The sequence below is a fragment of the Arachis stenosperma genome, chromosome 8 (assembly GCF_014773155.1).
Source record: "Arachis stenosperma cultivar V10309 chromosome 8, arast.V10309.gnm1.PFL2, whole genome shotgun sequence".
Classification (NCBI taxonomy): domain Eukaryota; kingdom Viridiplantae; phylum Streptophyta; class Magnoliopsida; order Fabales; family Fabaceae; genus Arachis; species Arachis stenosperma.
In genome coordinates, this window is record NC_080384.1 from 38,721,165 (window position 1) to 38,793,253 (window position 72,089).

Sequence of the window (72,089 nt, forward strand, 5' to 3'; positions counted from 1 at the left end):
ATTTATTTTTTATTATAAATTAGAACAAAATCGATTTATTATATCAATAATAATAAATTCAATTGTCTGCATTATAATTATTAGACACAATTTAATCCGATCGAATTATATCATCTAAATCAAATATCTTTAAATTTTTTGATAAAAAGATAATTATATTCCAAACTTTTTGTTTTTCGGACATTTAAATTCCTAAAAATTTAAAAATACAATTAAATTCTTAAAAAAATTAAATTTATTGTTATTGTTATAAAAAAATCGGTTTTATTCTAATTTATTAAGAAATTCAAAAATAATCGATTTATTAATACATCTAATAATAATACGACACATAAATATCTTTACAAAAAAATGTTTTACGCATCTTTACGGAAACATCCTCCAAAACATAAATGTACCTGAATTTTCAAAATTTGTATAATGCATAAATCTGACTTATATCTCACTCAAATCAAATTCTCAAATTTTATTTTTTTTTCTCTTTAATAAATTTGACCATTCAATTCGTTCAATAACAATTATAAAAAATTAACTCCATATTAAAAAAATATCAATGTTTTCAATAACAAATTTATTAAAATATGACCACACACTTTATATATATATATATATATATATATATATATATATATATATATATATAATTTTAGAACGCACTTCGATCCCAGAAAAAAAAAAGTAAGAGCAAACCACAGACAAAAAGAAAAAATAAAGTTTAAACTAAATAAAACAAGAACAAAACATATAACAACATAAGACATAAGTAAAGGACCTAGACAACTAGACTACTGTACGAATGCCAAAAATATTGAAGGCACTAATTTAGGAAGTTATGGTTAGGATTTGGTTTAAGAAAAAGAGGAGTAAGGATATCGCAGGAATTTTATAAAATTAGACAATAAAATAGTAACTAGAATCAAATCTATAAAATAAAACTATTTTAAAAATATTATTTATTTATCAACTTACTAATTAGTTTTAAATAAGTATTCTAATTTTAAATTAGAGATGATTTAATTGATTTTTTTAGTTTATAAAATTAACTAAGAATTTTATTTATTCAAATTAAATTTACAAATCCTCATTATTTTTTAATTAGTGAAAATATAATTCTAAACACGCAAAAAATGTCTAATCCTTATTAAATTTATGTAAGAGTTCTATAATTAATTAATCCAAACTCTAATTATGAAAATTTGATTTAATTAATTTTAATAAAATAATTTTTTGAAAATAAAATCTTAGATAAATAAATAAATCTCAATTAACTTATTATTTAATTTTAAAAAACTTGAGGTCTTACAATTAACATTAAGATAGCTCGTCAAGCAACACTAACAAAGAATATTGTTGGCACCTTAATTCAATGATAAATTATGTTAATTCAATTCTTTCTCTTTCTGTTTGCTTGAGTCATTATCATTTTTTTCACTTTCTTTTTAATAAGTACAATTACATAATCACTTAGTACTTATATTTAACAAAAGTGGAGAGTAAAAAAAGAGAAAGAAGTACGAAATTATGTAAGAGGAAATAAAAAAAATGTGTAGAATGAATATTAATTTATATAGTAAATATAAAAAAGAGTAAATATAAAAGATGAGAATAAATTAAAATTTAACTCAATTTATATCTATTAAAAAGAACTAATATTAATATTAAAAATATAGAGTAATAAATCTTCTTATTACATAATAAATATAAGAATAGTAATAGATTTTTTTATTTTTTAAAAGAATCAAAAAGTATTTTAAATAGAGGAGGATTAAAAGATAATTTAATTAAAAAATATGTATTATTAATTAGCCACTTAAACAGACGTGGTATGATAGTAAAAAGTTAGAAGGCTAACAATATATATTTATATATCTAAAGACTTTCTTAAACTATGCTTTAATATATTACTATAGATATAACAACAAACTTGATATTTAAAAAAATACATAATTTTTTTGTATGATTTATGTAAGATTTAATAGTTAGAATTAAAGAAAAAAGTCACATGAATTTAATTAATAATGATGTACGAAAAAAATTTCATGCCCTAAATTGTTCAATCTGTGATGTTAATGGTTTGACGAACCATAAGGGATTAAGAGAGGGAAAAAAATAAGTTATTTACATTGTTAAAGAGAATGAAAAATCCCTTCTTTTTTTTTTAATATTTGTTGAGTTATTACACCTTATATACTATGTATTCTCTATGTACTCTCACTAAAAAATAATTACAATGGTAAGTCTATTATTGATAAAGAAATAATCTAGGTAACACCATTTCGCAAGCTAGAATTACGTAAATCTAACAATCCTAGCTTGGAAACATTAGCAAGAAAAGGACCCAGTGGTAAAGTTTTAGTAAGAAAATCAGCAAGTTGATCTTTGGAACGAGACAAATACTTTTCACGAACAATGTGGTAGTCCACTCCAATGTGTTTGATTTTTTCATGAAAGATGCGATTATTGGCAATGTGAATGGCTGACTTGTTGTCACAAAATAGAGTGATAGACTTTTAAAGCGGCAAACCAATGAAATCCATTAAGAAAAATAACAAACTAGCTTCACAAGTGGCAACAGCAAGAGACCTATATTCAGCTTCTGCAGAGGACTTGGTAACTGTGTTTGCTTCTTACTCTTCCAGCTAATGAGAGAGTTCCCAATCATAAAGCAATAACCGGGAACAGAGCGATGAGTATCGGCACAGGTAGCCCAATCAGCATCGGCAAATTCAGTGAGATGCAGATTAGAAGTAAAGGAGAAGAAGAGACTAGTTGCAGGTCAGCCTTTTAAATATCGGAGTACGCAAAAAACAGCCTGTAGGTGAGAAGTGGTTGCACAGTCCAAAAATTGGCTCAAATGTCCCAAATCATAAGAGATATCGGGTCTAGTGTTTGTGAGGTAAAAGAGACGGCCGATGAGCTGTATGTAAATAGTGTTGTCTGTTAAAATAGTAACTGATATCAAATGGTAGAGAGACTTGCAATCTAGATAACCAAAATCTTTGAGAAGGTTCATGGTGTACTTCTACTAATAAATGTGAATTCCAGAGTTAGAGCATGCTACTTCTATTCCCAAGAAATATTTGAGATCACCAAGATCCTTTATAATTTTTCATCCAAATTTTGCTTGATGGAATTGATTTCGCCAATGTTATTCTCGGTTAAAGCCAAGTCATTAACATATACTAGAATGGCAGTGAGATTGTTTCTTGATAAAGAGTGAATGATCATAAAAAAACTGCTTATAACCAGCATCCACAAGAGTCTGAGTGAGTTTAATATTCCATTGCCTGCTTGCTTGCTTAAGCCTATATAGAGACTTTTGCAACTTACAAACCAAACCTGGTTGTGACACAGCCAAATCGGGAGGTATCTTCATATAAACTTCCTTGTCCAAATCTCCATGAAGGAAGGCAGTGTTGACGTCCAACTGTTTCAAATGCCATTTCTTTGCCGCTGCTAATGCTAACATTACTCGTAGGGTAGTCATTTTGACAACTAGACTAAAAGTATAACCATAATCTATTCCTTGCACTTGAGTGAATCCTTTTACAACTAGCCTCGTTTTGTGCCTCTCTATGGTGCCATCAGGATTGAATTTTATCCAAAAAATCTATTTGCAACCCATATCCTTCTTGTCTTTTGGGAGTTCAGTGAGACACCAAGTTCTATTCTAATCTAAAGTTGTCAATTCATCTTGTATTGTCTTTCTCCAACATTCATGTGCAGCCTCTTCCTCATAAGTGCTAGGTTCTTGATTTGAGGTGATGGCTAGAGAAAGTAACTTATATTTTAGAGTTAGTTTATCACATGACAAGTGTTGTGAGATAGGGTATAAAGAGCTAGAGTTGGCAAAGTTGCTAGAGTGAGCTGTCTGGGTTGTCATACAATGATAGTTCTTCAAATAAGCAAGCGATTTCTTGACTCTTTTAGATTTTCTAGTAATGCAGTCATGTGTGATGTCAGAGTGTTGTGATGCAAGTGCATTGTTATTGTGTGGTGTGGTAATGGGTGCAATCAAGGTTCTGAAAACCGAACCGATCATCGAACCGCTCTAGCTACTGGTTCATTGGTTTATAGGTTCAACCGATTCAACCGTGGTTGAACCGAAAAAACTGTTTTATAATAAAATAATAAATAAAATATAAATAAACACACTAAAATATAATGATAGTCTAATATAAACTTTAAAATATCCAAATTAAAAGTACTATATAAACCCGAATGTTATAATCTCATTTAAATACTTTCATATTGTACCTTTTGCTTTCTTTTTTGTCTTTCCGTCCTAACAAATTAAATACAATATATGATAAGCCTAGTATTACATTTAACTACACAAAATCTAATTGTTATTGAGTGTTGGACCTAGGAACTATCTCAAAGCTCTGTTGTTGATACTTAACAATAGCTCAAGCTATTAGAGGCCATCAAACAATTTAAGTCTACTTCTTCAATGTCACAAAAGAGTAATTTAACTATGCAGATTAATATACTCCCGAAACAAAAACAAAAATGCAGATTAATATGATAGTAGTGAAAAATTAGTGAAAAAGTAATTATTTATTCGAAAAAGAAAAAAGGACAAATAAAGGGAATGTTCACCTCTTTGGAGCAGTATTAAGAAGTTGTTTGCATGGGGATCAATTCTAGAAAGTGTCAAGTTTTGAAGCACCAGAGAATAGAAAGTATAAATTAAAATGAGCATAGAAGCTAACTAAATGGAGGTGCATATTGGAGTGGATAAAAAATGTTGTTACATACTTTATCTGTATCCAACAATCGAAAGGTACCATTCAAAAACTCTATAGCTTCACTTGTTAGCTCCAAACTCTATCTCTATGTATAAGAGTCTGATCTGAATAATAACAGCAGCAAATTTCAACTAAAACAGAGTCAAAATTTAACCAATAACAACAGCAAAATTCAACAATTATTCAACTAATAACAGCAGCAAAACTCACAGAATAATTAACAATTATTAACCCATAACAAGTTTATAGATTGTTCAATAATTATTGTTTAAAAAAACCTAGAAGCTAGAAGCATAAAAGTATAAAATAGAGGAGAAATCGGTGAACAAAACTGACCAGTGCAACCGAGCTGACGCCGGTGACGGTGGAAGAGAGGTGTACGATGGAGGCAGGAGGCGAGTCCGGCGACGGTCCTTCCAGAGCTGAAACTGTGGCGATGGTGGAGAGCTGCACGATCGCGACTATAATCTTTGAGGCTCCAACTTGCGACGGCGGTGGGAGCAGTCCAGTAGCCGGACAGAAGTGACGGAGATAACTCGCCGGTAGTGAGAGGAAGCACGAGCTCGAGGGTGAAGGTGAAGGTGAGGGTGAGGGAGGGAGAGGGAGAGCTGCGCCGTTTGTCTTGTGTGGAGTAAGGGTTAGTGGAGTGGGTTACTGAATTAGGGATTTAGGGTTGCTGGGTTAAAAGGGAAGGACCAAACGGCTGTGTTTTGGTCAAATTTAAAAAACTGGCTGGTTCACGGTTTGGTTCGACCGACCGGTTTCTGGCCAGTTTTGCAGTTCGACATCGATTTTCTGATTCTGCGGTTTTGCCATTAGTCCGAACCGGAAATTCCATCGGTTCACGGTTCAACCGGTTCGACCATCCGATTCGAACCATTTTTCAGAACATTGGGTGCAATAGTGTGAGAGGAAATTGGTGAGTGCATTGAGCTTGAGAAATGTTCATTTGAATCTGTGAGTGTGGTATGTGTGGGTGATTGTAAATGATGTGTGAATGGTGTATTATATTGAAAAAAATCAATGCATTGTGGAGTACGAGTGGGTACCACAGAAATGTCAGTGCTAGTGGAATGTAAAAATGGAAAATGAGTTTCATAAAAATTTACATTCCTGGATATGAAAATTTCCTTTGATTTTAAATCAATAAGTCGAAAACCCTTTGTTCCTAATTTTAAACCGAGAAAAGTTGCTTTTCTAGCTCTTGTGTCTAATTTTGTTCTTGAATTTGTTAATGTGGAGGTATATGCAAGAGAACCAAATACTCTTAAATATGAAAGGTCAGGTAAGTTACCATACAAAAGCTTGTAAGGACTAACATTATCCAGGTTAGGGCTGGACAGCCTATTAATTAAGTGAATGGCATGAGTAACTGCGTATTGCCAAAAATAATGTGGAATTCTTGATTGAAATAGCAGTACTCTAGCAACACCTAAAATATGCTGGTATTTTTTCTCTACAATCCTGTTTTACTCTGATGTTTCTACACAAGAAGTTTGGTGTAAAATTCCAGTTGATGCAAAAAAGGATTTTAGAGTGAATTCTGACCCATTGTCAGTCCTTATACACTTGACTTATTTTTCAAATTCTACCTGACAAAATTCACAAAATTAATAACTAATTGTGATGCTTCAGATTTGGTTTTCATAAAAAAAATCCAAGTGAATCTGCTCTTGCCATCCACCACAGTCAAAAAATATCTATATCCTTCATTGGAAGGGACAGAAATAGGACCCCAGATATCCATATGAGCTAAGTCAAAATAATCTTTTATTTCAGTCGTACTAAGATTAAAAGATAATTTCTTTTGTTTTGAAAAAGACATGAATCACAAGGAAGTTTTGAAGCAATACAATCTATAAAAGAATAATACTTCTTCAGAAAAACCAATTTATGCATGGGTATGTGTCCTAATCTAAGATGCCAAATGTTGTTGTGCTCACTGTGTGAAGGTGTGGTGGGATGAGTAGTAGTCGTAGTTACCGCCAATGAAGCTTGCTTTGTTGGAAGAGAGGAGAAAGTGAGAGAATTCTGGTTCTCTATTCATTGTATATAACCCTTCTATACACTCAGCAATGTCAATCATCTTTGATGTGGATCGATCTTGTATCTCACAACACTATCATTGATTAACAGTTGACAATGTAAGTTTGAGGTTAACTTTGACATAGAGATCAGTTTAAAATCAAAAGAAGGAATGTATGAAACATTTTTGAGAAAATTTTTTTTAGAGAATGTCATTGTGCCAATGATGGTGCTAACAGTTTTTGTCCCATTTAGCAATATCACATTGATCGGAGCAATATTTTAAAAATTTCAAAATCTTTTAAGTCAAAAGTCACATGATTTGTTGCACCGGAATCAATGACCTATAGTGCAGATTTTGGAGTGATAATACTCATAATTCTCGCATTAAAATGTAATGCAATGGTTTTACCTGGAGTGAAAGTATGAAGCGAATTAGTCAAAATTTGAGTTGCATTATGAGGTTGTTGTTACACACTTTTGTCTTTGATCAACTCTAACAAGGCAAATATCTGTTCTGGAGTGAACCCAGATCTTGATATTCCGTTGTTCTCTTGGAGACAATTAAGCTGGAATTGTTTGTCACTGAGTATATCATCATGCCCCTCAGTGATCACGTGATTGATAGTGGTGTTATGTTGTTGCCGTTGATATAAATGGGAGGAGTACCCATGCTTCTTATAGCATACATCTTGTGTGTGGCCTTACTTGTTAGAGCAAGCCAATGTAGCTCCATGACCTCTACAATGGGAGGATCTGTTTACCATGTTCGCCATTTTGAGAAATCAATGAATCATAGAGTTGGATTCAGATCTTCTTCCTTCCAACTCGTTGATTGGAATAGAGAATCTTGCGAAATAACCTCTCATCAAACTCTATTGGATGAGTTTGAAGGAAGAGGTAAGAATGGGGAAAGAAAATATCGAAAGAAAAATTAGGGATGGTAAGAAAATGGCGAAATTGGATTGAATTTCAATTCACAACTTTTTTTTAATTTGATTCACAATTTGGTTGCTCTATACACTCACCGCACCATGAAGAAAATCTCATGTCCTAAACCGTTCAAGCTGTAATGTTGATGGTTTGATGAACCAGAAGGGATGAAGAGAATGAAAAATTCCTTTTTTTTTTTAAATATTTGTTAAGTTATTATACCTTATATACTATGCACTCTTTATGTGCTCTCACTAAAAAATAATTATAATGATAAGTTTATTATTAATAAAAGATAATTTAGGTAATAATATACACTAATAATAACTTGTTAATTTTGATTATATATCTATGTAAAGTCAAATTTATTTACTTTTGATCTATAATTAGAATCAACTTATAAAATTTGATTGAAATTAAGCTCACTACCTAATAATTAATAAAAGGTGGATTCTATGGTGTAGAAAGGAAATTATTTCTACATGTGTAGAAGGATAGGTGTCAATGTATTAGTAGTTTATGTTGATGGCTCTTGGATGGAGAAGAATTAATTAGAGTACACAATTGTTGATTCATTGGACCCACAAAAAAAAAGAGTGTGTGACATTATATATGTGTTATAGAGACAACTTATTAGGTTTTTTTATTTTAATAAATTAAATAAATATTTTATTTATTAAAATAAATAATTTAAAAAATTATTACCATGTAGACGAGATATATGTATTTATAAATATAAAAATATATTTTATAAAAATAATAAAAATATTAATAATTTAAATTAGACCAAACTCTTAAAAATAGAACATTTCAATTAATATGGAAGGTGGACGATCTTAACCGTACTACTTCCATCCACCGGCGTTTTTTATTAGAATTTACACTAAATCAATTCAAATAATAACAAGGCGGAATTCGAATCTCCAACACTTGCTTAAGCAAACTAGTGAGCTAACTACTAGACCAAGTTCATTAATTAGTTAGTTAAAACTGCCTATTTCTTCTATTATTTTGAAACTGCTTATCTTTCTTATTATTTGAAATTGCTTATCTTTCTTATTATTTGAAATATTCTATTTTTAAGAGTTTGATTTAATTTAAATTATTAATATTTTTTATTATTTTCAAAAATTATATTTTTATATTTACAAATACACATATCTCGTTTACAGTAAGGAGATATATGAAAATTAAAAAAATACACATATCTCGATATGGATAAAATTATCTCGTTTACAGTATAAATAAGATAAGAGATGCTGATATATTTTTCTAATAATTTTTAAAATTATTTATTTCAGAAAATAAAACATTTATTTAATTTATTAAAATAAAAATTTTCCACATATTATTTGATTTATTGTTAATAAATATGTGTATCACTAATCAAATTAGAATTAAGTCCATTAGATGAAAAAAAATTTGAAAAAAAAATATTTTTGAATATTAACCAAAATATTTTTCATGGAATTTAAAAAAGAAAAAGATCTGGAGACTACTTACTTTCACTCTTAAAATTATTACTATTAAAAACGAAAGAATGTATAATTTAAGTAATAGGTAATTACTATTCATTTACCGTGGTTAACAAATTTAATTTGTTTTTATAATTATATGTCTTAAATATATTACTGATTATTTTTATATTTTTAATATTTTACATGTTTTAATTTATAAATTGAATTGATAATTTACTATAATTAAAGGTATCCCATTTTTTTAGAAGAAAATATTTAACTTTGAACAAAAGGCTAAATTAAAAAGATATAAAATGTTTTAGACAAAAATAAAATATTTTTTCAATTGTAATTGAATGAATCGAAAACATTAAGGACATTAAGGACATTAATGGAAGTAGTACGGTTAAGATTGTCCACCTTCCATATTAATTGAAATGTTCTATTTTTAAGAGTTTGGTCTAATTTAAATTATTAATATTTTTATTATTTTTATAAAATATATTTTTATATTTATAAATACATATATCTCGTCTATATGATAATAATTTTTTAAATTATTTATTTTAATAAATAAAATATTTATTTAATTTATTAAAATAAAAAAACCTAATAAGTTGTCTCTATGACACAGATATAATGTCACACACACTCTTTTTTTTTGTGGGTCCAATGAATCAACAATTGTATACTCTAATTAATTCTTTCCTATCCAAAAACCATCAACATAAACTATTAATACATTGACACCTATTATTCTACACATGTAAAAACAATTTCCTTTCTACACCATAGAATCTACCTTAATAAAATTGTTAGTTTAAAATGATTTAATATGGCTTTTAAATTTATAACCATTAAAATTAAAACAATCTAATAATACACAGTAGTGGTATATATATGGGAAACGTATCCGGATACTTATTTCTATTTTCATGAGCACATGCATGACTATTCTTTCTCCAGTTTTGGTTGAGGTCAACTGTGACCCATAATTTTCTTGTTGCCCAATGACTAAATTACTAACCTAGTGGAAAATAATCAAATATATAACATCGGTCAAATTTAATCGAAAATAAAATAATAAATTAATATCAATCAACATTTCCCTGGTTGACCGGAACTCTCAAGTTTTTCTTCCTTGTCCGTAGTACATAGCCTTTCTATACAATAATTTAGTGAGAAACATGTTTTCACATGGAATGGAATAATATCGGAAGAATTCTAACTGGCCAATATTTTTTTAGTTTTGTCTTATATTTAAATTAATATTAATTTTTTTGGATTTTTTTTATAATATTTTTTAAATTGATAGATCAATGATTAAATTATTACAAAATTTTATTTAAGAATTAGTTACTGACTATTAGATTATTACAATATTACATATACAAAGTAAAATTTAAATCTCAACTCTTAATATGAATCATCTAACATTTTTCTTTCAATAAATATTTTTTTTCCTATTTTAATGAAAAATCTTCCTAAAGTTTACTTGGTTGAAACTTAAAGTTAATCGTTTATGTCTCGGTGAAAACAAAAAAAAAGATTATTAAGAGATAATAGAATATTTTTAATAGAGTATTTTTAGAGTATTATTTTTTATGTTTTTAAAAAATGAATTAATGAAATGAAATCAATACTTTAAAAATATCAGATATGATATCACTTTAACGAAAAACTAATAAAATTTTACTGTTTATATAATTATATTGATAAAATAATTAAAAATAATATAAAATTTTAACTAAACTAAGACTTTAATATTGAAAGGATAAATTTTATTTTTAATTTTAAATTATTATTTATGACATATAATTTTACAAATATTTATACCAACTCGTAAGACTTAAAATAAAACTGAAATTAGATGTAGCATTAGAGATGCTCTAATAAATAATAATATAGAATATATAGGGCAATTTACGTTTTTAAATTGTTTGAACCCCAAATTTACGCAAATGCATTGTTTTAAAAATGGTTACGCAATTACGTTGTTTCACTATATTATATAAACTGCTACTGGCAGTAGCGGTTTATAATTGCACAGAAATCGCTAGAGTCAGCAGCGGATTCTGTTGATTTATGGTTCTTCATAAACCGCTGCTGCCAGCAGCGGTTTATGTTTGTTGAAATGCGTGCGTAAACCGCTGGTGGCCATAGCGGTTTACGTGTATTCTGCGTCATTGGGTTCCCTATATAAACCATAGAGGGGCCAAATGTGGATAGATAGAGTGTTATTCACAAATGGATGGGGAGGATAGTTTTGTGGCTCTGGTCCATTGCTCTGGAAAAATTCAAAAGAGCAAACGCCACGGTGTGAAATTCACAGATAGAGAACCGGTTAGTATTTTTATTCGATCTTCAAGCACATTGGCAGAGATTAAGCTCAGCATACTACAGAAGCTCGGTACCTGTGGTACGAAGCAGGTTAAAAAGTTGTTTTACAAGATTCCCATTACCGTTGTGTCAACCGTTGTGTGGTTTGAGACCCTTGTGATAGGGTCGGATGAAGACCTGCAGGTCTTGTTTCACTGCAGGCGTAGTTTTCCAGAGGTGAGGATACCTGAGATGTTTGCGAAGTTGGAAGATCGTGTGGATAGCTCTGGGGCATCAGCACTGGGTCCTCAGTCGACCACACGGGGCGGTGCATCGACATCACTGCCTGTGGTAGCAGCGGTAGTTCTACCTCCCGAGCCAGAACGTGCTGAGGTTGAGTTTGAGGTTGGACCGGATCAAGTTGAGAATGCGCTTTGTGATGATGATTCCGATGAGGAGCCGCTCGATATTGGTGGGGACAGTGAAGATGATATACCAATAGGTGCAGCCCATGGAGGCCATCGGTCAACACCAGAATGTTGAGGCAACATTCGATGGACAGGGTATGCATGATGGGACAGGTTTGACTGAATTTCAGATTGGCCAATCGTTCCAGAGTAAGGAGGAAGCTGTGCTGAGCGTGAAAGATTACAGTATTCGGCGTGGAGTTGAGTACAGGGTTATGGAGTCAGACAGTCTAAAATACCAAGGGAGATGCAAGGAGTTCGGTAACGGATGCACGTGGTTGATCCGGATAGTCATGCGAAAAAGGAAGAACACATGGGAAGTTAGGAGGTACAACGAACAACACACGTGTATGGCCACATCGATTTCGAGCGACCACAGGCAGCTTGATTATCATGTGATTTGTGCAAGAATCTTTCCATTGGTTAGAGCTGATGCGTCGGTATCGATTAAGGTGTTGCAAGAGGCAACAGAGGCAACATATGGTTTCAAGCCAAGTTATCGGAAGGTGTAGTTGGCAAAGCAGAAGGCAGTAGCACAGATCTACGGCGATTGGGAGGAGTCATATGCGGATCTGCCCCGATGGATCCTTGGGGTCACGTTCACCATGGACGGTTCCATTGCTCTGCCGAAGACTTCCCCGGTTAGAGTGGGTGACCAGGTTGATGAAGAAAGAGTCTACTTTCATCGCATGTTTTGGACATTCCCTCCATGTGTTGAGGCATTCCGCCACTGTAAGCCACTCGTCAGTATCGATGGGACACACTTGTATGGTAAGTATGGAGGGACATTGTTGTTGGCGATTGCTCAGGATGGGAATTCGAATATTTTGCCTGTTGCATTTGCACTAGTGGAGGGGAAAAATGCTGAGTCTTGGTCATATTTTCTGTCCAACTCTGTAGCAACTGGAGGGGACCCGCAAGGTTAGTCACATTTCTGTTTGCTACCCGACACATACATCGGTACAACCAAGCCAACGCAGCCGAACCCCAGCTATATCGCCCCATCTCATCAAGGTTCGCCACAAATGGCAACCACCATATATGTACCCGGTTCGCACTCTTGTCCCCAAATAACTGAGTAGATAAAAGCATCATGATGTAGGCACGTGCGTAGATGCGAACTGTCTCCTCGTTCGCATCTGGTGGTAGCACACTAAACCTCTCGTGGAACCATATAAAGTGGACCGTCATCTGCTTGACCTTATTCGGTGGTGGCAGCTCACCGAATAGGTCCTGAAACCACTCCCAGGCTGGTCGACCACCCTCAATGTATGTTTCAAACTCACCTAGGCAACCACTCACAGCCTCCCCATCGACAGGCAACCCAAGCTGAAAAGCCACGTCCTGCAATGTCACTGTGCACTCTCCAAAAGGCATGTGGAACGTGTGCGTCTCAGGACGCCACCTCTCAACGAACGCACTAACCAATGGCTCATCCAACCAGAACCAATGGCTGTTTAGCCTGGCCAAATGGTACAATCCAGCCCTCTCTAAATACGGGATGATCCTATCATGCATGGGCATATTCTGTTGCCGTCTCACACTGTATATACACCTATTGGGCTGCAAAAAATAGCACAATAAATGCAGGATACAATTAAATTCTCCAATCCATAACGAAATTCCCTATCTAATAATAACACATATCTTAAAAATGTCAACAAATTTTTGACCGGTAAACAAATTAATCCCTAAAACCTATAAATTAGTAGTCAATAAACTAGCGAAATTAATTTGTAAAATACTTACTACAATAGCACAAATGACAACAAACTTAACTTATTAGATAACACCCACAGTTATAAAAGTATTACAAATCTTAAACAATAAAATTCCAAAAAAAAAAATTCTTTATATTCTAACCTTCATACTATTTTTAAAACTAAAAGGGACTAATCTATAAAATCCGTATATGCTTGCATTCATATCATTTTTCTAGCTAAAAAATTGCTAAGCCTAAAAAAAATACCAAAATAATTAACTAACCTCGTCACCAATGGAACCGGCAACATGCGCAACACCGTTTAGTCGGTACATGCTCCTTCTGTCTTCTGCCATGATATCCCGCCGGAAGTCGCAGCTCAAATACCTCGGACCCCCTCTCAACTTGCTCTGACCTCTCTCTAGAATTTCCTCTCCCAACCTCCAATTGCATAATCCGCGGCTGGCTCAGCGGTTTATATAGTCATGCATACTTAACGTAAACCGCTATAGCCTCTAGCGGTTTACGCACACATCCCCACGCACATAAACCGCTGCTGTCAGCAGCGGTTTATGACCAACTTCTCTCACATATAAACCCCGATGGGCTGCCGCGGTTTTTATGCTGCACTTTTTGAACAAAATCCGCTGCTGGCTCTAGTGGTTTCTGTGCAATTATAAACCGCTACTGCCAGTAGCGGTTTATATAATATAGTGAAATAACGTAATTGCGTAACCATTTTTAAAACAATGCATTTGCGTAAATTTGAGGTTGAAACAATTTAAAAACGTAAATTGCCCGAATATATACAAGATCTCAGTTTCGGAGTTGAGAGTAATACATGATACACTAACTTGATAAGAGAACTTCTTAAGATTTAAATATCCAATCTTGTGGATAAAGTTCGCTGATGACGTAGTAAATTCTTGCAAGACTAACTTTAAGTAAAATAAAAGTTACGCAAAAAAGGTCAAGCTCAAATACCTTAAATTGAAAATAGTACCAACATTTCAACGCATACGTGGTTGATATAATTAAATTTCATGAGTATCCGACTATATTTTTCTATAAGTTACTTGTACATAAATAGTTAGGTCTAAAAATTACAAAATGGGAGCGGTAAATAAGCATACCCATGGATATTTATTATTTTTATGTATGAACTTGGAAGTATAAACATAATTTCGTTAGAAAGTTTTACACTATCAACACATCAAGAAGCTTCCATTCTCTACTTTCCATGTCCAAAGAAGATTGTGTAAGTTGTTCTCTCTAGAAGGAATTCATGTCTGAAAGCTAACTCACATAAATGTCAATCTTTTACAAGGTATGGCCGTGATATCTTATTATAGTATACAGTCACTTAACTCTTTTTCTGCTTTTTCATAGATATTATTGACACTGTCAAGAAGAATATAAACAATTGATGGAAGCCTTTAGCCTTCTCCTGTTATGCTTCTCTCTGCTGAATTTAATAGCATTTTGTGCTCCAAGAGACACAATTAACACACTGCAATCTATCGGTGATGGTGAGACATTAGTTTCAGCAGATGAAACCTTTGCATTGGGATTCTTCAGCCCTGGAACTTCCAAGAACCGTTATGTTGGAATTTGGTATAACAAAGATCCAACAAAGGCAATAGTATGGGTTGCAAACCGAGAAAAACCCCTCACTGACTCCTCAGGGGTTTTGAAGGTCAATACCACCGGAATTCTAGTCCTTCTTGATAGTAATAATAGTCTTATCTGGTCATCCAACACGACAGGATCGGCACGAAATCCGGTTGCAAAGCTTTTGAATTCTGGAAATTTTGTTGTGCAGGATGACAGCAATAGCGACACGGAAGATTTTGTGTGGCAAAGTTTTGACTATCCAGGCGACATAATCTTGCCTGGACAGAAGTTGGGAAGAAACTTTGCTACAGGACTAAATCGGAGGACAACATCATGGAAAAGCTCTGATGATCCTTCTCCAGGTAGCTTTAGCTATCAAGTCGAGATTGATGGATATCCGCAATTAGTATTAAGGGAAGGCACAACAAAAAGATTTCGTTTTGGATCATGGAATGGTATTCAGTTTAGTGGGGGACCACAGTTGAAAAATGACTCTGTATTTAGATTTAGCATAATTTCTGATGAGGAAGAAGTATACAGTGTATTTTGGCTTGTTGATAGTTCAGTGCATCAAAGGGTTCAGATAACATCCAACGGATTCTCCCAGCGGGCGAGTTGGAGTGGTGGAAATACAGGTTGGACCAAAATTTCGCACTTACCGGTGGATTACTGTGATTACTATGGAAACTGTGGAGCATATGCTAGTTGTGATACAAACAAGTTTCCCATGTGTAATTGCTTGGATGGATTTGTGCAGAATACAACTGATTCATCAAGTGGTTGTGTTAGGAGAACTTCATTGAGTTGCAATCATTCGGATGGGTTTGTGAAGTTTTCGGGGCTAAAGTTACCAGACACTGAAGGGACACGGTTTAATAGAAGCATGAGACTTGAGGATTGTAGGATCTTGTGCTGGAACGATTGCTCTTGTATGGCTTATGCAGCTTTGGATGTCAGCAAAGGGCCAAATGGTTGTTTACTTTGGTTTGGTAATCTGATAGATATGAAAGTGACGAGTGCATCTGATGAAGATATTTATATAAAGATGGCAGGGAAAGAAGTAGGTACTATACTTTGGAATTTTTCTTCCCTTTTACATTTTTTCCCCTTAACTATTTGCTTCATACTTTTTTATTTCTCACTATTTCCTCTGTTTTTTAAATTTTCTATTATTATTTTTTTTAAATGAACATTTTGCAGAAGCAATTGAACAAAATAGATCAACTAAGTCCAAGAAACGGAAGCAAAAGATTATCATTGCCGTAAGCTGTGTGTTATCTTTTGGAATTTTGATCCTATGCTTGGCCTTCATCATCTATGGATGGAAGAAGCATCACAAAGGTAATTAAGCAATCTTAATTATGTCATTCTTGGATTCTTATATATATTATCCAAACTGTTAGTTACAGATTAGGATAAGTTTAACCTATGATCAAGACCTATGTTCTTTGTCCAAGAAGCTTAACTTTGGTTTGTCACATGACAAAATTATCTTGTCCCCATGGTTTCGTTATATCTCTCATTTGAAATGTGGTTAATCTGTAATAACTAATAAGCATCATCCACCCTATATAAAAATCTCAACAGAGAACTAACTAACTAGTAATGTTAATCACTAATGGTAGTCTTGCACTTGTTGACAATGGTAGAAAAGTAATGTTGGTAGTTCTATTTACATCTATCATATATTTTTTTTTAAATTATTGGGAAAGAGCAGAAGTTATCATAGCATGGAACAATGAGCTTATTAGACATTTTTGTTTCTTTTTCTTTAATTCATTACATGCTACTTTGTAGGAAAGATAAAAGAAGAAACAGAATCAGGTGCAATAAATAGTCACCATGATGAGGATGATCTGGAACTGCCCTTATTTGATATGTGCACAATTACTTCTGCAACAAGTAATTTTTCAAGTGACAATATACTAGGGACAGGTGGTTTTGGATCAGTTTATAAGGTAATCAAATGGAAAAAAAAAAGTATGATCCCTTAGTCTAGAATGCATAATATTCTTGATCAAGTTTGTTCTTGTCAATACGTAGCAGATCTCACCTTTGTATAGTAAGACAAAAGAAAAAAAAATCTTACAACTAGATTATTCAATACTTCAATAACTCTGCCGAAATGATAAAATTGAAGCAAATATATGTCAAGTTAAATATGTATATTTTGTAGCTTACAATGGTTGCAATTTCTAGGGTATCTTGGAAAATGGACGAGAAATAGCTGTCAAGAGACTTTCACAAAATTCAAGCCAAGGACTCCAAGAGTTCAAAAATGAAGTTATGCATATTGCCAAACTTCAGCACAGAAATTTAGTGAAGCTATTAGGGTATTGCATTCAAGCTGGGGAGAGAATATTGATTTATGAATTTATGCGCAACAAAAGCTTGGACTTCTTTATATTTGGTTTGATTCCCTTGGACCATGCTCTTCCTTTTATTAACAAAGATTACATATGGTTCAGAATCTCATCAGAAAATTAGTCCAACTCATTTTCTTTTAAACAGATTGTGAGAAGGGAAAGCTTCTAGACTGGCCAAAGCGTTTTCTTATTATTAATGGAATTGTTAGGGGTCTTCTCTATCTTCATCAAGATTCAAGACATAGAATAGTTCATAGAGATCTTAAGGCTGGAAATATTTTGTTAGATGACGAATTGAATCCTAGAATTTCAGACTTTGGACTAGCAAGAAGCTTTGTAGGAAATGAAAACCAAGCAAATACAAGGCACATTGTTGGAACTTAGTAAGTGGCTAATTACATGACATGTAGAGAGGAATATAAAATGAAAGTAATAGCTTTTTCTTGATTCAAATTTGTTTGTTAATCTTTTGCACAGCGGCTATCTGTCACCGGAGTACATAGTTGATGGGATATACTCAACAAAATCTGATGTCTACAGCTTCGGAGTACTGGTGTTAGAGATAGTTAGCGGGAAGAGAAATAGAGGATTCATCCATATTGATCACAATTTTAATCTGCTTGGGCATGTAAGCATAAGTGTTTTGTTTGTCCTCCATATTCATTTATAGTTTCCAACCAAATAGCATCATCCTAATTTATGTACTTATTGAAATATATACAAATGCAGGCATGGACACTTTTCTCGGAAGGCAAGTGCTTACAAATAGTTGATTCATCTATCAAAGACTCAATTGATTTGCCAGAAGTCCTAAGATCAATCCATGTTGGTCTGCTATGCGTGCAACGAAATTCAGAAGATCGGCCAAGCATGTCGTGTGTGCTTACGATGCTGAGTAGTGAATGGGCATTGCCTCATCCAAAGAAGCCAGGGTTCTTTGTTGAGAGAGATGTGGTTGGTAACCGTTCTTCATCAAGCAACAATAAAATACTATCTGTTAATAATCTGACAGTTACTCAGGTCTGTCCCCGATAGATTTTGATTCAAAATTAATAAGTTCATAGATTATCACAATGATAAGCCAATTCAATATAATAGTAAATAAATATACAGAAGTGTTTAGTCCTTTTATATGATGCATTGATTTCGTTATAATCTATTTATTTTTCATTATCTAGGCGTTATATATTTAGTTATTTACATAGTTTTATCGTACTAAAAATATTATAAAATCTAAGTAAACTCATATATCTTGATTTTTAGTTTTTTCTTGCCGCTGATTTAAATTTAGTTAAAATTGAAAAGAAATATACTTTATTTCATAATAAATTGACATCTACAATAAAATGTTAATATCACAAAATTATAAGCAATCTTCATTACCAATATATAAAATGACTTTGGTATCAATTTTTATATGATATAAATATATGCTTTAAAAAAGTTTACATTAAATGTCAATAATAAAATTTTTACAGAATTTATAAATGTGAAGTAATTCTTTTTTTTAAAATTAGTTTGTAAGGTAAATTAGACCCACTCAATTCTAATATGATATTAGAGTTTAACTTATCTAATGTAATTGGGACACCTACTTATTAATAGACAAGTGCTGAAGTGGACTAGAAGAGATTATATGTAGATTGTTTTATTTCTCTTTATAATAATTGAAAACAGATTTAGAAGAATTGCATTCATGAAGACTATATATATTTCAACACAAGTCTCTTGATCATCTTATTTTCGGAACCCACATTTGCTTTGAGCACGTGAGAGCTGGTTGGCCGTTTGTTGCAGTAACTGTTTGAAAGAAGCAATATTCATAGTAGTATACTAAGTTAACTTGTGCAGTAGTAAGTTTATACAAATAACAATATATATAATTTATACAAATAACAATATATATAATTAATAACTACATAAAAAATTTTAAAATATAATTAAATGGATGTCAAAATTATCCTAACTTTATAATTAATTATAACATTGGTTATCAAATTTGAATAATTTTACCTATCTAACCTCCAATATGCTGTCTGTGACATCATTGATTGAGCATGTTCTGTTATTACTTGGAGAAGAATTTTCATCAATCATTTCTCTTTCTGTGAAGAACCCAGGCATTTTAGGTGGAGGTAGTGTGGATTCACTACTCAACATTTGAACAACAGATGACATAATGGACTTTTTTGCACACAAAGCAGTCCCACATGAATTGATCTTAGCATCGAAGATAAATTTGATGTATCTTTTATTCGAGCATAAATTATTTCGTACAATCGTACCCTTTGTCTTCCATAAATAGTTTCCATGCCTGCATATATATATTTTGCAAAGCTTGTGGTTAAGATTAGAAGCATATATAACAGAAGTGATTACTAGAATTCAGTTACACACTTACATGTCCTAGAAGATTAAAGTTATGATCTTGATGAGTGAATCCTCTATTTCTATTCCCACTCACTATTTCTAACACCAATACACCAAAACTGAATACATCGGATTTAGTTGAGTAAACTCCATCAATTATATACTCGGGTGATAAATATCCGCTGCGCATGCCCAACCAAAGGAAAAAGAAAAAGAAAGAAAAAGGGTTAAAAAACAAAAAACCTATAGTCAAGTCATCATACATACCCATATTATTAATAAAGTGGAAACTCACGTGCAGTCGATTTCATGTGAAGTTGATACTTGAGAGTCGTTAGATGATTTGACTGATTTGACTAAATTTTTATCTAACGGCTCTCAGATATCAACTTCATGTGAAGTTGACTTCACTTGAGTTTTCACCTATTAATAATCAGCAAAAAAGCATAAGAAACTTACTAAGTTCCAACAACATGCCGAGTGTTTGCTTTAGTTTCGTTCCCTCCGAAACTTCTAGCTAGTCCAAAGTCTGAAATCTTTGGATTCATTTCACCGTCTAACAAAACATTGGCAGCTTTGAGATCTCTATGAACTATTCTATGTCTTGAATCTTGATGAAGATAAAGAAGACCTCGAGCAATCCCATTGATAATGTCAAAGCGCATTGTCCAATCTAGTAACATGCTCTTCTTTTCATCTGTTCAAAAGGTAGCCAATGATATATCTTTCTTGTGGTAAGACTGTAAACTTAAGTTGAGAAGCAATTCTTTAGTGTATGGATTAACACATCATCTCAAATTTAATAAGAAATCACTAGTTGAAAATCTGTTTGCATATAATTTCTGTAGATAAAAGATATTAATAACTAACAAGTGTTGAAAAGAAAATTAATATATTGTGGTCTATTCATTTTTGTATATTTTCAAACAAAAAAAAAAATTACATTCACCAAGTTAGAGTACAGTTGCAACTGAATTGAAAGATCATAAAGGTTTTCTGAAATCAAACCAAATATGAAGTAATCCAAGCTTTTGTTAAGCATAAATTCATAGACTAGCAATCTTTCTTCTGCATAAACGCAACATCCTAGGAGTTTCACTAAATTTCTGTGCTGAAGTTTGGCAATATGCATAACTTCATTTTTGAACTCTTGGATTCCTTGGCTTGAATTCTGTAAGAGTCTCTTAACTGCTATTTCTTTTCCATCCTTTAATACACCCTGAAAGTTGTAACAACACAGACCATGTAACGTTTTCATATGTAATCATTTATATTTTAATTTCCTTTTTTGGGCATAATTTTCCAGTCCCAAAAATACCCCTAATATAACCCCATAGGCAAAAGATTATGATTCTCTATAGCTTTGTAAAACAAAGGTAAAATGGTTCCATTACCTTATATACCGAACCAAAGCCACCTTTTCCCAAAATATTATCAGTTGAAAAATTATTTGTTGCCGAAGAAATTGTGGACATATCAAACAAAGACAATTGTAGATCTTCCTCATAGTCATTCATTACACCTGCATAAGTTGTATCATATGTGATATGTAAATGCAATACATGCTCTGTTTCTCCACATTACTTAAATAATATAGGAGTTACTTAACTACCTTTTCTTCGTATCTTCCATCTAAAGACGATAAAGGCCAAGCATATAATTAAAACACTACAAGATAACGCACAACATTGAGACAACCTTATCCGAAAGTATAGCCACATCATGACACCATAAGTTTAATAACTTGCACAAATAGATAGCAAGAACAAAGCTAAAAATCAAGCTATCTGAGCAAAGTTGCAGGAAAGAACTTAAGCACTTTAACTATACAATATCACATCCAGATACAAATTGAACCCAATGCATAAAGAAAAACATTTTGCAGATATTATGCAACGATCAAATGTTGTATATTTTTTTTTAATATTCACATATACAATGTAGCAAAAGGAATCGATATGAAGCACCATCAATCACAAAGAACAGATTGCATAATTAGATTGATATGAAATTTTTCAAAAGCACACTACAAACTCTAATTGGAGTCCAAATAACATAGCCAAAAGTGTAAAACATATAGAGTAACACAAATTCTAACAATACACCCAAAACATAAAACAATAATTAAAAAGCAGTCATATGAGATTCTAAGAGTTCGAGTACAGTTATGTGGTGGATAAGGATGAGAAAGGAGAGAGGCAAGGTGAAGAATTAAGCAGAATATACATGGCCATATTCCAAACTTATAGACAAACATAACCAACACATCAAACCAAGCATGCAAGATATAGCCAGCAAAACATTTTCAAATCATATTATGCATATTAACCTTAAATGTCAGGTGATAAGAGATAGGAAGGTTAAACAGAAGGAAGGAATTTAATCGATCTACAAGGTTCTTTAAGGGCATTGTGAAAACAGCATATTAGTATGAATAGTTCTGCTTACTCAAACATAGCATTGATAAACAAACAAAATGCCATTAGTTGGGAAACAATGCCACCAATCTAGCAAAGTTTCGAATTTCATTACACAACCACCATTACAATGCAGCGCACTCAGGGAGTAATAGAACCACAGATTTAGTGAAACTCAAGAATATCGACAGGTGACAACATATTCCAATTAGTTGCAATCCTGAGCAACTTGAAACCAGCAAAGTGATGTCTCAAAAAGGTCATACAACATAGGATCAGTTAAGCAGCAGACTAGTGAATCAATGTGACTGCCTCAGAAATTCGATCATGTTAAGAACTTTGCAAAGCCTATATATCTTTGGAAGAAAAATGGTTGATACAATTTAAAATAAATTGTACTTAGATCATGATGTGCAAATTTAAAGAATAATAGTACAACTGATATCAAACCCTTAACGTATGAAGAAATATCAACCTAAGATGTGGGCTATGAACCAAGGCAAAGTACTAGTAGTAAAACAGTCGATTTTCAGAATTTCTAACAGACAATATTCAAAATACACTGTGATTGTTACCAAGGGAAAATTTGGTCAAAAAGGAACAACTTAACACAAAACCCTTAATGCAGAGACTCTTTAATCAATTAAAATCCTTATTGGACAAACAAAGTAGAATCTGCGACATAGTTAGATAATCAACAAAACTAATGGGATAATAAAAATTTGATTCTGCAAATGAAACAAAAACAGAAAAAGAAAAACCTCCTTTTTTTTGAAACCATCAGTAGGAAGGAGTAACTTAATACAGAGCCAGCTACTAAATATCACTAGAATTCAAAACTACATAACAAAAACAACAATCCTATCAGCCAAGATGATCCAGCCAAAAGTACAAAACTAATTTATCTCACTGCCTTTCATTATTAAAACAAATGAATCAAAGCTCAACAGGCTGTAAAAGGACAAGCTGGTAAATTTATTACACTAGAGCACATAGTTTGCAATCACACAATCACCAGAAGCATATAAAGCATCTGCATCCATTAACCGATCATTTGAGAAAATTATATAGTAACAAAAATAGTTTATTGACAAAAACATTTATGATGCTTGGCATTACTTAAAATCCAAAGAAATCGTCGGTGTGTCACTACAAAGTAACACAACACAGCTTTCAAAATACGTACAAAAACATAATTGTAACTTTGTAAGGGCAAAGGCCATAGAGGTAAATAAAAAGATGTACTACCACAATTAAAACTACAGGCTAGGAACATTTTAAAGGGAAAAAAATGAAGAAACAAGCCAAATCCACAAACAATTTGGGCAGAGCAAAATAAAAATTCATGAGTATGAATAATAGACATAAAAAGTTTTGCATGTACAACAACAATTTAAACTAGAGAAAAGGAAAGAAAAAAAAACATAATTAGACACGGCATGTGAACAGATAAGCTAAACCCACAAATAAAGCAAAGCAAAATGAACATTCATCAGAAAATTATCAAAAATGTGCCACCCTAAAAATAGAAACACGATAATCCTATATATAAAAGAAACAGTCACGTAACACAAATTATATGATAAGCACAATACTTGATAGTTTTGCCATGTTAAAAACTAATTAGGTTTAAAAAAAACAATGTAAAAAAAAGAAAAATAAACAAGGCAAGGTCATTAAACATTTTTTTTTACTGAGAATGTGAATGCAATACTAAACTTTTTTTACATAAATCTTATAGTGCTGACTAGAGTAACTAACTTTTACGTTAAGCATCATATAATGGACCACCAATGAGATAATATTGAGTAAAAGTTAGAATAACATGCTGAAAGAGTTGGAACAACTTTTCTAGTCAATAAAATAATTAATTTTGAAGGGAAAAAATTCAGATGCTCAAGTGTGTCGCAAAAGTATTATACAGATCACAAGTTTATCATGACAAACTTCAATTCGAAATTATCAAGCCCTCATCGTATCAAAGAAATCAAAACATTTATTAATCCGCCATATATAACTACAAATCAGGCATATAATCTCCAACAACAACACAAGCAATTAAGAGTGTTTATTACCGCCTTTCAATAGAAATTTTTACAAGATAACAACCAAGATTCACCTAGTTACAATCACATCAGTCACCAATTCAGCAACAAATAATAAGATTAACTCCTATACAGCAGCAACAACCAATAACCTTATGGATCTCTCAAAAATAATTAACCAAAATCATTTACTTGTTAATTACTATAATAATCACTAATCAAATGACATGAATCAGCAAACAAGTATGTAATCAATGGCTAACACTCATAGGCAAGCTACAATTTATCACATTTAAAATAATCATCAAATGCTTCATAATCACCATGATCAGTCCACAAGCTTAGCAAACAAGTCTATAAAATTAGAAATCACATATAATCTAAGAGACGTATTCACTTAATAACATATAAACAAGAAGATTCTACCTGAGTGAAGCTCAAATGTGTTTTTTATACAACACTTATACTAAGTATAGAACTTTAGCACTCAATCTGGTTAACATCCAAATGTTAATATCAACTATGGAAATTTCAATGATCTTGGACAAAGACAACTTTCTCAAAGAAACTCATACTATGGATTTAGTTTCTTTAAAATCAATTATATATCTATCATCCGTATTATAGTTAGCAAACTTATTTAACATTTGTTTAACTAGAAACTAAATAAACACACATTTCAAACGGATCATAACAATTAAAGATCGAACAAAATCTATAACAATATAATGATTTAATGTCTTAAAGTTGATAAAATTGGGGCTAAATATCAATTCATATTATGTACCATTACTCAAAACATTCTATTTTCATGAAAAAATTTCACAAACTTTAAATCTATTAGAGAATAAGCCGAGATTGGGTACAAAGGGAAGGAAAAGAATCGCAAGAAGCGGCAGGAAAGGAAAAGAGTAGCAAGAAGCAGCAGAGGTCATATGATAACAACCAGATGACAACAACGACATAAAGGACAAGAATGATAATCCTATAGGCCTCTGATAGTGCCACAATTCGTACAAATAGGCGCGCTTCTATTTATACAATTGTGATCCTACCATAGGACACTTGCTCCATATTACACAGATTAAACCTAAGCTCTGATACCACTCTGTCATGACCCAAAATGAGTCATGACCGGCGCTCAGGAAAATAATCCTATAGCAAGCCTAACATAGTCAAATATAAGTTCAATAAGCAAATACAAATATTTTACAAGTTCTAAAATAAATAGTTATATATTTTTAACAAAAAAAATTAAAATAACTAAGAATGGTTGGTCCTGCCTGTGACATATGGAGCATATACTTCTAGGAATTCGACAAAGAATAGGTACTCATTGCAGACCGTTACTCTTGAATAGAAAATCTCACATAGTCAAATATTTGTTCCTGAAAAATATTTTTAGAAAAACGGGGTGAGTTTTGCAACTCAATGACCAGACAATACATCTATAATCAACATGAGACTATACAAACATTATCATCAAAGTAATTTTAATTAGAAAATAATAGTTGATAATAATAAGTGAATCAATAAGGGAGTTCTCATACAGAAATCAAATCAAAAGTCAACACCTGGGCGGCTCCACCTCTATGGGTAGCCCTTTCCTCTTGTGTGTCCTAACAGAATAACAGATCTAACGTGTGGCCTACACGTTAGGCTAGCAACACCCCTGCTAGCTGGAGTCTGAGTTAGATGCATCTAAGTTAACGTTATAACCGCCGTTAACTACGGTTTTCTAATGCGAGCCTCCTAAACTAATTCAAAACATATAATTTTGAATATAATCAATTCTTCAGTCTTTCAAACATACGAGATATCAAATCAAATTAAATCAAATAATACTTTCTCATCTAATCCTTTCCAATCATATTTTCTCAATTCTAAAGCATTTCAAATATATTTCACAATTCCAAAATAAGTGAGTACCAACAAAATTCCAATGCTTCAAAAATACATACTCGAGTAAAATTAAATGCTTTAAAATAATGTAGAACTTCTTTAAACATACATATAGTTTCACAAAAATATATAGTCTCATATAGTTTCACAAAAATATATAGTCTCATGTGCATATTAAAATGAGTTTAATAAGGATAAATATTTAGTTCTAACAAATCAATTAGTAAAACCAATTTAAAGTCTCTTGATAATAATCTTTGAAGTATAACTAAGTTCAAAACACTGTATATCAAAATAATTATAGACATAAAACCAAACAATTATAAATGTAAAGCCTACTCACGACGTAGTCCCAAGGGACCGAAGATACCAAACCCAGAGTGCCAAATTCAAGGTAAGGAGGATTGAAGTGGAATGGAACGAATGAGCGTAGAATTTGGACCGGAGTAGTGACAAGATGGAGCTGGCGATCGTTGAAACTATAATCCAAACGTGTCGACCTCTCAACCCGAAATTGCGGCAGCCGCAACCTCAGCTCCAAACCACTTTCTCAACAACCACAACGACTTGAACTTAAGGGAAACAAGTAGCGGCAGCACCGGTGGTGGTTTCGGCAACAACAGTGCCATACCCATTGACCAGAAACCCTGGCAGCGGCGACGGCAGAGGAACGGCGACCCCAGTGTGACTTCCCGGCGGCCAGAGGTGCGGTGGCGCTTGCAGCAGCGGCTAGCCACTCCAGCAACCCCTTGTACAAGCTCTCTTCCTCCGGCAGCGACCCAGACGGTGACGACTCTCCACGGATGGCGACGGGCCTTCGGCGGCGGTGAGCTTGTCGCAGCAGCTCCCCTGACGGCCAGCCCTCCAGCACGATGACAACAACATAAAGGCTTCCCTCTCTACTCGCGATCACCTCTTTCTCTTTCCTCCATCGCTGTTGATGACGGCGGCAACTGGCGGCAAGGTGTGGCGGGTTCGACGGCTCGGTGGGGAGGACAGCGGCAGGACAAGCAGCGGCGGTCCTCTCTTCTCCCTCGCAGCGCAGCTCTCCTCCATTCTTCTCTTCTTTGTTCATGCGATTTGTGTGTGTGTGTTGTGAGTTAGGAAAGGGGGTTTGGGGGGGTGACGGCTAGTGAGGGACTGAGGGTTGAGAGAGAGTGTTTTTGTGCGAATAGGGTTAGGGAAAAAGAAAAGGAAGAATGGCCCACAATTTTGTTTTATTATATATTTTTTTTTGAGTTATTACACTATTTGAATTTGATTTTATATAATGGATTATGTTTCGTTCACTCAGTACTATACAATTGTATTGTGTTCGGTTCACCATGAGTACTGTGTTTGGTTCATTCTGCACTATTCAAAACTCTTCTTCCTCACCTTCTACTGCTTCTTCACCAGAGAGAGAAGGAGGAAAAGACAAAAAAATATAGCAACAACAACAACAAAAGAATGATGATAGGGTTTCAGGGTTTAGGGTTTTTGGGTTCAGGGTTCAGTGTACAGGAGTTCAGTGTGTTTCAAACTTTTGGTTTGCCCCGTGTATTAATTTTGGCTCACCGTGTTCATGGTTGAGGGTTTAGGGTTTAAAGGTCTAGGATTTAGGGTTCAGGGTTTTAGGGGTTTAGGGTTTACGGTAGGGTTCAGGGTTCAGGGTTTAGGGTTTAAGGTTTAGGGTCTAACATTCAGGGTTCAGAGTTTAGTGTTCAGGGTTCGGGGTTCGGGTTCAGGGTTTAGGGCTTAGGGTTTAGTGTTCAGGTTCATTCTGCAGAAAGCTGTTTGAATTTAATTTTATATAATGGATTATGTTTCGTTCACTCAGTGCTATACAATTGTATTTTGTTCGGTTCACCATGAGTACTATGTTCGGTTTACCATGAGTACTGTGTTCGGTTCACTATGAGTACTGTGTTCGGTTCATTCTGCACTATTCAAAACTCTTCTTCCTTACCTTCTACTGCTTCTTCACCAGAGAGAGAATGAGGAAAAGACAAAAAAATACAGCAGCAACAACAACAAAAGAATGACGATAAGGAGAAAACTCGTGAAGAATAAGGAAAGTGAAAACGGAAGAGAAGGAGGAGAAGGAGGAACATGAAGAAGGAGAAGAAGAAGAAGAAGACGCTCCGTGCGTAAACGAGCGTGAAAAGAAGAAGAAGAAGAAGAAGTGTGGGGGGAAGAAGCGTTGGGCAAGAGCGATTTCGTGTGTGTTGGGCGCGTGTATTTCACGTTTCATTTAATGGTATTGGGTTTTTTTTGTATTGGGCCAACTTGGTTACATGGTTACATGGATGTGTAGCATCCCCCATAACAAAAATGTTAGAATTAACGGAATATTCTGTTAAACTATACAGAATATTCAGCCAAGTGTTAGACATATTTGTTTTGTTTAACAGAATATTCTGTTAATTCCAACATTTTTGTCGTGAGACTTAATTACAAAATCTAATATGGTATAGATACTCAATCGAAAAGAAAAAAATATAAGGATCTAATTGAAAATTTAATAAAACTATAGAAACTAATAGAATAATCACTCTCCTCTGAATGATTTGATTTGACCGAAGGAGAGAGGAGAGAGAAGAGAGAAACTTTTGGTGGAAGCTTTCAATGTAAATTAAACTCAATTGAATTTGGAGTTACAGTTACCAAGGAGTGTAGTAACGTGTGAAGCTTTCAATTTTATTAAATCAAATTGAATTTTAACTTCCAGTTACCAAGACATGGAGTAACTGATAAACCACTATTTTACGGTTTATCTTGTGTTCAATTGAGTGGATTTTATTAATCTTTCATACACTTATTCATATGATTTGCATGAGTTTACATTTTCCTTCCTGATTTTGTGCTATAATTGAAAACATGCTTCTTTGACCTTATATTTGCTAATCTTAATCCGCTCTTATTACCATTCGATGCCTGGATATGTGTGTTAAGTATTTTCAGAGATTAGTAACCGAAGCATGTTTTGAAATTTTTGGACCATTTCCTCCTTTTCTTTTGCTTTGTCAAGATTAGTTCATGGGCTTGTGATTTGGGTTTGTCTCAATCTTAAGGTTCAGCCACTTGTTTGATTTAGCTTTGCCAAAACTAAATTAATTTATTAATCAAATTAGACTTGTTTAGCTTTGGCCCAATATTAAAAATGATTTTTCTACGCACTAAACCAAATTTATCAAACAAACAATTGGATATAATTAAATAAACACTTAATAATTTTTTTAATAATATTTGTTTATCTTATTAATTTTAACATAAATTTTTCAAACTCAACATATATTTATGGGAGATGTTTGTTTGACAAAAAAATTATTATATATAAGGCCAAAAATAAATTAAATAAAATAATAACAATAAATAAATAATATATAATATTATCTCAATTAACTTTTAAAAAAATTACTAAATACTAATAATATTATTTATATTTAAAAATTTAAGTTTGATTTTGTATAATTAACTAATTGAAAACAAATTTAATAGTTACGTATAATTCGGTTTATATATATAATGTTTCTCTATTTTTTTATTAAATAATTATTTAAAATTTTTTTAATTTAATTGTAAAGTTAAAATTTTATTTTATTTATGGTAGATGTTTGTTTGACAAAAAAATTATTATATATAAAATCAAAATAAATTAACTTAAATAATAAAAATAAATAAATAATATATAATATTATCTCAATTGACTTTTAAAAAAAAACTACTAAATACTAATAATATTATTTATATTGAAAAATTTAAGTTTGGTTTATAAAACTAATTGAATTATTATTATTTATTTTTTAATTTAAGTAAATTTATTTTTCTAGTTTTAATAGATTAAATTTATATATAGTTTTTTTCATTATATTGATATTTAAGAACATAAATTTTTATCATACATAAATAAAAAATTTAAGCATGCGACAAATACAATGATATAATGGGCATTATATACTTCTATGTATATTTCTTATTATTTTTTCTATAATTCAATAGTTGCCCCAACAACTTTGTATGTGTCCCTAGTCAAACTCTCCTAGTTGTTTACTTATAAGTTATAAGAATAAATTATCATTTGTACCCATAAAAGATATAAATATTGATAAATATATCTTATAAGAATAAAACAACAATTATAACTACGGAAGATGGTTTTCGTGTGCCAAGAGTACCTGGACGTTGGTTACACAATTGGTCCGTTAGGGTATTCTTGACATACGAAAGCTATCTTCTGTAGGTATAATTGTCGTTTTATTCTTATATGGATATATTTGTCAGCATTTGTATATTTCATTGATACAAATGGTAATTTATTCTAAGTTATAAACATGTTTTAATGTTTAAAAAATGGAAAAATATAGGTAGATAATGAGAATACTAAACAATGTGAATAATAGATATGTCGGATGTTCAATTTAATAAGTATGCAGATGATTATGTTCATTATTTTAAACTAGAGTGAGATCCGCGCAATGCGCGGACGGTAAATTAATGATAGTATATAATAAATATTAAAAATGATTATGTTTTGTAGAATTAAATTAAATATTTGTAAACTAAAGTTAAATTTGAAAGGTGTTTTGTTTAAAATAATTTATAGTATAAAAGATTTAGATGTTAGAGTTGTACAAAGTGACATTTTTATTTGGTAGTTTGATTTTTGCATTTGTTTTAGTTGATAGATTTAGTCTTCTTATGTGGCGCTGGTCCTCTTTTTTCTTTATTAGTTATTGTTAGAATTGTTGCTTTCTTCTTTCTGTCGAGGTTCTTGTGAAGGCATGTTTTTTATGAATTGTTGAGTTGTATGCACTTTCTATTATGTTGTTTGTTCCATCTTTTCATGTATATTTTTCTTCTGAAGATATGTCTTAAATTTGTATGGTTTTCTTTCTTCTTAATCTTTTAATATAGTTTTCCAATGACATCTACAATAAAAAGAACAAAAATGTGTAGATTTTTTTTTGAATAAATTATTTTTAATAAGAATAATTGAAATAGTATAAAATAAAATTAGCTGTTAGTATTTTTTTTTACCCACTCTGTCAGACAATATTTCAAATGATGGAAATTCAAAATAGTCTTGAAAAATGTTTAAAATTGGATCTTTAATTTCTTTCACAACAATTGTGAGTAAAAAGTTTGCTTTCATTATATCTTTAATTGGCTTATACAAATTATTTGTACCTTTTATTTTTAAATTTTTTATAGTATAGATTTTTCCTTCCATGTGTTAGTAAATCATAGTTCATAATTAGTTAAAAAAAATAATGAATAGCATATTGAAAGAAGTATAATTTTAACGATATTAAAATATAATTATATATAAAGTATTATAAAATAATATAAAAAGTATAAAAAGTAAAAATAATTAAAGTATTTTTTTCGTAAATTCAATTTAAAAATATAACAAATATGTTTGTTTTGTACATTTTCATCTAATATAATCATTTCTAAGTAAAGAGACTCTTCTTCATTTGTGGGTGTTAATGTTTCCCATAAATGAACCACGTGAACTTTGATAAACTAATTGTTTTTTTGTTTGGTGATATTGTCGAAAGAATAATGCTGCATTGAGTAAGTTTGAGATGTTGTGTAGTTCGAAAATAATTTTTTTGTGCTAAATTTGATGTCATTTGAATGAATAGTGATAAGAAACTTATATAAGTAGTTCAAATAGTATGAAATTTGAATATTTGTAACGTAAAATTTATTATGATTAACAATATTATTATTACATTTGTAATATGAATGTTTATTATATTTAATGAGTTGTTTATAGAAATTAATAAATTAATTATTAGAGTTATAAATTTATTGTATTGTTTATAACGGTGAGATATAATAAATATATGGATATGAATTCAATGTCTTTGTGATTACAAATTTTTATATATATATTTTTTTTGCTGATTTAGAAATAATAGTTGATTTGACAAAAATTGAGTGATTAATTATAATATTTTGCCAAGTAAGCGATGTTGTTAACATGGTATTAGTAGAAAGAAAAAGATATTTTTAAAGTAATTTGGATAAACTTATGTTTCTACTTTTATATATTAAGAATAGATAGATAGATTGGATACTCATGCACAGTTAATAATGGGTGGATATTCAATTCATTAGATATGTGGATAGTTATCCTAATGTTAAGGTCTAAGGAATAATTTAAAAGTGGAGTGTTTTTTATTTTATTGGACAAATTCTAGAATCTATTATTCACAAAAGTCATTGTCTATCTAACAAAACTCTGTTACTAAGGAAAGGAAAATAGGTCCCGACTCCTGATTATCTTTTCTTATGGATTTGAATCCTCTAAAATTTATATTTCACTTTAGAGAGTATATTTATTTTTGATCTCACCTATGAAATCAACAGTGAAAAATCACATTTTATTCGCTAAAGTGAAATTCAAACTTTAGAGGATTCAAATTCTTTTCTTGTATTAGTGTAGTAGAAACAAGTTGTGCCTCAACGAAATAATGCAAAAGCAGAGAGTGCTATGGTTTTGGTCCCTTCTATTCTCATTTATATTAAGAAACTCCACTTCACTAGATAATATAACTCCTGTTCAGTCCATCATCGATGGAGAGACATTAATTTCGCTTGGAGGAACCTTTGAACTTGGCTTCTACAGCCCCGGAAATTCAAAGGGCCGATACTTAGGCATATGGTACCATAACATATTCCCTAAGGTAGTGGTGTGGGTGGCAAACAGAGAAAAACCCCTCAACAACACCTCCGGAGTTCTAAAACTCACCGGCAAAGGACTACTTGTCCTTGTTAATGGCAGCAGCAACAGCAGCATTGTGTGGTCCACCAACATGTCAAGCAAAGTGGAAGATAAATGGAATCCAGTTGCACAGCTCTTGGAGTCAGGAAACCTTGTTGTCAAAGATGGCCATAATGGAGACCACTTTCTATGGCAGAGCTTTGATTATCCTTGTGATACATCGTTGCCAGGAATGAAGCTGGGATGGGACCTTGGAACAGGTCTAGAGAGGACTTTATCATCTTCAAAAAGTATTGATGATCCCGGCCGCGGACACTACACACTTAGAATAGAACTTAGAGGTGATCCACAAATTGTTCTAATGAACGGAAATGCCACAACAATTAGAGTAGGGCCATTAAATGGGCTAATGTTTTCAGGAGCTACAACTTATTTGCGCTATAGCCAATTTTCATCTCAATTTGTTTTCAATGAACAAGAAGTGTTTGTTAGGTTCAGACCAAATACATCCAAATATATTAGAGGTGTAGTGTACCCTTGGGGAGGTGTTCAGGTTTTGCATTGGTCAATACAAACCAGAGGCTGGGAGACCCTTATTTCTATACCGGAGGCCGAATGTGACAAGTATGCTATTTGTGGTGCAAATTCTATTTGCAGTACTACTCCTACTCCTGTCTGTTCATGCCTTGAAGGATTTGCACCAAAATATCCTGCAAAATGGATGGAATCTGATTGTTCTGATGGCTGTGTTAGGATCACTCTTTTAAGTTGCAGCAGAGATGGATTCAGGAAGGTCACCGGCATAGTGTTGCCGGTCACGTCTGCTTCTTGGTATAACAGGACCATGAACCTGTTGGAATGCAAGGAATTCTGTCTGAAAAATTGTTCTTGTACGGCATATTCCAATTTGGATATCCGTGATGGAGGAAGCGGTTGCTTGATCTGGTTTCATGATCTTATTGACATTAGACAAGGGACACAAGACTTCTATATTCGAATAGGTATACTTATCTTCGTTGCATATTATTGTTTTTTATTACCTGCATTATAATTTCAAAATAGATAATGTAACGAATTAAGGAACAATGCTTTATGCTCTTAAATTTTGATATCTCAGATGATAAGAAGAAAAATTATTCCAGCAAGAGGAAGCTAGAAGGCATCATTGTTGGCTCTATATTGTTCATCACGATCATAATACTTGGACTGAAATTATTTCTATGGAGAAAAAAACTTGAGGATCCAGGTGAATACGTAATATTCTACATGTGGATTCTACTACTACACCAATATTTGGAAGAAATATAACTGCAATATTGAAAGGCTGGTGGTTCTTTACATCAACCTTGTTAAACTCCAGAACTTTAAATTAATTTCTCTCTCGTATCACTCTTCATTTTGCTAGATATATTTTGGTTGAAACAACATTTTTGCAAAATGGAAAAGGAAGACGTGGACCTTCCAACATTTGATTTATCAACTATAATTTATGCTACTGATCAATTTTCTAGCAGTAATGAAATGGGAAGAGGAGGATATGGACCAGTTTATAAGGTACTAAAATAACTTGACATGCTCACTCTGGTATTTTGTGCTAACAATTGTCATCATCAGGGTGTACTTGCAAACGGGACAGAGATTGCAGTCAAGAGACTTTGCAAGAACTCCGACCAAGGACTGCAAGAGTTCAAAACGGAAGTTCAGCTAATTGCAAAACTTCAGCATCGCAACCTCGTAAAGCTTCTTGGTTGTTGCATTCAGCAAGAAGAGAAACTTTTGATTTATGAGCTCATGCCCAACAGGAGTTTGGACTACTTTATTTTTGGTTCATTTCTTAACTATCTTGAATTTATGCTTCTTTCTCTGAGGTACTAACTAGTAGATAATCATTTTAACATTTTACTTTCTCAACATGATAGATGATGCTAGAAGAAAATTATTGGATTGGACTAAGCGCTTTCACATTATTAGTGGCACAGCTCGAGGCCTAGTCTATCTGCATCAGGACTCTAGGCTAAGAGTCATTCATAGAGATCTAAAAACTAGTAATATTCTTCTTGACGAAGACATGAATGCGAAAATATCAGACTTCGGTCTTGCTAGGACATTTGCAAGTGATCAGACTGAAGACAAGACTGGAAGAGTGGTGGGAACTCAGTAAGTAGGCTAGAGTATTGCTCATACTTAGAACTGTAACATTTTTTCTGCCATGTATCATGATTCTTATGTGAGATACACGCAACAATGCAGTGGTTATATTTCGCCCGAGTATGCAGTGCGTGGATCTTTCTCAATGAAATCTGATGTGTTAGCCTTTGGTGTAATCGTGCTTGAGGTAGTCGGTGGGAGGAAGACAAGAGAGTTCTGTGTCCCAGACCAAAGTCTTAACCTTCTGGGATTTGTTAGTGTTGTTGTGTAAGTAGGAACTATTATTGTAGCTCACATAGGTCCAAAATCAGAAAATAATAATTCTGACATCTTTTCAGGCATGGGAGCTATGGAATGAGGAGAGGACTTTGGAACTGGTAGATGAATCACTGCGTGATTCGGTGAATGAAGATGAAGCATTGAGATGTATTCAGATAGGGCTGTTATGTGTGCAAGAGAGACCAGAACATAGGCCTAACATGTCATCTGTAGTTCGTATGTTGGATGATGATAAACCATTGCCTCGGCCAAGGTTGCCGGCATTTTATTCACACCAACAACATTCTACACTAATTTATGGTGAAGATGGTGAAGAAGTTCATTCAGCAAATGAGGTTACCATATCATTGTTAGGGGCAAGGTAGTAAGTAGAGTTTACATTCAATGATGCTATGTGATTATTCATATGGTGTATATCTCTTCTTTAAGATGAGGCAGAAATGGAGATCACAGTACTCAGGTCAGCAAGGCACTCAGTTGGAAGGCCAAGGAAGGAATTCAAGAGGAAATCATCAATTGGATCAACTGTTGCCACACCAATCAGCCAATCTCTTCTCTCTTCCACTCATCATGTCACCTTTTGATTCTTCAGATGTCAACAGTCTTCACCATTAGTGGTGGAGCCTTGTAGATACTCCCAGCAGAAAACAACTTGGCCTTGAATTCAAGATCAATTTGGCTCAGTTAATAAATATTGTATCACAAGAATTTAAGTTCAATTCCCACCATTGATGTAAGAATCACTTTGCCATATATATATATATATATATATATATAATCTAAGTTCAAAGATTGTAATCTCCAAAATATTTTATGGGTTACCTTGCCAGATTCTTGGTTAATGGTTCCTTGGAATGCTCCTGGAACTCTATGAATCCTCAAACAATGGTGGCAACAGCAACCCCAGAAACTTGGTTGTAGAACTAGTAAGTGATGGAACATACTAATACTAAGAGCCCGTTTGGGAAGTAGCAGAAGCTACTTTTGATTATGAAAAGTCACAATCTGCATGTTTGACACAATTTTAAAAAAAAAACTTTTAACTTCTCGAAAAGTTAATTTATAGCTTTTTGAAGAAGTAGAAATATATGACTTCTCTACTTCTCGATAAGTCATTCTACCACTTTTTAAAAAAAATTTAATTTCAAAACAAAAAAATCTACTTTCCTTCTTGACTCTGTGAAAAATACTGACCCTTCACCACCATTTTCACTCAAGGTCTGTTAGAAGCACTGACCTTCTACCATCATTCTACCATCATTTTCCCGCAATGTTCCAAACCTCACTATTTTCACGTAATGATTTATCTGATGGAAGTATTGATCCTCTACCACCATTTTTATTTTCAGACAATATTACATCTGACTGCATACATATATTCCTTCTAAGTATTTTTTTATCATTTTATTACTCTATTTTTTATTATTAAATTTGTATTTAATTGTGGTATGAAATTTCAGTTTTAATTTTATTTTTTTCATATGTGATTTTATAGCATGCTATTATTTTTATAGTTAATTATAGCAAGTTCTTGACCTCAATAAAGGAGAAGATAGTTCTAATAGGAGTAAAAAAAACAAAAAAAGCAACAAAATATACATTGACACACATTTTATATTTATTTTTTATTTTCACCTATCATATCATACACAATATTAGTGATTAGGTTATGTAAAATCAACATTTAATATTAAAAAATATTTGTTATCATCGTTATTTTAATATTCATTCTCTTCTGTAAAAAAAATTATTTTTTGAATTATTTATCCAAACACTACAACTTTAAAACAAGTACTTTTATAACTAAAAATTCAAATACAAAATAACTTATTTATAAGCTGCTATTAATAAAAGTCCTTATCTTTTAAGCTCTTTTTAAAAAAAAAAAACTTATTTAAGTTATTTATCCAAACTGGGCCTAAGACACCTACTCATATATGAAGATGTTAAAAAACATCTTATGAGCCTTGTGTAAAAAATATGCTTAAAACATCTTATGAGCCTTATGTAAAAAGTATGCTTTATTTGTTTGACCATATTTAAAAAAAATAATATTTTAATAACATATCAAATCAAACCCTACAATTCATCATAAAAAAATATATTCATGAATCATGATAGTATTTACTAGGGGTGTTTGCGGTGCGATTTAGTTTGATTTAAAGGAAAAAAGTTATCCGATCCAAACGCTTAATTTATGTGCGATGCGGTTTGGATTGGACGATTTTTTTTGGAAATCCGATCCAATTACAAGCGGTTTGGATCGGTTTGGATTTACAATTTTTTAAATAAAAAAAATTAAATACATGTAACAAGTTTTAACATCAAATTTTAAATAATCAACAATGACATAACAAGTCTTAACAATATCTTAAAAAGTCAACAATAACATAACAATAGAAATAAAATTAAATTTAGTTAAAATAAATAAATAAATAACATTTTGAATATAAAATATTTATTAAATAATAATAATACATAAATAATAGAAAAATATATAACAAATTGAACATGTTATAAGTATAATTGTAAATATAATAATAAAATAATAATATTATAGCACATTATGCAGTTTGAATTGAATTGAATCGGTTATAAAAAGTAAAGTATATCGAAATTCGATCCAATTCAGCGGTTTACAAAAACTAGAATCCAATCAAATCCGAATTAGTGCAATTTTAATCGATTTTCAGTTTTGAGAGTTTAATTATCAGTTTGAATTTAATTCACCATAGTGTGTTTCAAAAATCAACTGAAACAAAAGAATATAGAACTCGATTAGTTTTACTACTAAACCATTTTTTGTTGAACCATTAAAAAGAAAAACCATAAAAGTATTTCCCCGCTGTTAATTCATTGGGAAGCACCCTCGGAGAACTAGATTTGTGGCTCTTGACCATAAATGCCACTCATTGGCTCATGAACCAGAGGCGTAAATATTTAAACAGGGTTTGGTGGGTGCGCCAGGCCCTTGCAGTAGTGTAAGACCATCTCCAGTAAGGAACTCATTCCAGTTCCTGTTTATGGCCCACCTGTCATAAAAAGGAACTCCACATCAGTTTTTGCGTCATAAATAGTAAATAGGAACTCAAAACATCTTTCTCTTCTCCATTAGAAGGAACTAACTTTAGTCCCTGTTGTGGTTCCACTTAATTAATTAATTAAAATACTTAAAATTAATATAATTAATTTTTTTAATAATATAATTTAATAGAATTATAATTAATTATTATAATTATTAATAAATTAAATATAATTTAATTATTTAATATAATTTTTTAAATAACTAAATTAAATACTTACATCATATTTAATTTATAATAATTATAATATTTAATTATATACCTAAAGTTAAATAAATTGATATATAATAAGAGGAAGAACAACCCTTCATTGATAATATATTATGCAACGTTATTAGTTATTATATTAATATCATATTATTTTATTTTTTTTTTAATTTAAGTGCCAATGAAACAAAGTAAGTCCCTCTGAACAGGGCCTTCCTTACTTTAAAATATGTGCGAGGACTCATGTATGTATTGTTCCAATGGTTGGGTTTTAACTTTTGTCAGAACAGGGCCTTCATTTTTTTGCCGTTGGAGATGCTAGGCATGGCAGTAGTGTAAGGCATGGACGACACTTGAGAGGCCTAGTAGCAAGCTACTATGGTTGTCACTCCCCCTCAAAATATAAATTTAATATCGTGTGAGCCAATGGCCCACATATCAGATATTAAACTGATAAGAACAGATACTACACTTGATCTTAGCCAAAAGGCCAAGAAAGGTACGAGTTTATGAGTTTAGCGATGCTTCTTTTATATCAAAGCCTGTGGTTCTTGTTCGTTACTCCTCCTCGATGTGGGGCTACCTCACTAGTTAGGCAAATACACGCATCACATAATAGAGGCTATCTTCACTAGTGTGTTGTGTGCCTCTCCGTTTCATTGTTACTTTCATGCTTAAATTACAAATCCCCTTGGAAAAATTCCTCCTATTAATCACCCAAATATCCGAGGTCGAACAATTGAGTATGAAGATTGAAGAAGAAAAAGTTAGAAATGCCCATAGGAAAAGTGGTAGTGATTTATATATAGTTGTAATTAGATTTTTTTGGTAAAATTGATCATAAATTCACATGTATATATAAAATAAGTGTTATATGCTTAAAGAAGTCCCATGAGTATAGGGGTTAATTAATTTTAGACATTATTTGTAACGAAAAAACTTCAGCTAATTGTAGAAAATTTATTTTTTGCACTTTTGCAGTATCCACCCCGCAAATTAAATGGGTTACGTACGCACTAGTTACATATAATATGAATACAACAAAGTTAGCTACCAATCCATTACCTATCACTTTGTTGATGATAATATCCATAAACTATTTTTTGGTGCCTAAGGTGATAAATTAAAAACTAATTCTTGTAGATTGGAATTCTGTTAAGAGTTTGCTATTAGTTAACAAGTTATTGCATGTACATTTAAATTTGGACAATTTACCTATTTAAAATAAATGAAAAAAAAAGTTTATTCAATTACAACAATTGAAAATTAGTTACTTGCATGTCCTAATTTTTTTTTATATAATCCGTGGTATCTTTTCACGTTTTACAACTAACACATAAACCGTGGTAAGTTCCAACGACTTATGAAAGAAGCATCATAAACATAAATAGTAGTAACCTTTCATGGATGATAAAGTGAATATTGGGAGGCGTAAGCCTCTTAGTCGATACATATATATATATATATATATATATATATATATATATATATATATATATATATAGGTGTTTAAAAACCATAGAAGGTTACCACGATTTATGCTCAAATTGATCTCTTCATAAATCGTGGGAGGTTACCATGGTCTACGGCTCTTAATGTTCACTTCATAATTCGTGGCACAATTTATATTTATGATACTTCTTTCATAAACCATTGAAACTTACAATAATTTATGTGTTAGTTGCAAAACGTGGAAGGTTACCACGAATTATATAAAAATGAACATGCAAGTAATTAATTTTCAATTGTTATAATTGAATATTTTTTTTTCATTTATTTTAAATACCCTTTAAACTTTGACATTTATTTAATAGAACAAGTGATCCATAAAGTAATTATAAATATAAATGCTATGTTTGTTTGAGTGAAAAATGGAAGGAAAGAAAAGAGAGGAAATAAAATGGGAAGGAAAATGATTATTTTTCATTGTTTGGTTGAAGAAAAAAATTGAAGGGAAAGAAAATGGATGGAAAAAAAAGTGGTGGGGTCCACCAATTTTTTTTCTCTCCAACATTGGAAAGAAAATGGAGAGAAAACTAATATTTCTCTCTCTACTTCCAATACTACTGATGAGCGGATAATTTGTACGCTTTTTGGCATTGTTTTTAGTATGTTTTTAGTATGATCTAGTTAGTTTTTAGTATATTTTTATTAGTTTTTAATTAAAATTCACTTTTCTGGACTTTACTATGAGTTTGTGTGTTTTTCTGTGATTTCAGGTATTTTCTGGCTGAAATTGAGGGATCTGAGCAAAAATCTGATTCAGAGACTGAAAAGGACTGCAGATGCTGTTGGATTCTGACCTCCCTGCACTCGAAGTGGATTTTCTGGAGCTACAGAAACCCAATTGGCGCGCTCTCAACGGCGTTGGAAAGTAGACATCCTGGGCTTTCCAGCAATATATGATAGTCCATACTTTGCCCAAGATTTGATGGCCCAAACCGGTGTTCAAAGTCACCTCAAGAAATTCCAGCGTTAAACGCCGGAACTGGCACCTAAATGGGAGTTAAACGCCCAAACTGGCACCAAAGCTGGCGTTTAACTCCAAGAAGAGTCTCTACACGAAAAATGCTTCATTGCTCAGCCCAAACACACACCAAGTGGGCCCGGAAGTGGATTTTTATGTCATTTACTCATCTTTGTAAACCTTAGGCTACTAGTTTTCTATAAGTAGGACCTTTTACTATTGTATTTTCATCTTTTGATCATGTTTTTATGATTGAACCCTCTTTGGGAGGCTGGCCTCACGGCCATGCCTAGACCTTGTTCTTATGTATTTTCAACGGTGGAGTTTCTACACACCATAGATTAAGGTGTGGAGCTCTGCTGTACCTCGAGTATTAATGCAATTACTATTGTTCTTCTATTCAATTCCGCTTGTTCTTTGTCCAAGATATCACTTGTTCTTCAACTTGATGAAGGTGATGATCCGTGACACTCATCATCATTCTCACTCATGAACAAGGTGACTGACAACCACTCTTGTTCTACAAGCATCCGAGGCTTAGTGAATATCTCTTGGATTCCTGATACACGATGCATGGTTGATCGCCTGACAACCGAGTGCTCGCCTGACAAACGAGCCAGCCATTCCGTGAGATCAGAGTCTTCGTGGTATAGGCAAGAACTGATGGCGGCATTCAAGAGAATCCGGAAGGTCTAACCTTGTCTGTGGTATTCTGAGTAGGATTCAATGATTGAATGACTGTGACGTGCTTCAAACTCCTAGCAGGCGGGGCATTAGTGACAGACGCAAAAGGATCGATGGATTTTATTCCGGCCTGACCGAGAACCGACAGCTGATTAGCCATATGCTGTGACAGAGCATGGGAACATTTTCACTGAGAGGATGGGAGGTAGCCACTGACAACGGTGAAACCCTACATGAGCTTGCCATGGAAAGGAGTAAGAAGGATTGGATGAAGACTGTAGGAAAGCAGAGAGGCGGAAGGGAAGGCATCTTCATACGCTTATCTGAAGCTCTCACCAATGATATACATAAGTATCTCTATCTTTATCTTTATGCTTTATTCACCATCTATACCCATTTGAGTCTGCCTGACTGAGATTTACAAGGTGACCATAGCTTGCTTCATAGCAACAATCTCCGTGGGATCGACCCTTACTCACGTAAGGTATTACTTGGACGACCCAATGCACTTTCTGGTTAGTTGTGCGAAGTTGTGTTTATGCCATGGTATTGAGCACCAAGTCTTTGGAGCCATTACCGGGGATTATTTTGAGTTGTAGTGATCACAATTTCGTGCACCAACTACCCCTTTACTTTTTTCAATATATATTATAATATAGGAGTAAAATTGTCTTTTTATAACATTTCTTTCCTTTTTATTTTCCTTCCAACCAAACACATCTAAAGAAAATAAAAATTCACTCAATTTCTTTCTTTTCCTTTCTTTCCTTTCTATTTCTTTCCTTTCAACCAAACAGAATGAAGCTAGCTACTTGATATCTCGAGAATGTTCACTTTCTGTTTGATAAATTGATTTAGAGAGCTTCCATTTCCAAACTATGTTAGAATTCAGATTCTCAGAAGAAAAATGACATTTTCTTAATGACATTTTAATTAAATTTTTGTCTTGACACGGTCTGCATGAATATTTTGTTGACATTTTGATTGGCATCCACATGTTAGCAATATAATATTTTCGCAGCCATCGTTCTATATTTTAATGATAATTATTAATTAATATTGGAACTTCATATCTTAAGCAACGGTAGGTGTTGTGTTACGTTTATCGTATGAAATGTTAAAATTTAAATTGCAGATCAAGATCATCGACGGTGACAACTGGCCCGGTAAGGTTGAGTTTGATAAAAAATTAAAAAGCATGCATCTTAGCTTCATTATATTAAGGTTTCTACTAAGAATGTTACTAAATATATGTACAAATGCTCTTAAAGGAATATAAGTGAAGTCACCAAAAAAAAAAGAATATAAGTGTGAGAAGAGAGAGCAAAGAGAAGAGAGGAAAATGAAAACTGAAATGAGTGTATTGAATGATTATTTGAAAATGAGTATTGTTATTTTTTTATACTCAGATTGCGTGGGACAGTAAATTAATGATAAATTTATAATTTGTTATGTTTTGTAGAATTAAATTGTCATGACCTAAAATGAGTCATGATCGGCGTTCAGGAAAATAATCCTATAACAAGTCTAATATATTCAAATATAAGTTGAATAAACAAGTAAGTTACAAATATTTTACAAATTTTAAAATAAATAGTTATATATTTTTAACAAAAAAATTAAAATAACTAAGACTGGTTGGATCCTGCGTGTGACATATAGAGCATATACTTCTAGGAATTCGACAAAGAATAGGTACTCATTGCAGACCGTTACTCTTGAATAGAAAGTCTCACATAGTCAAATATTTGTTCCTAAAAATATTTTTAGAAAACGGGGTGAGTTTTGTAACTCAGTGACTAGACAATACATCTATAATCGATATGAGACTATATAAACATTATCATCAAAGTAATATTAATTAGAAAGTAATAGTTGATAATAATAGGTGAATCAATAAGGGAGTTCTCATACAGAAATCAAATCAAAAGTCCACACATGAGTGGCTCTACCTCTATGGGTAGCCCTTTCCTCTTGTGTGTCCTAACAGAATAACATATCTAACGTGTGGCCTACACGTTAGGCTAGCAACACCCCTGCTAGCTGGAGTCTGAGTCAGATGCATCTAAGTTAACGTCATAACCACCGTTAACTATGGTTTTCTAATACGAACCACCCAAACCAATTCAAAACATATAGTTTCAAATACAATAAATCTTTAATCTTTAACAAAAAAAATTAAAATAACTAAGAAAGATTAGATCCTACCTGTAACATATGGAGCATATACTTCTAGGAATTCGACAAAGAATAGGTACTCATTGCAGACCGTTACTCTTGAATAGAAAGTCTTACATAGTCAAATATTTGTTCCTGAAAAATATTTTTAGAAAACGGGGTGAGTTTTGCAACTCAGTGACTAGACAATGGGAAAGTATGAGGAGCCAATGAAATATTTATACAATGTGTACAATGGAGGTTTATAGAGTATTAGAGATATAATCATTAGTGTTACATTTTCCCATCAGCTGAAGCTTTTGGGATGAGTGGTATCATGACATGGTATTAAAGCGCTAGATCCGAAAGGTTAAGAGTTCGATCCTTAGTGAACTCAAAAATTAAACTAATTTTTCGAGAAGATGTTTATTATCCCTTGTACTCGGATGGTTATTCTAAATAGTATAGGGGATGTTCATTTCATAACTCAATCGCCATTGTACACATTGTACAAATAGTCCATTGTCTCCCTAGCAGGATCCCTAGACAATACATCTATAATTGACATGAGACTATATAAACATTATTATCAAAGTAATATTAATTAGAAAGTAATAGTTGATAATAATAGGTGAATCAATAAGGGAGTTCTCATACAGAAATCAAATCAAAAGTCCACACATGGGCGGCTCCACCTCTATGGGTAGCCCTTTCCTCTTGTGTGTCCTAACAGAATAACAGATCTAACGTGTGGCCTACACGTTAGGCTAGCAACAACCCTGCTAGCTGGAGTCTGAGCCAGATGCATCTAAGTTAACGTCATAACCGCCGTTAACTACGATTTTCTAATACGAGCCTCCCAAACCAATTCAAAACATATAGTTTCAAATACAATAAATCTTTAATCTCTCAAATATAGGTATCGAATCAAATCAATCAGATAATACTTTCTTACCAGAAATCTTTTCAAATAATATTTTCTCAATCATAAAACATATTTCATAATTTAAACGTGAGTGCCAACAAATACTTTAATATTTCAAAAGTATATATTCGAATAAAATCAATATTCTAAATTAATATAAAACTTTATCAAATTTAAATATAGTCTCATGTAAAATTTTTAAAGTATAAATTTCATAAAAATAATTATTCAGCTATAATAAATCAATTATTCTAATCAAATCAAAATTCTTTAATAATAGTTTTATAAATATAATTAAAAACTCATAATAGCTTAAACCAAAAGCTTATCGATTATAAATGTAAAGCCTACTCACAACATGGTCCTAACAGACCGAAGAGACCAAACCTGGAGTGTCGAATTAAAGGGTACGAAATTGCGCAGAATTTGGACTCGGATAGTAGCAATAACTTTAATTCTCACTGCAGTAACATCAACAACAGCCCTAGTAGCAAGGGGCAACGGCGAATCCAACAGCCTACGGTGGTTTAAAATTGAGCAAAGGCAGACAAGGACATCAAGCAGGATAGGACAAAGTGAATAATAGAGCTTTACGGTAAGACATGGCAGAACAAGAGTAGTCTTACCAAAAGAAACAAGAGGATGGAGCATCAGTAGTTCTGGTGATTCTCACCGGCAGAAATAAAGTGGAGCTAGGGAAAACATGTAGAGTTTCCGACTGTGGCTTCCGGTAATGTCAGCTCGGTTCCCGACGACCAGAGGCGTGGTGGCGCAGCCTGCAGCAATAGCGGAGGCATACCAGCTCCCTTCAGCTCAAGCATCTCCTCTCTCCCGCGATGGCAAGATGACCCGACGGCGACAAGGACCAGCGCAACGAGGCTGGCGGCGCTCCTCACTCGTGCGAGCTCCCCCTTCTCCGCGATAGTCTCTCCTCAGTCCTCCATCATCAGCGACGACGATGGCGCGGCGAGCGGCAGCGACTCCTGTCGGCGCGTTCTCCCCCTTCTCCTATCTTCTCTGGTTTGCACCCTCTCCTCTCTTTTCTTTCTCGATCCTCACTCTCTTTGCTTCTCTTCTCTGATTTGGGGGGGGGGGGGGTGTGTGTCGGTAATTTAGGAAGTTAGGATTAAAGTTTAGTTTGGGAAAAAGATGAGTAAGGGTATTATAGAGATTTTACATTAAATATATGTAGATTAAAGTTAAATTTAAAAGGTTTTTTATTTAAAATAATTTGTAGTACAAAAGATTTGGATGTTGGAGTGGTATAAAGTGACATTTTTATTTGGTGGTTTGATTTTTGTATTTGTTTTAGTTGATGGACTTAGTCTTCTTATGTGACGTTAGTCCTCCTTTTTCTTTATTAGTTATTGTTAGAGTTGTTTCTTTCTTCTTTCTGTTGTAGGTTCTTGTAAAGACATGTTCTTTATAAATTGTTGAGTTGTATACATTTTCTATTCTGTTGTTTGTTCTATCTTTACATGTATGTTCTTCTTTCGAAAATGTGTCTTGAATTTGTATGGTTTTTTTTCTCCTTAATCTCTTGATGGGTGTGTGATCTTCGTCTGATGATATTAGTTTGGCGAAGTTGGTTCCTATAATCAACGAATAATTTAAATTAGAAATAATAATGATGTCTTAAATAAGTGATTTTTTTTTTAGTATTTTTTGTTTTATTTATTGTAATGGGTGTTTTGGTTCAGTATTTTTTGTTGGAATAAATGTCTTGGTAATAGTGTATTTGTTGAGAACCTTGTTTGAGATTAAAATCATTTACTTTGACTTCAAATAGAAGTGTGAGGTTGCACAAATTTTTTAATTGGGGTGGTACTAATATCATTACTTTTCTGAAGTGTCTTTAGATTTGAAGCAGTTGTGTCCAACAATTTTTTGCTTCGCCATCAAATAGTAATACAAAAGTTGTTGTGCCACTTTGATTTGAAACTTTTAATTGAATTCAGAACCTAAAATAAGTATTAGGTTAGTAATTAATGATTTGATAGATGAGATTATGAAAAGTATATATAATTATCTTGGATATTGTAGTATTTGATTACATGTACCACAAATGTAGTTGTCTCCTTTTTTATATGCTTTTTTCTGATACTTTTTATATTTAACATATTTCTATCCAAATTTATCATCAATTTCATTTATAGTTGCTAAAATTATGAAGATCTTTTTCTATTCTAATATTCAATTTTTGTTATTATCAGGGATATGATATTTGAGTAAGTATGAATGTATGATGCATGTTGTGAGATTTTTTTGTCATACCTAATTATCAGATTACCATTGTATGGCCATTAGATCTTAAATAGTTATTAATTTCTGATCATTTTTTTCTGAAGATTTGTGTTGACATTGTCTTAGCTTGGTATCTCCATTACTTCTTCATGTCCTGTTTAGAATTTTTTTATATTTGTTAAATTAAATAATTAAATAAATTAATTAATTTTTGAAAGACTTATTAATTATGAAATACTCAAAAGTCAGCTGTGTGAATTCTTCAGTTTGTGGATTGATGTAGATTTTTGTACTTAAAGTTATGCTAACCGAAAAATCACCTAAAATATTATAATATAATAGGTTATATAAAATAAAATTATATTATGTTTGTCTCCTTTAATATATTATATAAAATATAATTCTTTGAGCTAAGAAAAATAATAGATTTAAATTTTTTTAAAAAAAGATCGTATCTTTGTATTTACTAACCTATGATGTGAGTGCAACAATATTTTTGCCTTTTATTTGTGTTGTAATTTTTTTGTTTATCTGACTTGAGAGATTTCTCCACAACGTAATTTTCAACACGATATTCTTAAAATTATTAATATTTTGTTAATAACTATATATGTAAATGAAAAATAAATTGTTTGTATATTTTTTTACTCTTTAAGTATCAATTTCATTCTTTGTATTTTTTTGTGTTTTCCTTTAATATCTACTTGTTCTTCTTCTCCTAGTGCATGTAGTTTTCCAACGACATCTACAATAAAAAGAACAAAAATGTGTAGAATTTTTTTTGAATAAGTGATTTTTAATAAGAATAATTGAAATAGTATAAAGTGAAATTACCTGTTAATACTTTTCTTTGACCCACTCTGTCAGACAATATCTCAACCAATGCAAATTCAAAATGGTGTTGGAAAATGTCTAAAACTGCATCTTTAATTTCTTTCACAACAGTTGTGAGTAAAAAATTTGCTTTCATTATATCTTTAATTGGTCTATACAAATCATTTGCATCTTCTATTTTCAAATGTTTTTATAGTATAGATTTTTTCTTCTTGTAACAAATTTTTTAATTTGTTCATCATATTTTTCTTCACAATTACATGAAGAAGTGTTCCCTGCAGTGTTAGTAAATCATAGTTAATAATTAGTTAAAAAAATTGAATACACTTTTTTTTAATTTATTAAAAAAACAATGAATAGCATATTGAAAGAAGTATAATTTTAACAATATTAAAATACAATTATATATAAAACATTATAAAATAATATAAAAGTATAAAAAACAAAAATAATTAAAGTATTTTTTTCGTAAATTCAATTTAAAAATGCAATAAATATGTTTGTTTTGTACCTTTTTATCTAATATAATCATTTCTAAGCAAAGAAGCTCCTCTTCATTTGAGGGAGTTAATGTTTCTCATAGACGAATCATGCAAACTTTGATAAACCAATTGTCTATTTGTTTGGTGATATTATCCAAATAATGATGTTCTATTGAGTAAGTTTGAGATGCTTTGTAGTTCGGAAATAAATTTTTTGTTCTAAATTTGATGTTATTTGAAAGAATAGTGATAAGAAACTTATATAAGTAGTTCAAATCGTATGGAATTTGAATATTTGTAACGTAAAATTTATTACGATTAATAATATGACATTTGTAATATGGATGTTTATTACATTTAATGAGTTATTTGTAAAAATTAATAAATTAATTATTGGAGTTATAAATTTATTGTATTGTTATTTGGAGGTTACATTAAAGATAATAGTTCTACATTATGCTTCCATTATATATATATATATATATATATATATATATATATATATATATATATATATATATATATATATATATATATATACTTTTGCTAATTTGAAAAAAATAATTGATTCGGCGAAAATTGAATGATTGATTCTAATATTTTGTCAGGTAAGCGATATTGCTGACATAACATTAGCAGAAAAAAAGATATTTTAAAAATAATGTGGGTAAACTTATGTATCTACTTTTATATATTAAGAATAAATTGTCAACTATATATCTTACACTTAAATACAAGACTTTTCATAACAAATTCTTGATAACTAAGTTTTATATGTAATCCTCTAATAGTTCTACATTATGCTTCCATAGCTGAATAATGCTCTAATAGAAAAGAAAAATGACAACAAAAAAATTATCAATTTTGTCTCTACTTTGCCCGAGAGGTTGCTTGTGATTTAAATGATCACATGGTTAAAATTCAGACCATGTAAATTCTATAATATCTATTATTTGATGACTAAATTTTGTCTAATTTATTTTTATAATAAATTTTAAATAATTAAAAATTATTTTTTTATATTTTTAAATTAAATATTAATTTTAATTTTTTAAATAAATTAAATACTACCTTTTAAGTATCATAACAATTACTTTCAGACTATATTATATTGAAAGTTCTAGAAGGTTTAGAGAAATGGGTTGAATATATTACATTCTTTAACTTTGATTAATTAAGTTTTGAATCCAGAAATTAAACTTTACTTCAGTTTGGTCTATGCAGCGAATTATGCAGGAGACAATTTCGTTTTGTCTCATAAAAACCAGATAAACATAACTAGAATAGAGGAAAAGAAGGAAACACAGTCATATATCCGGGTTTCAGTTATCTTGTGCAATGCAACCTACATCTAGTTTCCACCACAATGTTGATGAAATTTTCACTATCAATCAAAGTATTAAATACACCAATTCCCTAGAACTCAACGTAATCCTATTTGGGCACACAAGCTTCAATATAAACTTGACTTGGCTATGTTAATACCTAGACTCATCACACTAAGTGCTTACCCAACTTAGCAAAAAATACCTCTCACGTACATGACTTAAGACAGAAAATACAACAAAAAAAATCTAAAATCACTCTTGGCTTTTCTCTCAAGTGTTTCTCTCAGCCCTCTTCACTCTATGGCTTTTTCTCAATGCCTCTTTTTCTTACCTTTTACCTCTAAAAAAAAAAACGAAGAAAGATATACATTGAAGCAAAAATATAACCAATAAAACATGAAAGAGATGATGATTCACAGCCATGACTCTATGTATTGAACCCACCATCTGAACTCATAACCTTGTTCTTCATCTTGGCAGAGTGCTCCCTTTAATGTAGGTGCAATGCTTCCAAGACTTCAAACACTGTTGTGAGATTTTCACTCTTCTCTCAATTTGGGTTCTGTCTCCTTTAGCTCTGATGAGATTCAATTTTTCTTTTTTTACCTTAGTCAGAGCCACGATTAGAGTTCCTCTCAAGTCAACTTCTTGGACCTTGGGTTTTCAAAAATTATCCTTATCTTTCTTTAATCAACTCCTAAATTAGAAATTTCAAATATGATTCATTTGCTTGACTGAGGACAACAGAACAGCAGAAATGAGCTTGCTCAGTGATACTCCCAAATTCAAACTCTTAAAATTGTGCTTTGACTCCAAGTAACAATGTAAGCCATTGATTTACGGTAGGGATAATCAGAAATCACTTTCTTCATTTATCCCAAATTAGTATTGCAGAGAGTTGAAAAGGAATTGAAGAAATTAACTTGCATGCAAATAGAAATAAATCACATTTATCTTCTAACTTAGCTTAATGTGCTTTTGATTTGGGTGATTGGGCTGCAACAATATTCACTTTGGGCCTGCATCACTAAATAAAGCAATCAAATTCAATTGAGTATTTAATCCCAATAAATCAATATTTATCATCATCATTAAATTAATTGTATTATCAACTCAATAATATATTCCTTGATAACAAACAAAATTTTAAAAGATATAACTAAAGGAATTGAATTAGATGAAGTTAAATCACTTCCCTTTGATGATATTAATTTGCTTTGATGTGCTCCCCCTTTCTTTCATAGAGATTGCTCTCCCTGAAAATGTGTTCTTCATTTATTTCCTGTTTATATTTATATGTATAGAGAATACAATTGTACAAAGTATACACCTACTTATACAATACAAAAATCATCTTGTAATACAATATTTTTAGCAGTTTAAACAAAAAGGTCCATCAAAAAGCTATCACAAACTTAGTTAAACAACACCTAAGCAATGAAATCAAGCATCAGATCATGACTTAAGGGTATTATCAGTACTAGTCCAAAATTCATTCAAACACCTTGTCTATATCAGACCATTGTCTCATTTAGCATTAAGCTATCAAGGTATCAGTGCAATCAGCACAAATTTAAAATAGAACATGCAATTAATTTTCAAACCAAACTACCAAGTTGTCAATAACATTGCACAAAATCGAAATAGGGCATGAGAAAAATAACCATTTTAAAACAGAGCATGCCCAAATCGTTTTCAAACCAACCATATCACATGCATCAAAACAAAAACTATTTCTACTACTCCTCCTTTGGTCATTAAGAGAGAAAATATAAGCAATTCTATCCTGCAGAAAAATGTTAGCACAAAAGCACTACATTAACCAAAGTAAAAGTAAGTGCCAAGTAAGTAGTTGTTCAGGTTTTACAGTCATCCAAATCATAAAATAGTATCCAAAGAAAACTTAAATTGTTTCAACCAGCAAAGAGTCATAAAACATAAATCCGTAACTAGAGACATCCTCAAGCATCTAAGCCATGGTTTCGTCCTCATGAATGTTGTCAATATACTTCAGAAGGACAACCACTCTATCTCTTGACTTTCTGAGAGCGTTCTCATCTTTGACTGCAAGCTTCCTTTCCTGTTGGTTTGTAAAGATTAGATGGTTGGAAAGGTTCACAAACTCCTGCAGAACATTCTTGACAATTCCATAAAAGGAGTGATTTGTGACTAGTTGAAGCTGAAGTTTTCGAAGTAGAGGGAGGATGAACGTCTTCTAGTTCATCATCATCATTATCTAGGACTACCTTTTCAATTCTCGCAGGCCCCTTCTTGTGTTGTTTTAGTGAACCACCTCCTTTTAGATATGAGTGTCTATTTTCATATGATTCTTCATTTGACATGTCAACACCAAATTGTTCAAATATGCCGATTAAAAACATGCCATAAGGGATAACCACATTTTGTCATTCCTTATACTGTCAAATATATGCCTCATCATTAAATATGTAAAGAAATTTTGGTTTTAGTCATAATAGCATATAAAATCAATGTATCACAGAAAGACACCCTCTAATATGAGCCACTTTGAGGTAAAATAATGTGGTTCACTATTCGGTGCAATTGAGCACGAGAATGGCCAAGTGCTCAATGATTAGGAGTTAGACCATCAATCAGAGAGATATTCTCACACACATGAGTCAGAACATCTTTATATGACACACCCAATCCCTCATCCCATTTTTAGAGGTATATGCATAGATACCAACATTAGTATATTCGTAAGAGGTATAAACAACAAAATAAAACTTTATTATTTTTATGGTTGTATTTTTAAAAATAAAAAATAAATAAACAAACTCTAAGGTGCGTTTTTTCTGTTTTTATTTTTAATATTTTTATTCTTATAGTTTTGTAAAAACAAAACAACAAGAGGTATAAAACAAAATAAAGTTTTATTATTTTTATAAATAAAAAATAAATATTAAATAAAAATTATAAATAAAAGATATTAAAATAAAAACAGAAATTCTATGCTACCTTAGGACTATACTTTATATTAACTTTTTTAACATAAAAAATATTGGTAATAATTCTTTAGATGCTAATGAGTTAAACGATGATTTTTAATGAATTTTTAGAAATTATTTATTATTCTGTTTTAAATTCATAAGTTTATAAAAATATAAATTTTCTGGAATTTAAACTAAAACACAAAAGTTTATTTATTTGTTTTTATTTTTTGATATTTTATTTGAATTCAAATGGGAGGTATTTTTTATTAATATTTATATTTTAAAGTTAGAATTAACTTAAAAGTAGTAAATGTCTGTTATGCAGATTTTTAGCAAATCTGAGTTGGTTGATATCTAGTGATTTGAGAGCAAAACCTATTCCTCCTTAAGGATTTCAGTTTTTAATGTGCATTAAAGACTCATGTTAAAATAGTGATGAAAAGAAAAAAAATGTAGAAATGAAAGATAAAAAACTACAAAGTTTGAAATAAAAAATATGTAAGAGAAATAAAGTAAATGACTAAATTAAAAAAAATCACCTTTGACATGATCAAATGACTTTAAAATTAGAATATATTAAAATCAAAGAAAGAAAGAAAAAGACTTTGTAGAGAAAATAAATTGATGGAAAAGAAATTTGCAAGAAAAATTAAAAATAAAAGTGAAGACTATGAAAGGAACTCTACGAAAAAAATGAATTTCGAGCAAGATAAAAAAGTCTCTGAAAATGTGATATTGCAAGAGCTTTTTTTTAAAAAAGAATTTCAACCCCTATTCCTTTCAAGCTATGTATGTTTATAGCCATTTTCAACCAATTAAAATTTCTTCATGTGCTCCACATACAAAAAAATCAAACATAACTGTTTCCGCCATAACAATAGTGCGATAGCCGTCTTCAACTACGTCAATGACTGGCCTCCCTGTTGCTTCGATCACAGATGCTCATTTTTTATATGCATATATTAACCTAGCTTGTTCATCGATGATTTCTCTTTAATCACCTTGAGCACCTTCTCAATCGATATAGTCTAGACAAATATTTTCGATTCATTCATCATTAAATTTAAATTATGTTTAACTAACAATGTCAATAATCTGTATAAGTAGTAAATCGAATTAAGCTAATTCGATTTACTATACATGTGTTGTTAATTTATATTGAAAAAATATAAATTGAGTATAATTGTTTTCGATTTACATAGATATGCAAACAAGACAAGCATGTAAGCTGAAAGCTGTTTTGTTTTAGAACATTTGTGTAATATTAAAAGTGATTTAATTTATTTATATTATTTACCCGAAGATAAGTAATGTGTGACTTATATGAGAATTTTTTTTCCTTTTATCTTTTTAGTGATTACAATTAATTAAAAAAAGAATAAATATTTATTTAAAAACCTTTTTTTTTTAAAATATTGGAGCCTAATTGGTGTAATTCACGAAAATGGCCAAAATACTGTATTTAACGTCATTGTGGGAGTTTCTGAGAGACGTTACAAAATATCACCGTTATTTTTATTTTTGCCAATTAAAAAAAATGATAATCATGCAAAACATCACTGCCGTTTTATATATAAACAAATTAAAAAAATATTTTAATACAAAATATCGACGCTATTTTATTTTCATTTACATAAAAATTATTATTCCCCCAAAAAACGTCATCCACATTTTCTGCTTTTTAAAAAAATTGAGTCAGAATCATAACAAGATAAAACACAATAACTCTAAAATATCAATGAATATCACCAAATTGTTTATAATATAAAAAAAATGAGTCTTTATTGAGCGTTATTAAATTAATAGAAAAAGATTTTTTTTAAAAAAATATTTTTTTTATTTTTTAATATGTTAGTAATAAAAATAAAAATAATAACAAAAATTTTTAAAAAAGCTACAATTTATTAGGCGAAAAGCTACAATTTTTTTTTAAAAAGCTACAATTAATTTTTTTTCAATTAGGTCCCCTTGACAGTAATTGACTTAATTGTATAGGGACTCAACTGAAAAAAAATTAGTACATGGACTCAAATAAAAGAAAAAAAAGTGTAGGGACTCAATTGAAAAAAAAATTGGTACAAAGATCCAATTAAAAAGAAAAAAGTATAGAGACCTAATTGAAAATTTTGCAAAACTATAAAGACCGATAGAGTAATTAAACTTTTTTTTGCCAATTAAAAAAAAATTATGCAAAACATCACTGCGGTTTTATATATAAACAAATTAAAAAAATAATTTTAATACAAAACGTCAACGCTATTTTATTTTTATTTACATAAAAATTATTATTCCCTCACAAAATGTAACAGCTCAAACCGCCTGCTAGCATGATATTGTCTGTTTGGCACCTAAGACCTCAGATAGGGATGATAGCCAAAACTCCAAACATACTCGTCAAAACGTGTCATGCTAGGAAGAGATATCCACATTCTTATAAGGCATACTTTGTTCTCCTCCCCAACCGTTATGGGACCTTACACAAAGTGTCTGCCTTTCAAAAAAATTGAGTCTGAATCATAGCAGGATAAAACACAATAACACTAAAATATCAATGCATATCACCAAATTATTTATAATATAAAAAATAGCCTTTATTTCGGTATTATTAAATTGATAAAAAAAGATATTTTTTATTAAAAAAATATCTTTTTCATTTTTTAACATGTTTAGCTAAAAAAATTTTTAAAAGTAATTTTTTAGAAGCTACAATTTATTATGTGAAAAATATTTTTTTTCTTAAAAAAATATATTTTACATAATAGATTAATCAAAAAAAAATTTTTACATTTGATATCTAAATATAAATTTTTTTAAAAAAATCTTTTAAAAAAAAATTCGAACAAAAATCTTTTTTTAAAAACTCACGCAAACAAACCCTAAACTTTTAAAGTAAGATTATAAATATTAGGTATATAATTATTTATTTTTATATAGTATTTAAATTTTCTAAATGATAGAAAAAAATAAAAATAGAATTCAAATTTTAATGCTTACATTTTTTCTGAATAAAAATAGAATTTTTAAGATAAAACCAAAGAAATGTAGTTAGCATGGTGTAACAAAATCAGAGAGATATAACATATTTGATTCATAAAATAAGAAGAAAGTTGCGTTGAAAAATAGCGACAGAATGGAATACATACCATCAATGCTCGTTGGTCAACTCTTTAATTGGACAATCTATATTCCTCTTAAAAGTTAAAACTGTTTGGAAAGAGATATGGAGACTCTTATGTCTTATCTATGAACTAAAACTGCACCAACTACATTCCTTGTATTATAGTAGAAACAAGTTGTACATCACAGAAATAATGCAAAACCAGAAAGTTCTATGCTTTTGGTCCGTTCTGTTCTCATTTATATTAAGAAACTCTACTTCACTAGACAATATAACTCCTGTTCAATCCATCACTGATGGACAAACATTAATTTCGAGTGGAGGAACCTTTGAACTTGGTTTCTACAGCCCCGGAAATTCAAATGGCCGATACTTAGGCATATGGTACCATAACATATTCCCTAAGGTAGTGGTGTGGGTGGCCAACAGAGAAAAACCCCTCAACAACACCTCCGGAGTTCTAAAAGTCACCGGTGAAGGACTTGTTGTCCTTATTAATGGCAGCACCAACAGCAGCGTTGTGTGGTCCACCAACATGTCAAGCAAAGTGGAAGACAAATTGAATCCAGTTGCACAGCTGTTGGAGTCAGGAAACCTTGTTGTCAAAGATGATCATAATGGTGACCACTTTCTGTGGCAGAGCTTTGATTATCCTTGTGATACAATCGTGCCTGGAATGAAAGTGGGATGGGACCTTGTGACAGGTCTAGAGAGGACTATGTCATCTTCGAAAAGTACAGATGATCCCGGCCGCGGAGACTACACAGTTAGAATAGACCTTCGAGGCGATCCGCAAATAGTTCTAATGAATGGAAATGCCACAAGAATTAGAGTAGGGCCATGGAATGGGATAATGTTTTCTGGAGCTACACTTTATTTGCGCTATGACCAATTCTCATCTCAATTTGTTTTCAATGAAAAAGAGGTGTTTGTTAGGTTCAGACCAAATACATCCAAATATATTAGAGGTGTAGTGTACCCTTGGGGAGGTGTTCAGGTTTTGCATTGGTCAATACAAACCAGAGGCTGGGAGACCCTTATTTCTATACCGGAGGCCGAATGTGACAAGTATGCTATTTGTGGTGCAAATTCTATTTGCAGTACTACTCCTACTCCTGTCTGTTCATGCCTTGAAGGATTTACACCAAAATATCCTGGAAAATGGAAGGAATCTGATTGGCCTGATGGTTGTGTTAGGATCACTCCTTTAAGTTGCAGCAGAGATGGATTCAAGAAGGTCACCGGCATAGTGTTGCCGGACACGTCTGCTTCTTGGTATAACAGGACCATGAACCTGCTGGAATGCAAGGAATTCTGTCTGAAAAATTGTTCTTGTACGGCATATTCCGATTTGGATATCCGTGATGGAGGAAGCGGTTGCTTGATCTGGTTTCATGATCTTGTTGACATTAGACAAGGTTCACAAGATTTCTATATTCGAATAGGTATGCTTTTCTTCTTTACATTTTGTTTGTTATTACTTATTACCTGCATTATAATTTCACAATCATGAACTTTGATATCTCAGATGATAAGCAGAACAATGATTCCAGCAAGAGGAAGCTAGCAGTTATCATTGTTGGCTCTATATTTTTCATCATGAGCATAATATTTGGACTGAAATCATTTCTATGGAGAAAAAGACTTGAGGAGTCAGGTGAATACATGATATTCTACATGTGAACTCTACTACTACACCAGTATTTGGCAGAAATATAATTTTGCAACATTGAAAGTCTTGTTGAAATATAATTTTTACATTAACCATGTCAAACTTCAGAACTTAAATTAATTTATATCCTCGTCATTCATCATTTTGCTAGATATATTTTGGCTGAGGCAGCGTGATCACAAAAAGGAAAAGGAAAACATGGACCTCCCAACATTTGATTTATCAACCATAGTTTGTGCCACTGATCAATTTTCTAGCAGTAATGAATTGGGAAAAGGCGGATATGGACCAGTTTATAAGGTACTAAAATAAGTTGAATATGCTTACTGTGGGATTATATACTCCACATATTGTTTTGTTATAACAATTGTTAACAGGGTGTACTTGCAAATGGGACTGAGATTGCCGTAAAGAGACTTTCCAAGAACTCTGACCAAGGACTGCAGGAGTTCAAAACGGAAGTTCAGCTAATTGCAAAACTTCAGCATCGCAACCTCGTAAAGCTTCTTGGTTGTTGCATTCAGCAAGAAGAGAAACTTTTGATTTATGAGCTCATGCCCAACAGGAGTTTGGACTACTTTATTTTTGGTTCATTCCTTAACTGTCTTGAATTTATGCTTCTTTTTCTCAGTTACTATCTAGTAGATAATCATGTTAACATTTAACGTTCTCAACATGACAGATGATACTAGAAGAAAATTATTAGATTGGTCTAAGCGCTTTCACATTATTCATGGCACAGCTCGAGGCCTAGTCTACCTGCATCAAGACTCTAGGCTAAGAGTCATTCATAGAGATCTAAAAACTAGTAATATTCTTCTTGACAAAGACATGAATGCAAAAATATCAGACTTCGGTCTTGCTAGGACATTTGCATGTGATCAGATTGAAGACAAGACAAAAAGAGTGGTGGGAACTCAGTAAGTAGGCTAAAATATTGTTCATTACTTAGAACTGTAACATATTTTTTCTGTCATGTATCATGATTCCTATGTGATATACATGCTACAATGCAGTGGTTATATTTCGCCCGAATATGCCGTTCGTGGCTCATTTTCAATGAAATCTGATGTGTTCGCCTTTGGTGTAATCGTGCTTGAGGTAGTCAGTGGGAGGAAGACTAGAGAGTTCTGTGTCCCTAACCGAAGTCTTAACCTTCTTGGATTTGTAAGTGATGCTATGTTGGTTGTAACTATCTTATAGTATTATTGCAGCTCACGTAGGTCCAAAATTAGGCAATAATAATTTTGACATCTTTTCAGGCATGGGAGCTATGGAATGAGGAGAGGACTTTGGAGCTGGTAGATGAATCACTGCGCGATTCGGTGAATCAAGCTGAAGCATCGAGATGCATTCAGATAGGACTGTTGTGTGTGCAAGAGAGACCAGAACATAGGCCAAACATGTCATCTGTAGTTCATATGTTGGATGATGATAAACCATTGCCTCGGCCAAGGCTGCCTGCATTTTATTCACACCAACAACATTCTACACTAATTGATGGTGAAGATGGTGAAGAAGCTCATTCCGCAAATGAGGTTACCATATCATTGTTAGGGGCAAGGTAGTAAACAGATTTTACATTCAATGATGTTATGTGATTATTCATATGTTGTATAAATAAATAGCCTTGTTAATAACATTAGTTCTGTTTTGTTCAAGTGTCTTGCATATGCTATAGATCTTTAATATGTGATTATTCATATGTTGTATAAATAATGTCATTGAATTTGAAATTATTTTTAATAGGTAGTTGTAGATCTTTAATTATCGTTATATACTTTCAAGTTTCAAACATACTCCTAACTTTTAAAAGCTGCAAGTATAAGCACGTGCGCTTTTTGATTTACCAAATACAGGACTGGGTGCTTGTGATCTCCTCCAAAAGTTTTACCAAACCAAGTCTTAATCCACCGCATGTTCCAATCAATTTTGCTAATTAACTGATTTTTCTATTATTAATTTTTGGGTCTCTAATATCAAGAGAATTTGATTTATAGGAGATACTCAAGAAAATTTAGAATATATTTATAAAGAACAATTTATTCTCTCTTTAATTTGGACATCTGTAAGAACTAAATGCAAACATTAATATATACTTATGATTTATGATGATAATTGATAAATCAAAATAACTAAAGACAATATGAGACATTAGAAGAACAAAATCTGTGTAAAAAATCCAGGATGATATATTGAATAACGGAATAAAACCAGCTTGCTATTTATAGGAGATATACTAGTTAAGGCTTTCTCTATTTGTTCTACAACAACAACAACAAAAACAACAAAGTCTTGTCCCATTAGGTGGGATCGGCTACATGAATCAAATGATGCCATTGAGTTCTATTATGTATCATGTCTATAGAGATACCGTTTACATGTAGGTCTCGTTTGACCACCTCATGGATGGTCTTCTTAGGTCTTCCTCTAACTTGTACCATTTGTCCATCTTCCATCTCATCCAGCGATTCTACCATCTTTTCCACAATGGGTGCTACTCCAACTCTCTCCCTTATATCTTCGTTCCTTATTTTATCCAATCGCATATGACCACTCATCCATCTCAACATCTTCATCTCTGCCACACTCAGCTTATGTTCGTGCTCCCCTTTGACCGCCCAACACTCCGTACCATAAAGCATACCCGATCTTATAGCAGTGCAATAGAATTTACCTTAAAGTTTTAAAGGCACTTTTTTATCGCATATAAAACTAGTTGCACTCCGCCATTTTGACCAACCTACTTGGATCCTATGATTTACATCATGTTCAATCTCTCCATTATCTTGTATGATACACCCAAGATACTTAAAACTTTTAACTTTTTGTAGGATATTTTCTTCAATCTTCACCTTTATATTGGAGTTTTTCCTTCTCAAACCGAACTTACATTCCATATATTCCGTCTTGCTATTGCTTATGCGCAGACTATACATACACTTCTAGAGTTTCTCTCCATAAGTCCAACTTCTTATTTAAGTCTTCTCTTGACTCTCCCATAAGGACGATATCATTGGCAAAAAGCATGCACCATGACACAGGCTCTTAGATGTGTTATGTGAGTACTTCCAAGACTAATGTGAAAAGGTATGGACTTAAGGATAATCTCTGGTGTAATCTTATACCAATAGAAAATTCTTCTGTCACACCACCTTGAGTCTTCACACTAGTTGTGACCCCATCATACATGTCTTTAATTGCACGAATATATGCGATCCTTACTCTCCTTTTTTCTAAAACCTTCCATAAAACCTCCATCGGCACCCTATCGTATGCTTTTTCTAAATCAATAAACACCATATGTAGATCCTTTTTATTACTACGATACCTCTCCATCATCCTTCTTAACAAGTATATCGCTTCGATGGTGGATCTGTCTGGTATAAATTCAATTGGTTCTCTGTTACTTGTGTCTCTTTTCTCAACTTTCGTTCTATTACCCTTTCCCATAACTTTATGGTATGGCTCATGAGATTGATCTCTCTATAGTTTTCGCAACTTTGTATATCCCCGTTATGTTGTAGATAGGTATCAAGGTGCTCTTTCTCCACTCATCAGGCATTTTCTTTGACCTTAAAATCTCATTAAAAAGCTTGGTTAACCAGTTGATGCCTTTTCCTCCAAGGCTCTTCCAAACCTCAATCGGGATATTATCAGGTCCAACTGCCCTGCCATTTTGCATCTGCTTTAGAGCTTCTTTTACCTCAAAGTCTTAAATCCTTCGATAGTAGTCAAAAATTTGATCTTCTTCCCTTGTGCATAACCGACCAAGGCTTGGGAGAGTCTTATGTCCTTCATTAAATAACTCGTATAAGTAGCTCTTCCATCTTTTATTAATCTTCTCCTCTTGAGCCAGTATCTCTCCATCCTTATCCTTTATGCACTTAACCTGATCTAAATCTCACATTCTTCTTTCACGGTTCTTTGCGATTATATATATATACCTTTTTCTCCTTGTTTCGTGTCCAAAGACTAGTAGAGACCCTCATATGCTCTTGTTCTTGCTTCACTTACAGCCATTTTTGTCTCTTTCTTAAATGTCTTATATTTTTTTCAATTATCTGCATTGCGGCATAAATACCACTCTTTAAATCCCTTTTTATCTTTATCTTTTCTTGTACACTCATATTCCACTACCAGAACTCCTTGTCTCTTGGTCCTATTCCTTTAGATTCACCAAAACTTTTTTTTACTGTTCTTCTAATAACTTCTGCCATCTCCCTCCACATCTCTTCCGCGCTTCCATTCCCATCCCACTTTGCCTCTTTTCCTACCCGTCTTAGGAAGTTTCTTTGTTTCTCGCCTTTCATCCGCCACCACCTCGTCCCTGGGTTATTCGTATGATGTCTTTTCCTCAAATTTTACTCAACGCGAAAATTCATGACGAGCATCCTGTGTTGTGTTGTCAAATTCTCTCTCGGGATAATTTTACAATTAATGCAAAATTTCCGGTCGACTCTCCTCAACAAGAAAAAATCGATTTGAGAGCTTGTCATGCCACTCTTATATATTATAAGATGTTCGTTTCTCTTTTTGAAACATGTATTTGCGATGAGAAGGTCAAAGATTGAGGAAAAGTCCAAAATAATTTTACCCTCGGCATTGATCACCCTGAAACCATGGCCTCTGGATACTTCCATCCCCAGTCGCTTCTCTTCCAACATGACCATTTAAATCTCCTCCTAAGAAAAACTTATCTCCCGAGGTATGTTTTGGACCAAACTCTCTAGATCCTCCCAAAACCTTATCTTGTGTTGTTTGTCCGAACCTACTTATAGCGCATAGGCGCTAATCACATGAAAAACACCTCTCTCCACTATTTTAGGAGCTTCCTTAACACTCAGATTACTAATATTTGGTAGTTGAAGAGTGCAATGGAAGAAAGTAGAAGTTTGCAATACTTATTAAGTTATTATAGCCATGGATTTGCAACAAGAGTAGAAAAATTGCTGATGTATCAGAGAGTGAAAGGAATTGTAGGTCAAATATTCTGTTTGTTTTTGAAGGTATCAGAGAGTGAAAGGAATTGAAGAGAGAGAACAAAGAGAGTGAAGGAATGTTGTTTTTGATGAGAATGAAAACTAGTTGATACAAGTTGGTGAGTGTGTATTTATACGTGGATTAGTGTCTAACTAACTTTACAAATGTATAGCTACTTCTTAACAGTATAGTGATAACCTCTAACTAACTTTCTCTAACTTGACTAATATCTCTAACATGCTCCTTCAGACTGAGGCTAGTAGAAGCTTTTGCTAACAAAAATAGGGAATTCTTTTATGATAATGATCTTGACCTTCTTGGGCATGTAAGCCTAAAGATCATTCAACTTAATCTCACTGTATTTTTGTTTGCAAATTCCAAAGTTATATCACAATTCAAAAGTTCAATTTTCATGTGCTCTAGGCATGGAGGTTGTGGTGTGAAGAGAGGCCATTGGAGCTTATAGATGAATCATTAACTGACTCAGTTGTTGCAACAGAATCTGAAGTGCTAAGCATAGGGCTTTTATGTGTACAAGAGAGACCAGAAAATAGGCCAGACATGTCAGCCATAGTTCTAATGCTGAATGGTGAGAAACCATTACCAAGGCCAAGGGACCTACTTTTTATCCACATCAGTTTGGCTTTTCATAAGGAAATTGTGCAGTAAATTCAGCTAATGAAATTTCTGACATTGTTATATGCTAGATAGTTTATTTTAAAGTTTAACATACTTTAAAGCAAAAGAAAAACGTTCACTCTAAGTGTATATATCATTACAACATGTTCTTACTTATAATTATACATGTTCTTATAATTATACCTATACATATACCTATACCTCATTGAGTGCACTTTCTTGTCTATTATAGTTTCATTTCTATTTAGATTCAGGATCCACGAAAAGGATATTTTTCTTACGCTTCCTTCTTTTACTTTGTTCCTTCCTCTGACTTCATTTTTGGATACTTTTCATATTTTTGTGTGCACTTCTTTTCAACTTCAACCCTGTTCATAGAGTATAAACCAAGGATTATGCTATGTGTACACCAAAATCAACTACTAATGTTTGCCACCAGTATAAAATACATACTGGAATACAAATACACTATGAAAATAAATTAAACCACATATGTATTTATACACAAATACATTGGTGGCTGATTTTAGTGGCTGATTTTGGTGTACAAATAGTATTTCTCTTAAACAAATAGGCATGACTCATAACCCAAAAATATCAACATTCAACACCATTCCTGAATCATAGTTACAAGTACTCCTATTCAAGCACTTCACAGTAGTACCAAATTTCATTTGAAGCATTTTGCTACTGTTATGAGAAATGTCATTTATTGTTAGTTGAACTGGCCAATTATCAATATCATCCTTGAGCTTAATGTTGAGATCCTGCAGAATAAATTTTTAATCAAATTTTACCGCGGATGGACCTGAGTAGCCGTGAGTTCATTGTTGCTTAATGTAGAATGGTCACCAACCACATCTCTCTCAATAAAGAACCCTGGCTTCTTTGGCTGAGGTAGTTCCCATTCACTACTCAGCATCGTAAGCACATATGACATGCTTGGTCGATCTTCTGGATTTCGTTGCACACATAGCAAACCGACATGAATTGTTCTTATGACTTCTGTCAAATTAATTGAGTCTCTGATAGATGCAGCAACTATTTCTAAGCACTTGTCTTCGGCTAGAAGTGTCCATGCCTGTATATATATCCAGATATTTAGATATTGTGATAACAACAATTAGATATTGTCCAATCAGACTAATTTGACTAGATAGATGATGCTACTTGATTAGAAATATTAATAAATATTAGGGGCAAATGAAAAATTAATTCTTACATCGGCAAGAAGATTAAAGTAGTGGTCAATATCGATGAATCCTTTATTTCGCTTCCCACTAACTATTTCTAATATTAGTACACCAAAGCTATAGACATCAGATTTTGTTGAATACAGGCCACCAACTATGTACTCTGGTGATAGATAGCCACTGCACAAATTATCAACATACAATTTCAAATCAAGAAAAAATGATCTTATTCATTCCTATCAACATGTCATATAATTGCTTACTTAGCCACTTACTAAGTTCCAACAATATGTCTTGTATTTGCTTCACTTTCATTTCCTACAAAGCTTCTTGCTGTTCCAAAGTCCGAGATTTTAGGATTCAATTCATCATCTAACAAAACATTCCCAGCCTTGAGATCTCTATGAACTATTCTATGTCTTGAATCTTGATGAAGATAAAGAAGACCTCTGGCAATCCCATTGATGATACGAAAACGCTTTGGCCAATCTAGTAGCTTTCCCTTCTCACAATCTATTTTAAAGAAAATGAGTTGGACTAATATTCTAATGAGGTTTTAAGAGTTGCATAATCATTCTTAAATGAAAAGAAGAGTATGGTTCAGCAGGAATCAAACCAAATATGAAGAAGTCCAAGCTTTTGTTGCTCATAAATTCATAAATCAACAATCTTTCCCCAGCTTGAATGCAGCACCCTAGTAGCCTTACTAAATTCCTGTGCTGAAGTTTGGAAACATGCATAACTTCATTTTTGAACTCTTCGAATCCTTGGCTTGAATTCTTCGAAAGCCTCTTGACAGCTATTTCCTGTCCATCTTCCAAGATACCCTGGAAGTTATAATTATTTCAGAAGAGTTATAACCATTCTAAGATATATAATTTTTGGGGAAAAGTTTTCCTGGAAGCTCAACAGATAAGTGATGATAAATTTAGAACCTGACAATCAGCTAATTGTTCAATGTATCCTTTCTCTAACTTTTTCAATGCATAAAGCATATTAATGTTTTAAGGGTGCCATTAGCATATAAGAAAGAAAAAGGATCTTCTTGGGGCTATCAGGAGATCTTTATATATACATAAATAAAGATGAGACTATATATTTTAAACGGTGGCATGGAAACAATAGAGGTTTTATAGGCTCTCAAGTTATATATTCCCATTCTTTTTTATATGGTTCTTCCAATACTTTACTTCGCTTCATCCCATAGGTTACTGGCAGCATGACACTCTTTTCATCGAATTTGTGTTTCTAATAATTATTTTTGTAGCATATAAAAGTAAGATTCATAGCATTATTTAGACAAGGAAAATCAATAAGTGAATCTTGTAAAAAACAAAAAGCAAAATTTATCAAGAATATTATGCATTCTAGACAGGGATGACAACGTTTTTCCATTTGATTACCTTATAAACTGGTCCAAAACCACCTCTCCCTAATAAGTTGTCAGTTGAAAAATTGTTTGTTGCAGAAGTAACCGTATTTATATCAAATAAGGGCAATTCTAAATCTTCCTCATCATGCTGACTATCATCTGATTCTCTGTCTTCTTTTATCTTTCCTGCAAAGTAGCATGCAATGTATAAACAAGCTCAGTGTTCGATGCTCCTATAAATTTTGCTCTATATAAATTTTAAAACTAAAAAAGAGATATATGAAGTATAACTACCAATTTAACTCTTTCTGTTCTAGACTTTTTTTTATCTGCCTTGAAGGCCTTTGAAATTACTCAATAATCAAGAATCAAACAATGAGAATTAGTTAACTACCTTTCTTACGCATCTCCCATCTATAAATGATGATGGCCAAGCATAAGATCAAAATTCCAGAAGACAACACCCAGATTATGGCAGTGGTAATCTTTTGCTTCTTTTTCTTGAACTTCGGCAATCTTTTTCGCACAATTGCTTCTAAGTAATGTTCGGTTTAAAAACATAATAAGAAGAAGAAAAAAAATAAAGGACAAGGTTAGAAATGACAGAAGATGAAATGTTTATGAAAGAGTAACATGTAAAAAAAAGAAGAAAAGCTTCAAACTGGGTGAGATAGTTTAGTACCTACATCTTTCCCTGCCATCTTTACATAAATATCTTCAGATTCAGTCATCACTTTCATATCCATCAGCTTTCCAAACCAAAGTAAACAACCATTTGAATTTGGCCCTTTGCTGACATCCAAAGCTGCATAAGCCGTACAAGAGCAGTTTTTCAAGCACAAAATCCTACAATCCTCAAAACTCATACTTGTATTAAACCAAGTTCCTTTTGTGTCTGGTAATTTTAGCCCTGAAAACTTCACAAACCCATCTGAATTATTGCAACTTAATGAGGTTCTCCTAACACAACCACTTGATGAGTCAATAGTATTCTGCACAAATCCATCCAAGCATCTACACATTGGAAAATGGTTTGTATCACAACTAGCATATGCTCCACATTTTCCATAATAATCACAGTCATCCACCGGTATGTGTGAAACTGTGGTCCAACCTGTATTTCCACCACTCCAACTTCTCCGCTGGCTGAATCCATCCATTGCTATCTGCAGCCTCTGATGAACTGAACTATCAACAGTCCAATATACAATATACACCTCTTCCTCATTAGAAATCATGCTAAATCTGAATACAGACTCATTTTTCAATTGAGGTGCCCCACTAAATTGAATACCATTCCATGATCCAAAACGAAATCTTTTTGTTATGCCTTCTCTTAATACTAATTGCGGATATCCATCAATATCGAATTGATAGCTAAAGCTACCTGGAGAAGGATCATCAGAGCTTTTCCATGATGTTGTCCTCCGATTTAGTCCTGTAGCTAAGTTTCTTCCCAACTTCTGTCCAGGCAAGATTGTGTCGCCTGGATAGTCAAAACTTTGCCACAGCAGATCTTCCGTGTCGCTATTGCTGTCATCCTGCACAATAAAATTCCCAGAATTCAAAAGCTTTGCAACCGGATTTTGTGCCGATCGCGTCGTGTTGGATGACCAAATAAGACTATTATTAATATCAAGAAGGACTAAAATTCCGATGTCGTTGACCTTCAAAACCCCTGAGGAGTCAGTGAGGGGTTTTTCTCTGTTTGCAACCCATACTATTGCCTTTGTTGGATCTTTGTTATACCAAATTCCGACATAACGGTTCTTGGAAGTTCCAGGGCTGAAGAATCCCAACGCAAAGGTTTCATCTGCTGAAACTAATATCTCACCATCACTTATTGATTGCAGTGTGTTGATCGTGTCTCTTGCAATAGAGACAGCCATAAGCAGAGAGAAGCAAAATAAGAGAAAGCTAAATGCTTCCATTGAATTCTTTATATGCTCTTCTTAGCGGTGCCAATAATACCTGTGAAAGCAGAAATAGTAACATTTGCGAACACTCTACTTTGAATTTCATACATACGTCTAACTTTGGGTTGTCATATAGAATTTAATTTTAACACAAGTATCATCCAGAGATAGGAATTTAACTTGATGACGGTACAAATTTTTTATTCTTATTGGTCATAAAAAATAGACTTTGTAAAGATATATATATAATTAAGTCTCTCACAAAAAGTCTAGAATGCACTCAATGCAGTGAGTTCAGATTACAACAAGTACCCAACAACCAACAAGAAGAAAACTAAAATAATCTATCTATTTATATTATAGGGAAAAATATTAAATTGGTCTTCTATGTTTGAGCGTAATCCTGTTTTAGTGCTTAAGGTTTAAAGTGTTCTATTTGAATCCAAAAAAGTTTTATTTAGCTTCAATGTAGTCCTACCGTGAAGTCAAAGTTAAATAATTAACGGAATATCCTACATGACAGTAGTACAAGAACAAGATCGTTAATCTGGAGAACAAGTAGAAGCTCCAAAGGCACAAAATCAACCGTGGATGCATCAATATATTTATTTATCATTTTTCTTAGTTCTATAAAAAATATTTTATTTAAATTGTAAGAAGAATAATAAATAAATATATTGATGCATCCAACAGTTGATTTTGTACTTCTGGAGTTTGTATTTGTTCTCCAAATCATCGATCTTGTTCTTATACTGCTGTCATATAAGACATTTGGTTAGTTATTTAACTTTGACCTCACGGTGAAACTACATTGAAGCTAAATAAATTTTTTTTAAATTCAAATAAGATACTTTAAACCTTAAGTATTAAAACAAGATTATGCCCAAACATAAAGAACTAATTTAGTACTTTACCCTATATTATATAAAAACTAGTAACGATATTACTATATAATGAGAAGTTGACAACTTAATATTTTATTATTCTATAATTTTGCCACATTAATATTATTATTAGGATAAAATACATACATAAATTAAAAACATACTAACATTATATGCAAGTCTCAAAACAAATAATTTTACATGTATATCATTATTCGTATATCTGTATAAATTAAATTTATTGAATTCGAATTAGTTCTTCTAGTACTAAATCGAATTAAACAAATTTGAATTAAGAGTGTTTCATATATCTATATAAATCGAATTCAATAAATTTAAATTAGTTATTATAGTGCTAAGTTGAATCTAGTTGATTTGATTTATTACACATTAAATATATATAAATCGAATTTAGTTGATTTAATTTATTACCAAATTATTGACATTTACTATTTTTAAGTTAAAATAAATGTCAATAAGGAACTATCCCATTTAAATTCAAAGAAAATATCAAAAAAATAAAAACGGATAATAATAGAAATTCAACTTTTGTATTTTGGTTCAAATTCCAGAAAATCTACATTTTTATAAACTTATGAATTTAAAACGGATCAATAAACGATTTCTAAAAATTTATTAAAAATCATCATTTGACTCATTAGCATCTAAAAAATCATTACCGGAACTTTTGATGTTAAAAAAGTTCATAGAAAGTATAGTCTCCAAGGTAGTATAGGAGTTAAAACTTGAATTTTTTCAGAGTTAAAAGTAATAGATAGTTATACGTTATAAAAAAACCAATTATATTTATACAATATATAATTTGAGAAATAATTAAAATACTATATCTGCTAATGAAAGTTACAGATTCGGTCAAGAGGAAGAAACCTATAATATTGTGGCTGCACATGGTTATTTTGGACGATTGATCTTCCAATATGCTAGTTTCAACAATTCTCGTTCTTTACATTTCTTTTTAGCTGCTTGGCCTGTAGTAGGTATCTGGTTTACTACGTTAGGCATGAGCACTATGGCTTTCAATTTAAATGGTTTCAATTTCAACCAATATGTAGTTGATAGTCAAGGTCGTGTAATTAACACCTGGGCTGATATTATTAACCGAGCTAATCTTGATGCACTTGCTATTGTTAATACTAGTACATTCATGTATGAGCATCTTTTCTATTTTTTCCTAATGAATTTGTATTCAAATTGTTAAGTTTAATCAAGATTTAATTATCTTTTAGCCACTATGAATTCTACTTTGAGTTGTGTGCAATTCTGTTTATTTCAGATAGCATTCGGATGGATTTGATGGAGTTTATGTAGAAGAAGAAGAAGAAGAAAGTAGTGATGCTGTCAACCCTAACCTTCTTTCACTCAAATAGGAATAACTTGAGCTACAAAGATCCAATTGACGTGATTTCAGCGACATTGGAAAGCCAACTTTCAGAGCTTTCTAACGATATATAATAGTTTATACTTTTCATATAGAATTACTGCCTTGGTGATGCCAAACATGGGAAATTCCAAGTTTGGCGCCATGATCATCACAACGCCTTCCTTGCTTGTTGCCTTGGTGGCGCCAAACTTGGGATTTCTCAAGTTTGGCGCCAGTTCAATCACAAAGACTCCATGTACACGCTACCCACTCCAAGTCAAACTTGAGAAACTCCAAGTTTGACGCCAGTTCAATGAATCAAAGTAGTCCCAACGCGTCATCAAGGCCTACACGAAGATCCTTATTGATTTTTATTAAACTTTTATTTTATTTATAAATAAGAAAAGATATTATTTAGTTTTAAAAAATATATTTTACATTTAATTAGGATTAGATATAAAAGGAAAAAGAATCAACTCTTTTCTTCTATCTCATTCCGCAATTTACAGTTTTACAGAATCCTAGTTTTCTCTCTGAACCATGAGCAACTAAGCCTCCATTGTTAAGGTTAGGAGCTCTGTCTATTGTATGGATTGATACTATTATTTTTCTATTTTAATTCATGTATTAATTTCTATTTCAAGAATTGTTTTCATCCTTTATCTTATGAATCTGGGTGGAACGGAAGTATGACCTTGGTTCTAATTGAGTTTTTGTATAACTTGGAAAAGCTCTTTACTTGAACAATAGCTTGAAAACAATTTCTCCTAAATTTTTAATTATCTGGACTTAACGGGATACGTGACATATAATCCTCTTATATTTGGGTAATTAGAGTTTTTGTGGCATATAAACTAGAATTGAACTTCACCCTCTAGTTGGAATCAAGTGACCAAGAAATTGGCAGTTGATGAAGATTAGAGGAGACTAAAAAGGTCTAAGGAATTAGGGTTTAGTCACATATAGTTTGCCATGAATTGAATCTTGCATGATTAAAATAGTTAGTAAGAAAAGCTAATCCGGAAGATAGATAACTCTGAAGCCTTAACTGTTTTCTCCATATATATTTCACCTCAATTTACTGCTTGTTTTCTGATTCTCTGAATTACTATTTGATGCATTTGAACTCTCAACACTCTTTTCTGTTTGTCTAACTAAGTAAATCACTTAACCATTGTTGCTTAATCCATCAATCCTCGTGGGATCGACCCTCATTCACTTGAGGTACTACTTGGTACGACTTGGTGCACTTGTCGGTTAGTTTGTGGGTTATAAATTCCGTACCATACATCAGAGAATTCTGAATTGGTTAGTTTAAATAGTCTTGGATTGTTAAACAAGGGAGTGTCCCGAGACTACACTGAGGTATTGATGGTGATTCTCAAATATCGCAAAATCGAACGGGATACGATGAGATAGAATGCAATAGAGACAAACAAAAGACAAGGGACCAGAATGGGTTACCTACTTTTGACGGTCAGCAATTTTTTATCTCTAGTAGACCTCTCAGTAGGATTCGAACGCAGATGCAGTTCTGACCACCTGTCAGAGAAAAATGAACGATTGGCTCTTGCAGGATTCCCAAAAAATTATTCGATTTCTTCCAGAAGCATATGATCACGTTCCATGAATAGTCGACACATTGAAGAATATCCAGAGAGACATTTAGGGAATCGCTCCAATTCTATCTTTGTTCGTTCCGTTTGAAGAAAGGAAGGATCCGAACAAAGAATCGATCTTTCTTTTAATTGTTGAATCTCTCTTTGATTGGTCAATGTGTGATATTCCAAATCCTCATTCCTAATCAATATGTTTGCTCGCGGCAATTGTAGCCTCTCGGGAGAATTGATGACTGTATCAAAGATGCACTTGCTATTGCTAATACTAGTATATCAGAAAATTCTAAATTGGTTAGTTTAAATAGCTCTGGACTGTGGAATAAGGGAGTATCCCAAATCTACACCGAGGTATTGATGACAATTCTCAAATATCGCAGAACCGAACGGGATACGATGAGATAGAATGTAATAGAGACAAACAAAAAGACAGAGAGAAC

At 32.3% G+C, this 72,089-nt stretch overlaps 5 protein-coding genes and 1 non-coding gene across 15 annotated transcripts; 3 read left to right on the top strand and 3 right to left on the bottom strand.

The window, feature by feature from the left end:
* The first annotated feature begins 14,802 nt into the window (after positions 1-14,802).
* Positions 14,803-18,754, top strand: LOC130943692 (G-type lectin S-receptor-like serine/threonine-protein kinase At4g27290). 4 transcript variants are annotated; one of them, XM_057871689.1, is made up of 8 exons: positions 14,803-14,912; positions 15,044-16,332; positions 16,469-16,609; positions 17,066-17,226; positions 17,468-17,678; positions 17,780-18,017; positions 18,112-18,262; positions 18,364-18,754. In XM_057871689.1, exons 2-8 carry the CDS (start codon positions 15,081-15,083, stop codon positions 18,667-18,669), a joined length of 2,460 nt encoding a protein of 819 aa, XP_057727672.1. In that variant the 5' UTR covers positions 14,803-14,912; positions 15,044-15,080; the 3' UTR covers positions 18,670-18,754. The 4 variants fall into 4 exon arrangements, with proteins under 4 accessions (XP_057727672.1, XP_057727673.1, XP_057727670.1 ...); XM_057871690.1 differs by having other exon boundaries at positions 14,855-14,981; positions 15,477-16,332; XM_057871687.1 differs by having other exon boundaries at positions 14,855-16,332.
* A 449-nt stretch (positions 18,755-19,203) lies between these two features.
* Positions 19,204-26,947, bottom strand: LOC130944282 (G-type lectin S-receptor-like serine/threonine-protein kinase SD1-1). 7 transcript variants are annotated; one of them, XR_009072016.1, is made up of 7 exons: positions 21,614-26,369; positions 21,399-21,526; positions 21,013-21,223; positions 20,464-20,701; positions 20,036-20,186; positions 19,648-19,948; positions 19,204-19,434 (listed from the first exon to the last, which is right to left on the bottom strand). XR_009072016.1 is itself a non-coding variant. In XM_057872546.1 (7 exons), the coding sequence occupies exons 3-7, from the start codon at positions 21,519-21,521 to the stop codon at positions 19,901-19,903; spliced, it is 771 nt and encodes a 256-aa protein (XP_057728529.1). In that variant the 5' UTR covers positions 21,522-21,526; positions 21,617-21,672; positions 26,712-26,947; the 3' UTR covers positions 19,486-19,900. The 7 variants fall into 7 exon arrangements, 6 of the variants coding, with proteins under 6 accessions (XP_057728525.1, XP_057728529.1, XP_057728526.1 ...); XM_057872546.1 differs by lacking the exon at positions 19,204-19,434 and adding an exon at positions 26,712-26,947 and having other exon boundaries at positions 19,486-19,948; positions 21,617-21,672; XM_057872543.1 differs by lacking the exon at positions 19,204-19,434 and adding an exon at positions 26,712-26,848 and having other exon boundaries at positions 19,486-19,948; positions 21,614-25,854.
* A 5,885-nt stretch (positions 26,948-32,832) lies between these two features.
* On the top strand, positions 32,833-36,009 carry LOC130945960 (G-type lectin S-receptor-like serine/threonine-protein kinase At4g27290). Its single transcript, XM_057874646.1, has 7 exons — positions 32,833-34,084; positions 34,201-34,329; positions 34,489-34,637; positions 34,698-34,908; positions 35,003-35,240; positions 35,334-35,484; positions 35,570-36,009. The coding sequence occupies exons 1-7, from the start codon at positions 32,833-32,835 to the stop codon at positions 35,873-35,875; spliced, it is 2,436 nt and encodes an 811-aa protein (XP_057730629.1). The 3' UTR covers positions 35,876-36,009.
* Positions 36,010-39,108: 3,099 nt separating this feature from the next.
* Positions 39,109-39,303, bottom strand: LOC130947195 (U2 spliceosomal RNA). Its single transcript, XR_009072596.1, has one exon. It is a non-coding gene; the product is annotated as a U2 spliceosomal RNA (small nuclear RNA).
* Positions 39,304-56,167: 16,864 nt separating this feature from the next.
* LOC130945961 (G-type lectin S-receptor-like serine/threonine-protein kinase At4g27290) lies at positions 56,168-59,297 on the top strand. Its single transcript, XM_057874647.1, has 7 exons — positions 56,168-57,438; positions 57,522-57,650; positions 57,817-57,965; positions 58,043-58,253; positions 58,348-58,585; positions 58,682-58,832; positions 58,928-59,297. Exons 1-7 carry the CDS (start codon positions 56,187-56,189, stop codon positions 59,231-59,233), a joined length of 2,436 nt encoding a protein of 811 aa, XP_057730630.1. The 5' UTR covers positions 56,168-56,186; the 3' UTR covers positions 59,234-59,297.
* A 3,658-nt stretch (positions 59,298-62,955) lies between these two features.
* LOC130944279 (G-type lectin S-receptor-like serine/threonine-protein kinase At4g27290) lies at positions 62,956-67,893 on the bottom strand. The gene is made up of 7 exons (XM_057872538.1): positions 66,535-67,893; positions 66,247-66,387; positions 65,884-66,038; positions 65,097-65,307; positions 64,756-64,993; positions 64,510-64,660; positions 62,956-64,368 (listed from the first exon to the last, which is right to left on the bottom strand). Exons 1-7 carry the CDS (start codon positions 67,781-67,783, stop codon positions 64,081-64,083), a joined length of 2,433 nt encoding a protein of 810 aa, XP_057728521.1. The 5' UTR covers positions 67,784-67,893; the 3' UTR covers positions 62,956-64,080.
* Between the last annotated feature and the right edge of the window lie 4,196 nt (positions 67,894-72,089).

Bases quoted from the DNA above. Each gene is read 5' to 3' on its own strand.
- LOC130943692 (XM_057871689.1), top strand. From the start codon at position 15,081: ATGGAAGCCTTTAGCCTTCTCCTGTTATGCTTCTCTCTGCTGAATTTA. The intron at 17,679-17,779 runs GTTTGATTCCCT...TCTTTTAAACAG, and splicing joins CTTGGACTTCTTTATATTTG to ATTGTGAGAAGGGAAAGCTT. The intron at 18,018-18,111 runs GTAAGTGGCTAA...TCTTTTGCACAG, and splicing joins AGGCACATTGTTGGAACTTA to CGGCTATCTGTCACCGGAGT.
- LOC130944282 (XM_057872542.1), bottom strand. From the start codon at position 21,728: ATGATGTGGCTATACTTTCGGATAAGGTTGTCTCAATGTTGTGCGTTA. The intron at 21,527-21,613 runs GTTAAGTAACTC...CAACTTATGCAG, and splicing joins GAAGATACGAAGAAAAGGTA to GTGTAATGAATGACTATGAG. The intron at 21,224-21,398 runs GTAATGGAACCA...TACAACTTTCAG, and splicing joins GCTTTGGTTCGGTATATAAG to GGTGTATTAAAGGATGGAAA.
- LOC130945960 (XM_057874646.1), top strand. From the start codon at position 32,833: ATGCAAAAGCAGAGAGTGCTATGGTTTTGGTCCCTTCTATTCTCATTT. The intron at 34,638-34,697 runs GTACTAAAATAA...TGTCATCATCAG, and splicing joins GATATGGACCAGTTTATAAG to GGTGTACTTGCAAACGGGAC. The intron at 35,241-35,333 runs GTAAGTAGGCTA...GCAACAATGCAG, and splicing joins GGAAGAGTGGTGGGAACTCA to TGGTTATATTTCGCCCGAGT.
- LOC130945961 (XM_057874647.1), top strand. From the start codon at position 56,187: ATGCAAAACCAGAAAGTTCTATGCTTTTGGTCCGTTCTGTTCTCATTT. The intron at 57,439-57,521 runs GTATGCTTTTCT...TTGATATCTCAG, and splicing joins AGATTTCTATATTCGAATAG to ATGATAAGCAGAACAATGAT. The intron at 57,651-57,816 runs GTGAATACATGA...TCATTTTGCTAG, and splicing joins AAAAAGACTTGAGGAGTCAG to ATATATTTTGGCTGAGGCAG.
- LOC130944279 (XM_057872538.1), bottom strand. From the start codon at position 67,783: ATGGAAGCATTTAGCTTTCTCTTATTTTGCTTCTCTCTGCTTATGGCT. The intron at 65,308-65,883 runs GTAATCAAATGG...TATAACTTCCAG, and splicing joins GTTTTGGACCAGTTTATAAG to GGTATCTTGGAAGATGGACA. The intron at 64,369-64,509 runs GTAAGAATTAAT...ATATATATACAG, and splicing joins ACTTTAATCTTCTTGCCGAT to GCATGGACACTTCTAGCCGA.